General features: G+C 33.4%; 6 protein-coding genes across 7 annotated transcripts in view; 3 read left to right on the top strand and 3 right to left on the bottom strand.

The window, feature by feature from the left end:
- Positions 1 to 10,581: 10,581 nt before the first annotated feature.
- LOC108904617 (eukaryotic translation initiation factor 4H) lies at positions 10,582 to 21,447 on the bottom strand. The gene is made up of 5 exons (XM_018707249.1): positions 21,390 to 21,447; positions 20,164 to 20,462; positions 15,759 to 15,929; positions 15,455 to 15,592; positions 10,582 to 11,567 (listed from the first exon to the last, which is right to left on the bottom strand). Exons 1-5 carry the CDS (start codon positions 21,425 to 21,427, stop codon positions 11,419 to 11,421), a joined length of 795 nt encoding a protein of 264 aa, XP_018562765.1. The 5' UTR covers positions 21,428 to 21,447; the 3' UTR covers positions 10,582 to 11,418.
- A 513-nt stretch (positions 21,448 to 21,960) lies between these two features.
- Positions 21,961 to 28,045, top strand: LOC108904610 (myb-binding protein 1A-like protein). The gene is made up of 6 exons (XM_018707236.1): positions 21,961 to 22,134; positions 22,193 to 22,378; positions 22,430 to 22,612; positions 22,667 to 22,879; positions 22,933 to 23,641; positions 25,724 to 28,045. Exons 1-6 carry the CDS (start codon positions 21,961 to 21,963, stop codon positions 28,018 to 28,020), a joined length of 3,762 nt encoding a protein of 1,253 aa, XP_018562752.1. The 3' UTR covers positions 28,021 to 28,045.
- Positions 28,046 to 28,091: 46 nt separating this feature from the next.
- LOC108904614 (transcription initiation factor TFIID subunit 7-like) lies at positions 28,092 to 28,984 on the bottom strand. 2 transcript variants are annotated; one of them, XM_018707241.2, is made up of 5 exons: positions 28,870 to 28,984; positions 28,414 to 28,821; positions 28,306 to 28,360; positions 28,216 to 28,253; positions 28,092 to 28,150 (listed from the first exon to the last, which is right to left on the bottom strand). In XM_018707241.2, the coding sequence occupies exons 1-5, from the start codon at positions 28,951 to 28,953 to the stop codon at positions 28,130 to 28,132; spliced, it is 606 nt and encodes a 201-aa protein (XP_018562757.1). In that variant the 5' UTR covers positions 28,954 to 28,984; the 3' UTR covers positions 28,092 to 28,129. The 2 variants fall into 2 exon arrangements, with proteins under 2 accessions (XP_018562757.1, XP_018562755.1); XM_018707239.2 differs by lacking the exon at positions 28,092 to 28,150 and having other exon boundaries at positions 28,154 to 28,253.
- Positions 28,985 to 29,265: 281 nt separating this feature from the next.
- Positions 29,266 to 30,369, bottom strand: LOC108904613 (probable methyltransferase BMT2 homolog). Its single transcript, XM_018707238.1, has one exon. It carries the CDS (start codon positions 30,248 to 30,250, stop codon positions 29,279 to 29,281), a length of 972 nt encoding a protein of 323 aa, XP_018562754.1. The 5' UTR covers positions 30,251 to 30,369; the 3' UTR covers positions 29,266 to 29,278.
- Positions 30,370 to 30,566: 197 nt separating this feature from the next.
- LOC108904612 (chitinase-3-like protein 2) lies at positions 30,567 to 35,741 on the top strand. The gene is made up of 6 exons (XM_018707237.1): positions 30,567 to 30,709; positions 30,766 to 30,905; positions 30,955 to 31,339; positions 31,396 to 31,638; positions 31,694 to 31,909; positions 35,045 to 35,741. The coding sequence occupies exons 1-6, from the start codon at positions 30,660 to 30,662 to the stop codon at positions 35,409 to 35,411; spliced, it is 1,401 nt and encodes a 466-aa protein (XP_018562753.1). The 5' UTR covers positions 30,567 to 30,659; the 3' UTR covers positions 35,412 to 35,741.
- Positions 35,742 to 58,436: 22,695 nt separating this feature from the next.
- Positions 58,437 to 67,293, top strand: part of LOC108904602 (E3 ubiquitin-protein ligase FANCL) — a 146,924-nt gene continuing 138,067 nt past the window's right edge. Inside the window, exon 1 of the mRNA XM_018707223.2 lies at positions 58,437 to 58,595. The gene's annotated coding sequence lies outside the window, so the exon portion shown is untranslated. The remainder of the gene's footprint in view (positions 58,596 to 67,293) is intronic.

The raw sequence follows: 67,293 nt of genomic DNA on the forward strand, positions 1-67,293 counted from the left end.
CATTAACGTTATTGAAACTGACAGCTGCTATACAGCTCGTTGAGAAATGAGGTTAAGTTGGTCGCTATAAGCTACTCCCTACGTCCAATGTGTCAGAGCCAACTTCGACCACGTTTTTATTTGAACGCTCGTTATTTGAACTTAGAAAAACCAAATTTGGATGGTGTGAATGTATAAGAGGATTAATTGACAGAAAGTAGAATTCAATTGAAGCATTTCAAAAGGGTTGATAAGGGATGATGCACCATTACTTAAAATGTAACAGAATTGTTTAACCCGTTGGTGGACTTATGATTATTACTTTATTTTGTGGGAAATTTAATTCTTTAACTTTTCTTGCACTTGTTAATTTTCAAAAAAATTTATCGTTTTTGACAAAAACACAAAAACTAATAACACTGAAACTGTTATTATTTAAAATAATTCAAAATTCAAAAATTGTCTATGAATTAGAACGTCAAACTTGACAACCCATCGATTTTCTTAAAAATTTTTAGGTAAATAATAATAACTAACCTACCCAAAACTGCATTCAGTTTCTCTGGTGTTACCAATTTTCGAGATTTTACATATTTTCTTTCCAAACTTATTTAGGTGTCTGTTGGGTAGGCAACACATAATACATGCTAGTGTATACTTGGCTGCATAAAAAAATCACACATTTTTCTATATTTTAATAGTTGTCAGTTTTCTACTTGTATATTTTATTAATACTTAATAGAAAAAAGAAGGTCTATTAATGAGCACAGGTTTGTGAAGGATTATAGATAAATGCATTAAAAATTAACAACTCTTTAAAGAGACAAAACTGCCTTTAAATGAGCACTAATTATTTGAAAATTTTCATAGATTTCTATTAATTTTCTCGAATAGTTTTAGAAAACTGAAAAAATTCAGATCCTTGACCAATCTTTACTTTTATTTTACTTATATTTACTTTAAAAACTTAAGCTTTATTTACTTAAAAATACATTTACACTCTTTGTTTTCAACATGCAACCAGCAGAGCATATTTGTTGTTATGAGTGTGATGCAACCTTTATGGAGACAAAATATGAGGAGAAAACGTATAATCGTTAGTGCTTTTTTCTTTAACAGATGGCGCCATCTAATTGTTAGAAGCTTAATTAATTCAAGAGATCTGTAACTGAAACATAGTTACCTGTAATAGGGAAACTTATGAAGACCTCTCGTTAAGACGGCCACTTCTGACAGAGGAAAACTAAATGGCTCCACCAACAAATTATTTCAAAGATAATAAATTTAGAGGAACTAAATTTATTGCAAATGAAAAGTTGTAAGGGTTTAGCATTTGTTGGAGCTCCTAATGACATAATTTGATTAGAAAATATTCGCTAGTTTACGAGAAATAAAATTTTCTTTGAGAAACTGTTTATGGCTAAAAACTTTTTTTTTTAGATTAAAACGGTTATTTAAAATATGTCATTACGAAATTTGAGGTTTTCTGAAGGTACTTTAACAAAATTCAAGTCTAGAAATGGTTTAATATTTAAATGCATCATATTTGAAAATCGTAAGAATTCACCGACATGGAAAACTGAAAATTATTTACACACCCGATTGCAGTTAGAAAATAAAATACGTTTACAACTTTGGACACTCTGTAACAGATGGCGCTCGCCTCGCTTCATTCTGAAATCAAAATGTGATTGTTATTCACTGTCCGTAAAAAAGACGGTCGAGTAATAGACAGATTATGGGCGTGGCTTATCTCATACTACGTTACAAGATTTCTAACATTTAGGATTTATGTTTGTTTACATGCGATTAACTAGCAATTTTGCATTTTTCCAAGTAGTAAATCTTTCATAGTTGTTTGAGTATTTTGCAGTAATTAGTTAGTTATTGATAATAGTTTTTAATAAGTTGATGGTGTAGTGTTTAATATAAACCATTAATTTACCACGTAAAAATGTCAGGAGTGAGGTGTAGTGTTGCAATTTGCAATAATAATTTTTATTGTGCTAACCAAGACAATTTAAAAATTTTATTTTGAAGACTCAAACTTTGAACGCGATCTTCAAGCAGAGCTATTAAGTTTATCATCAAGAAAAAGACTTAAAGAAAACAGGTTAAATGTTAAATTTCTAGTTTAAATGATTGTATTCACTTCAAAAAGGACTAAATTATTGTTATTGTTGTATAACAAATTGTTGTGATTGTTAGAAAAGCCACTGGAAATTTTCAGTATCTATCGAAATGTGATTTTAATATTTTTGTAAAATTGACAATTTTTCTTAAAATTAAATGTCAAAAGTTCTGTGAGAATAACTTTTCCTCCTCTTCCCTTCATTTTATTCCTCCATTCAACTCCGAACACTGAAAAAAAAACTGTTTCAAGGCTAAAAACTACCTATATAGTTTACTTGTAAAAACTTAAGAATTTTTTAATTCGGAACATCAACTGTAAAAGGATAAATATGATAACTGTAGTTGATACGTACAAAAATAAATTATGTTGCAGCCTATTATAAAGATTTAAAGTACTTTGGTATGTTATTTGAAATTTAACAGGTCAGGTAACAGGTAACAAATTTAAAGACAAAAGCAGATACAATATGATCATATAAATTGTACACAATTTATATTTTGGAGGCAAAGAGAATATTGTAACATTTTAGACTCAAATTACCTGTTAATTAATCATAATAATAACTGATTAAATTTATTATTTCATGTTAAAAGGAGCGTGGTACAAGAAAAGTGACAATTTTAAATTTGCCTCTTTAGTCCAAGCATCCTGTCACGGATTAATGTTAAATTTGCAGAAATTATTACCTGAACAAAAAAAATATGACCGTATAGAAAATTAAATTTTAAATTGAGTTTCTTGTTCTTTAAACTCGATCCAATATGGCGAACATGGTTAAAAAAATCGCAAAGTTGAAAAAAACGGTTTTTCTAAAATAACTAAAAAAATATAGCACGTATTGAAAAATTTTAAATGAGAAAGTTGTAGGTTTTAAAAAGATCTATCGACTGATTTTTTGAAAGTATCGATTGCTTTGTTACTTTTCGAGATATATCGAAAAAACCGTTAAAAATCTTCTCTTTTCTCTTCTTCTATAACTCGTTTACATTTACGTGCCCATATTTGCTATTTACTGCAAGCATAGCCCGCGGCAAGCCAAAAAAGTACATTTTTGAAAAATTTAAAAATATTAATTATTTTTCGAGATATATCGATTTTTTGAAAAAAAGGCGCTCTCGAAAATTGGCTAGATCTTCTCAGCGGATAGCCCTACAGTAACGATTTTCGGTTTATTTTCTTCGTAAAGAGTTATATTATCATGCTGTTAAAAAATGTTGACGATTTTATTAATTTTAAGGATCAAAAAATGACTTTGAATAAGTTGCACTTTTTTGGGTATGTTTTTTTCAAATTACTATTTCAATTTTTATTTTATGAAAATGACTTTTAAAGAAAGAAAACTAAACATTTACGGGTCTATTTTGCTTCTAAGGCGAAAATGCTATAATATTCGTGTTTAGCTACCCCAGATTAAGTACAAAAAAATAATAAAAATTGAAATAGTTATTTGAAAAAAACATACCCAAAAAAAGTGCAACTTTTTCAGTCATTTTTTGATCCTTAAAATTAATAAAATCGTCAACATTTTTTAACAGCATGATAATATAACTCTTTACGAAGAAAATAAACCGAAAATCGTTACTGTAGGGCTATCCGCTGAGAAGATCTAGCCAATTTTCGAGAGCGCCTTTTTTTCAAAAAATCGATATATCTCGAAAAATAATTAATATTTTTAAATTTTTCAAAAATGTACTTTTTTGGCTTGCCGCGGGCTATGCTTGCAGTAAATAGCAAATATGGGCACGTAAATGTAAACGAGTTATAGAAGAAGAGAAAAGAGAAGATTTTTAACGGTTTTTTCGATATATCTCGAAAAGTAACAAAGCAATCGATACTTTCAAAAAATCAGTCGATAGATCTTTTTAAAACCTACAACTTTCTCATTTAAAATTTTTCAATCCGTGCTATATTTTTTTAGTTATTTTAGAAAAACCGTTTTTTTCAACTTTGCGATTTTTTTTAACCATGTTCGCCATATTGGATCGAGTTTAAAGAACAAGAAACTCAGTTTAAAATTTAATTTTCTATACGGTCATATTTTTTTTGTCCAGGTAATAATTTCTGTAAGCATTTCTCTATAATGCTTGGACTACTTATTTTCTTATAGGATATGCAATGAGTCAGAAAGAGATGACGGTTGAACGAAGATAAACTGAGGAATTTGGTAACGTATTTGTTTTTTTTATTGGCTGATTGACTTATGCGGCGACCGTCTCTTTACGGACCGTGATTGTTATTCGCCTGCCCCATAGACAAAGTTGCCAAATGTAGCGATTTATCGCCATTGTGGCGACATGACACCGTACTCTAATGGCTGCCAAAATTTCACATAGCAACTAACGATTTTTATACTTTTATACGACAGTAGTAATTATTTGTATAAAGTGTCACTTGTTTGAAGATAAAATATAAAATTTCTTATTCGAATCTGCGATGAAATATTTTCTTTGCAGTCCAATTTGTATTTTGTTACTCTTTTATGTCTGATTTTTAAATATTCTTTCAGAATGTTTAGTTCTATAAAAATAATTTAATTTTTTAACAACTTTTATTTCGATCAGACTTTTTGGCTACTGTATTTCCATCTAGTGACGACAATAGATAAAATTCATCTGGCAACCCTGCCCATAGAGCTTTATGCCCGCCACCCGCCAGCCCAAAGAACATTTATTTGCGCCAGCCCGCCCAGATTTGATTCATAAAAGATAGGTTATGTCATGCGACATATGACTTCAATCAATATTTTGAAATTTTAGATTGTTTGAACAAATAGAATTGTTAAATACATTTAAATTAACACTCTTAGTAGTTTTTGTTAATAAATAGGTAGGTACCTATTTGCTTTTAAATTTAAAATGTATACGTTTAATCTATCAAAGCCAAACGTATTTGTGGATCACATTATGATAACAATTAAAAAAGTATTGCTGTATTCAAAAATATCTAACGTTAATAATGGTAACATTGCTATGATAGGCCCTGGCAAGCCGAAAAAGCACATTTTTGAAAAATTAAAAAATATTAATTATATTTCGTTATATNAAACGTATATGTAGATCACATTATGATAACAATTAAAAAAGTATTGCTGTATTCAAAAATATCTAACGTTAATAATGGTAACATTGCTATGATAGGCCCTGGCAAGCCGAAAAAGCACATTTTTGAAAAATTAAAAAATATTAATTATATTTCGTTACCTTCTTTCGTTTATAAAAGTCTATAGTCTAGGTAACAATTTTCTTTTTTTTCCTCTAAATGAGTTATTTTGATCGGTCTAATAAATGTATTACGTGTTGAGATTAATTCCACGGTATGCCTGCGACACCTTTTGTTCAAAAGTCATACTTATATTGACTTTAAATTATACTACCGCTGTACAGCGAGGTTCTTATCCTAGCTATTCGCGAATGCAGCTAAGAGCTCGCCCTCTGGCGGTGACAAGTGATACTAGCGAAACAAGGTAAACATTTCTTCTGTGTGTGACATATCGTTTTGTATTTTATTTAAAACTGTGTTTAGTGTTCGTTTTTTGAACACTGTTATTTTAAGAAAATAGTGTGAGGAAAATTTCAGCAATTATGGATAGAAAGAAGAAACTGTCAAACTATTATTGTTCAGTTCAAGGTTGCTCTTCATGGTCCAAGAAAAATCCAGAATTAAGTTTTCATCAAACCATTGAAGAAATTTTCAAAATATTATTGCCGATAGATAATACTCCCTGAATTTCATGAGGGTTGTTAGTAAGTAAGGGCACTAGTCTGCAGACATAATATAAATTTCTAAATTTAAATTAACTTTGCTCAATTTTCCCATATAGTACCACATGATCAGCCTTAAAAACTGCCTCTCCTTCTAATATACAACGAGAGTTTTCGTTAGCATATATGTAAATAGGAAATGTATTCCACAACGGATAAGTTCATAGTTATAACTTAATAAAATGTACATTACATTGTAATGCTAGAGACAAATAAAGTAGACATAAATACTTGCCTTAAAATTTATTTATGAAATATTTGAAACCTAAATTACTAATAATAATAGCAAATAAGACAAATGTTCAAATGAATGTGTAAACAGAAGTAAACACAAACGGGAATGTCAAAATTACCTTCTCTCGGAGCTTACTGCTTTCGCCGCTTGGTGCGCTTGCATCTTAAAAATTATCGCGGATATATTGCAATTTAATAATTTTAAGTGATGCTAGCGCCAAAAAATCCCTGGTGGCAGAAATCGCCGTCTTAACGTCTGAAGGACGTATTTTTGGTTCATTTTTCAACGACTGCAATGACAAAAAAAGATAAAAAAATTTAAAAATCCGACGTAAAATCTGTGATCGGATTCCTTGAAAATGCAGCTGGAAGTCACTATATGGGGTTTCCCAAAAAGTCCGAATTTTTCACCAAAATTTTTTTTCAAATTGGATTTCCGCATCGAAATCAGGTAAGGATTTATAAATGGAGTGAAAATATCATGGCATACCTTAAAGTTCAAGATACATGCATCCAAAAATTTTTTTTGAGATCTTAATGACCAAAATGCCAGCTCAAAGGAAAAAAACTCAAAATCTTTAGAAACTTTTTTCTTGAAAATGGTAGTTTCCGAAAAAATTTTATAGAACAAAACCTTAAAATTGCAACAAATACCCTTAAATTTTTACATAATGAGACGTTTTTATATTTTTCAAATTTGACCGTTCACTCCAAAAATTCTGAAAAAATTTGGACGTATTCTCTGATGAATTTCAAGAACTTTTTGTTCTATAACATTTTTTCTGAAACCCCATTGTCGTTGAAAAATTTTTTTTACGAATATTTTATTCAAATTTCATCGAATTTGGAAAAAACATGGGTTACGTAACGAAGCTCCAATCTATTAGCTTGAATGTGTAGTTAGGTTTAAAAATGTACTGGCTAATTCAATATTGTATCCCGAAAACTATAAAAAAAATGTTCTTCTTTGAATGTGCCATCTTCTGATTATGCATGTTTGCCGTTTCTGATTGATGCATTGCCCAACTCTTACCAACGTGGTTATGTAATTTTTTTAGTAATTTTGTTATATTTTTTTATAAAATAGGTGTAATTCAATTCTAGTATCAACTGAGTTAACTAAAGTAATCTTTTTTGTTATTAATGATATTGTTGTTCGAGTTATTGTTATTTTATTATGTTGTTCTTACTGTCATCGTAAAAGCTATTGTGGGACATCAAAAATCGTTTAGGTCGAATACAAACAGATTGGAATTTCATTACACAATACATGTTTTTTTCCAAATCCGATGAAATTTGATGAAATATTTGAAAAAAAAATTGTTTCAACAACAGCGATGGGGTTTCAGAAAAAATTTATACAACAAAAAGTTGGTAGATAAAAAAGGAGGAGAAAAACGTCAATTACACTGCTCTCAATAAGATTATTATAAAAGATAAATTTCCAATGCCCATTATTGATGAATTAGTTGATAAACTTGTCAATTGTAAATTATTTACTTGTCTTGACCTCGCTTCAAGCTATTATCAAATTCATTTGAATTCAACTGAGAAAATAGCGATAACACCAGAGGGACATTACGAATTCCTCCGTACTCCCTTTGGCCTAACTAATTCATTTGTATTCCTTTTGAATCAGTAGACGATGGGCTTATAAAGCTTCGCCACGTTCTTTCTATACTTCAAGAACATGGATTGACCCTATCTATCAAAATGCTGTTTTCTGAAAACTGAAATCACTTATCTTGGTTATGAAATTTCAGACGTTTTTATGTTCTTATGTCATAAAATAAACTTTTTCCTGCTCAAAATTACAAAACTATACGTTTTCTTAACTTTACTTGACTTCGCGATTAAAAAAACTCATATTTTTGAAAAAAAAATGCAACTGGAAATTTCAGGATCTATTGATATTTTATAAAAAAAAATTGAGCCAAAAATTTATGTCGATAGTCGATATTGACGATTTTTTTAAATTCAAAATTCTACAAATTTTTCATTCAAAATTATTTTTCGGAATATATTTATTTTTTTCATAGCATAGTTTTCGAGACATTTAAAAAATAAACTTGAAAAATGTGAAATTTAAATTTTGAATAACAAAAAAAAATTTTTTTATTTTTTTCCTTAGGCAGATCTTTGCTTTATAATAAAGGAAAACTTTTGACCAAATTTCGTCCAAATTGAAAGGGGTCGATTCCAACCGTCGGTCGATTTGACATGGAATTAGCATATTTCAGTTGAGTGGTTACTCGTCTCTCATAGTTCAGTACTTTTTCAACCGTAAGTCCCCTCACCTTTCTTAAATTGGAGTATTTTTTCTTGACTTTCAAGACCCCGGGAAATTGCCATGTTTTTGGACTTTTCCGAGTGGAAAAGCGGAGGAATCGAGAAAAGTCGCAGAGGAAAAATGTGGTAGACTCATCAAAACGAGAAATTGCCATGTTTTTGGACTTTTCCGAGTGGAAAAGCGGAGGAATCGAGAAAAGTCGCAGAGGAAAAATGTGGTAGACTCGTCAAAACGAAGCTCCTCAGGAGTTATAAAGTATGTGGTAATCAACTTTCCAGAGGGGGCCTGTACTGTGGACTATTCCCCGAGTCACACCTCTTGACTTTGTATGAAAATTGCCATTCCAACCCTGATAAAGGCGTGTATGTGGGTGGCAAAGGGTGCTGAGGGGGTTGGATTCATTTTCGGTAATCTTTTGTTTTCAGCAGCCTAGACAGAAGGGGGCGTATGGGGGTGTTAACGGGGAAATGGCTAGTTAAAATTTTTTTTATGGTCATATTCGACTTCAGCGACATCAAAAACGGAGGGGTGGGGGTCTACCCTGTGGATCTTGACATTTCGTTTTGTTCGTGTTGTGTCCAAACCTAAAAGTAGTCACGTTTTTTTTTCTCCTCCCGTCGTTATTGCAACCGTTGGACAAAATCGACGTCAGGATCGAGCACGCGGCAATAAAACGCACGCATAATTTCACCTTTTTATTTCAATATATTATCATACATGGGCATAAAATTCGCACAATATGTGCAAACACGCCGACAAGGCATTGTAAAAACTTGGTAGTCATACAAAAAAGTCACAAGGTATACCGAACATTTTTACAATGCCACACTTTATTCTTTTAAATATTACAGAATTTTGAGTCCATTTTTTTTTTTTAGTGTTGCAGTAGCCGCTTCTCCAAAACATACCGAGGAAAACATGAAAGCCCCTAAGGTTAATTCCGCAAATACAAAATCAAACACTGTATTACTGCGATACCCTAAAAAAAAAAATCACCACCTTCTAGAATATGTGAAAAGTCCCGTCTGCAATCAATTCTTAACGGGAGATCGGACGTCGCGCTCGCGTAAGCCGTACTTTTACTTCGGAGGTGACGCAGCGCGACCTAAGGCCCTAAGGAGGAAAGTGTGGCAGGCGTTACATCTCGATTATTTACAACAGTATTACAAATCCAACACGATTATACGGAGCGTTTCAGGACAAGGTTTAAGTTTGAATTCGGACGGTCGAAATAAGAAAAAACTGTGAAGGAACGTCCGGAAACGCTTCGAAAATTCCCCGTTTTCTTAAATATGTCTGAAGATGCTTCACGTAGAGTGACGAAACTTGGGGGAAACCCAATTAAAGGTATAAATCTTCGAATTCATTTAAAAAAACGTCGATCAGCGGCGGAAACACGGGATTTCATCGTTACTAAGAACGCCACTGGACGATATTTAAAATTTCCATCGTCGATTTGTTCCAATCAATTTAAAACAACCCTAGAACTGCTCGTTTCACAAAAATTGTTTCCTAAGCTTTTTTTTGCTGGAAACGCGATTTTAAAAGTAACGTGTCAATGCAAACGTCACGTAAATAATTGGTAATACAAAATAGCTTCGCTAAAGATTTGTTTTATACTTATTGTGCATGTCTACATTATATTCAAAAAAAAAAAATTAACGTCCAGAAATTTTGCATTTTTTCGAAATTTCGACACTAAAAATTTTTTGACCGTCTCAATAAATACATTTTATTTAAAATCACATTCCCAGCAATAAAATGCATAAACTTTTTTGTAAAACGAGTAGTTCCAGGGTGTTTTTACATTTTCGTCGAAAATTTTAATCAAGAATGCCTTTTTCTCATAAAATGAAAAATAAAAGTATTTTCCCTCTTTTCCAATCTCGTGCACATACACGTATGATTTTTCGCATTTTTTGTCCAAAAATTGCCAATTTCTCAAAGAAAATAATTGAGTATTTTTATTTTAAAAATTTTTTTTGGAAAATTATGATAACAGCCCTGGAAAACCCACCACCGGATGAACAAAAAACTAATACCAATTACATGGCAATAAATCCTAAAGACCTGTATTGAGTTTCATTTCTCACTAGTTTCGGAATTATTAAAAAAATTGTTTTAGGCGTCGCGACAATAACGCCGTAACTTTTTTACTAAGAATTTTGGGACCCATGTCTATAGCAAACTTTTTGCTTAAAATGATGTTTACTATCTCTCGTCTCAGTTTGACGCCATATTTTAAGTATAGAAAAATGGTGCATTTGAACTACTCGGGTTTTTGCAGTTTGTCGGCTGTTCAGTTTGGTACATTTGAACTACTCGCTTTTTTTTGCATTCGTTGATTTGGCTTTTCGTCGAAGTCCTGCAGGATTTAAAACACATTAACTCCAAAACGTTTCTTTACCGTTTTTAGAATCGCCAATGGCGCCAAATTTCCACGGTCCTTACTGATCTCCGTCACTAATCGACAAATTTTTGAATGAATTCCCTGGATTTACGCCATTAATCAGCTACGCCCCTGTTTCATCCCTCTACGCAAACATCTTCAGACACATCGTAGAGAACGCAATACTTTTTTCTTTCGAAAACGATGCATTCCCGGACATCTTTCACACCTCATTTCCGACCGCCGGAAATCACTTTCAACTCCCATCGATTACTCCCGGAACGTCCCGTACAGGATAACGATTACTTCCATTAAAAATTGCTTACAAGAGAACCTGGACCGTGGGTATGTTTTGAATGAACCGTAGCCGTAGCCGGCGACTATAAAAATAGCAAAAAAAAAAATCACCAATTAAGTCAAATGCGAACGTGTAACCAAACCGCCTGGCATTTCACCCGGAAACCTGAACGGCAAATTTTTCCACTGTACGAAAAGAAAGAGACGGACGGGAGCAGTTAAGTCCCGCAAAGAACCGCCCTACGCGAATTTTTTTTTGTATTTATTAAGTTTACATTCTGCGTAATGTAAAATTGTAGTTCACAATAACTTAAAATATGAGACACACAGTAAATTAAACATTTTTACTCTCTGAAGCTATGTTCTCCTCCCTGGGCTTCGCCCCGCCGAAGATCGACGCGTTCTGGGACGACTCGGCCAAGGCGTTCACCGGGTCCTTCACCGTCCTCGGCAGCAGCTTCAGCTTCGGCCTGCCGGATGTATCTGAAAACCCACACCCGCGACTTAGAAGTACAATATGAATACAGACAAACAGTATTAGATATTGCGGGGAAATAACTAATCTGGGGAATTACACCACCAATATCTAGCAAGCAGCTAAGATCATTCATCAGCAGAACCACCAGACGTGTACCGGTTTCGAACATGTCAGTTCCCATTGCCATGCATTAGGCGAGGCGACCGACAGACGATTTAGCTCTTTAGATGTATATCTACTTCAACGTTTTGAGTGAGGGCAAGATGTAACCTTAGTATGTCATCCCTTCATGTCATGTCACTGCTATTGTCAAGTCAGTCGCAAAAAAAGTCTATAGATTAGTTAGTAGGCCTGTGCCATAAGAACAAAAGCTACATTTTTTGTCGGTAGGTACAAATGTAACACTTTGTGTCAGTAGGCACAAAGTAATGTTTTGTGCTAGTAGGCATTGAGTACCAATGGCATTTGAGATAGGGTATATATTGTAGGTTATTACTCACGGTCACCCAGCACACTTGTAGTCCAGGAAGATGAGTAAAAAATAAGTGAACTTTTTTACTATGAAATTAATTTTTTTATAGAAGAGTGTAGGTTTTGAGGTTAGAAAACATGTGCCACACGCGACATACAGCGTTTTGAGATATAGAGATATGTATACAGGGTGTTGTAAAATGTTGTTCAGAGAATTCTAGAGCAGATTCTACATCTAAAAATACCAAAAGAATTCCTGTAAACGTAGGTCCGCTAATGCTTCATTAATTTTCAAAATAGACGTCAAAAAAAATTTTAAAAATGTTTTTTATTGAAAATTTCAAAATTTTTCATTGGAAACCGATTTATGATAAATTTGGTATAATCGATTGCATTGCAAACCTATCAGGGGCGTAGATATGGGGGAGTACCTACCGATTTTTGACCAGAAAGTCTACGCCATTGATTTTTCTACAGGTTTTTACTTTATTTTTAGGAACCTCATTTCTTTTAGAACTTTTTGCTTGTCATTTAGCGATCGCCTTTCGAACTATTGAAGATTTTTAAAAATCATGCTAATCTATCTATGAAACCACTACCTACCAAAAAAACATAGTTGGTCACTGAGAAATAACATGCGCTGTCACTATGGAGAAATAAATGACCCAAATTTAAAGGATTTCCAATGAAAAATTTAGAAATTACCAATAAAAAACATAATTTTTTATTTTTGGAACTATTTCGAAAAAGAAGCATTTGCGGACCAAAATGTATAGGATTTTTTTTGTATTTTTGGATGTAGAATCTGCTCTAGAATTTCCTGAACAACATTTTGCAACACCCTGTATACAGTATGTCTTCGGTTGGAGTGGAAAAAAGGGAAAATATTTTTATTGTTCATTTTACGAGAAAAAGGCATTCTTGATTAAAATTTTCACTTGTCTTTAAAATGTCCTCAAAGATAAGCAAAAATTTTAATCAAGAATGCCTTTTTCCTGTGAAATGAAAAATAAAAGTATTTTTCCTCTTTTCCACTCTAGCCGTGGACATACTGTGTATGTATGATTTTGTATTTTTTGACCAAAAATTGTCAATATCTCGAAGAAAATAATTGAGTATTTTTGTTAAAAATTTTTATTGGAAAATATGATAAAAGCCCTGGAAAACCCTCCGCATCTCCACCACTGGATGAACAAAAAACTAATACCAATAACATTGCAATAAAGCCTAAAGACCTGTACCGAGTCATTTTTCAGTAGTTTTGGAATTATTAAAAAAATTGTTTTAGGCGATGCGAATTTATAACACCGTAACTTTTTTACTAAGAACTTTTGTACCCATGTCTATAGCAAACTTTTTGCTTAAACTGATGTTTACTATCTCTCGTCTCATATATCTCGCCATATTTTAAGTATAAAGAAATGGTACATTTGAACTACTCAACTTTTTGCAGTTTCTTGGCCGTTCATTTTGGTACATTCGAACTACTCGCTTTTTTTTTTTGCAGTTTGTTGGCCGTTCATTTGGCTTGACAAGCGGTGCTTTTTCCCCGAGATGGTACATTTTCGCTTGCGTGACCGACATGACGATGTCATCGTCAGTATTGGTTTTGCCAATTTTATTTATACAATTCACTGTAAAGTGTAATCTATATTAATCTAATTTGTGATAATATATTTTTGGGTCCAATATTTCAGTATTCAATACTTGGACTGGGATTAGTAAAGAATTTCAAAGAAAACAGATTTTTTTTGGAAAATTTTAAAAAGCGCATAATTAATACGAATTAACATTACGAAATGTACACCCTTGAAAACCTATAAAATGATATGTTTGATGCTCGTAAATAGTCAAACCTCGGACAACTATATAAGATTTTTCAAGAATATTCTGTAATTTTCTTTTCTCTAATTCACTTTTGTTATTTAAAAATGAATTGACCATCATTTTGGCTGCAAAACATTAATTTTCACATAATCTGTACTTCGTTTAAAAAATATACGTGAAAACTATTGGGAAAATCGAAATTTTTCATAAGAGCAATTTTGTAGGAAACTGAATTGTGAACAACTTTTATGTGAAATTTTTTTCGAAAAAATGCATCTTCATTGAAATATGGCACTGTTTTGTCAAAAAAAAGGTTAAAACTCGTATATATACGTCTACATCTCAAAACGCTGTATGTTGCTGGTTGTGGCGTGTGTGTGACACATGTATTCTGACCTCAAAACCTACACTCTTCTATAAAAAAAAGTTTCAGAGCAAAAAAGTTCGCTTATTCCGTCTTTTTATGTCCAACTTTCCTGGACTATCGAGGGTAAACGTTTTTATAAGAATTTACAATCGCGGGTCAACTCAATTTTTCACCCATTACTGTTAAACAAAAAAAAAAAGTTCTACCTACAGTCTACAATCTTGCAACTTTGTAAACTGTAACTTTTACACAGACTGGTGCAGGTTTTAACTGGGAAATATCACGAAACGACGGGACAACTAAGTTTAAGCAAAAAATACACTTATAGAACACTTTAGTTTGCATTAAAAGGTGTTTCATAAAAAAAATATATATATAAAAAATAAATCAAGAAGACGTTTAATGTACAGTAACGAAACTTAGGCCAACGATATTTGTACCCTTCCGTGTATCTTATAAAATCGACCAGTACTTTCAGTGGTATTTGAAAAAAAAAAAAAGTTACAAAAACGATAAAAGCAAAATAAAATTTTAAATACAGCGCAAATCAAAAGTCTAAGAAATCATTACTGTAAAAAAATTTTTTCTCATAAATACTGCATTTCTATATCCAGAATCTGTTTTTGATAAAAAAAAAAACAGATTATTTTTTATGCGTTATTTAATTATTTTCAATTCATTCACCACCGAACAGCAACGGATTTTTTTCATCTTCCATGGAATACATTTTAAATAAAAATGCTAGCACGATACAATTCTTCGTGCCGCTAATGAAAGAAAAACACCGTTTTAAAATAAAAGTCACTATTCGAATAAGATATTTTTTTCCAAAATTATGTTACACATTTTTTTTAATTTCAACACGCTGTATATCGAAAACGAAGTGCTTTCTGCCGTGCATTACGAATTTTTTTTTTCGAATGGTTTTTTTTGTTACCAGACGAGATTTCCCTATTGAAACCTACACCACCTTCACATAATATTTTCAAAAATACAGAAAATACTTAGAAAATATCATTTAAATATATTTATATTTAATCTCTGAAGAAGAAAGTAGTTTCCTGTACGTTAAAAATAAATTTAAATATAACGAAGACACAAAAAAAGCATGCGCCTACAGAATTCAATTAAAAAAAAATACATTATAGGCGAAAGCTTCGAAGAAAAGACGAGAAAGGGCCAAACGACAAAGAAAAAAGTATGATCGAGTGAACGGCTCTTACTCACCTGGAGCAGGGTTGGGAAGATCTTCAGAGAAACTCCTCCTCTCCTGGCGAGGTCTGCCGCCGCCGAACCCGCCACCGGGGTTTCCTCGTCCCCTGTTTGCACCCCACTCGCCCCCGCCACCTCGTTGCGGCCCTTCGTCTAAAAAAAGACGGTGTACATACATTTTAACTGTGCGTATAATTTGCCATGTCAAGATTTTCAAAATTACAAATTAAAGTTCCTAAACTAAAAATTTAATTTTCGGAAAAATAAACATTTCCGACGCAGAATGAAGTCAACAACGGAAGCTGGAGGTTACACTCACCTGTGAAGTTTCCGTAGTTGCCTCTGTAGCCGCCCCTTTCACGGTCGTTGAAGTTTCCCCTCGGGGGTCCCCTCCTCTCGAAATCGTCGTTGCCGAACCTGCCGCCGCCGCCTCGCCCTCGGCCGCCTCGTCCGCCCCTGTCGAAGCCCCCAGCTCTCTCGTTCCTCTTGCCTAAGTTTCAATTAAAACTATATTATACACATACGCATATTTTTTTATCCATACCAAATGCCCAATACAAAAACACATAAACTTGACAATAGTCAAAACCACGGTGAAAAAAAATTTATTTTTTTTGAATACGGTCCAAGAAAATTGTAATACTCGAGCAAATTCATAAAAGTAAATGTATTTTATTTGAAACAAAAAATTAACAAAACTTAAATTTTTTATTAGTAAACAAGTAAAAATAAACAAAATTCATTTCTCTATATAGCCCAGTTACTGTAGCTGGAAACATGGTAATACCTCCAAATTTTTTTTAACTGCATCGATTTTTCTCAAAATTTAGAATTAGGCTCCCCTTACCCCCCACCACCCCTTATTGGAAAAAAAAGAAAAAATACAAATTTAAGCGTTTTATGTAATCAAATCTTTTTTATTTATGCAGTATGAGTAATTTCATGTGCTATCTAACATGAAACTTAATGTATCCCAAATTTTCAACCCGAAAAAACCCTTAAAAATGACCTTTGGATGAAAATAATATAAAAAAAATTTTTCAACTTGAAACGATTTAATCATGCATTTTTATCAAATTAAAATTGATCTCTTGATTAAAAAATCTTTTTTATCGATTGCAACTTTTCAACCCTTGAAAAATCCCCTTCTTTCGAAAATAAAATGAAAAAATATTATTGAAAGAGTAGAAACATTTTAAAAGTGCATTCGTATTAAATAAACATTGATTCCCTTCTTATAAAATGTTATAATGCAAGTTTTTATACCTTCTTTCAAAGCAATTTCACTAGCTTTTACCAAAGCAGTACAAGGTGTTGTAATCACTTGGTGATCCATTAATGAAAAGTAAAAAATTTATTTTGGATACATCATAATTATCTTTACAACTTTCTCATAAAACCATTCCAACCAACGAAATCATTTTCTTCTATTTAGCCCGGTCATTATAGACATGAAAGAGCCTGTTTCGGGAAAAAAATACTATTAGAAGTTTCTCTGCGGAATATTGTTCGGAAACCTGTTATAAATAAAATATCAAAAAATCAACTTGAGGCTAGTTGGGAAACTTTGTTTTAACAGTGGTCAAAGTTATGGAAAAGTGGTTTTTTGACTCACGTAAAAAAGCTATTATTCATAGCGAAAAAAAGTTTATACAAAAAAGGTAGGTATTAAATAAGCCTATAAAATGAAAAAAGTCCGATTAAATTCCGATAATTTGTTTATGCACAAGAGCTCAAAAATGGTCGAAAATTGCCGTTTTTTTCAATTGCTAATAATTAATGCAATTTTCATCGCAGACACTTGTAATTCAGGATTTTTGAGGCTTTTTACACCCTTAATAAGTGGTAAAAATTTCAGCTCGAAAGCTTCATTGGTTTGGCGTTGGCGGAATTTGTTATCTAAGAAGATGCTATTTTCAATTCATTTTTCCCAAGCTCACAGGCGTTGTAGGGTTTTGATCATTAGTTGTTTTTGTACCTAAATAGTTGTATTGACATAGGCATTTACTGAGAATTTAGTTTTTCAAATTTAATTTGTTTAAAATTGACTGAAAAAATGTTAATATTTATTAAATTGTTAAGATAGGTAATTATTATAAAATAAAATAGTAACCTCTTTACTTTAGTTTTCTTCGAATTTAAAAAAAAAATCGTTGTTGTAAGTTGATTAGAAGCTGAGATAATTTTTTTTATTTATTTAATCGCAGTGACCTTAATTATTAATATTAAGAGCCGAAATTTAGAGAGAATATACATTAAGAGCTATATTTTCATGTCCTACATTAACATTAACGTGAATTCAACTATTTAATTTCGAAAAAGAAGATAGCGGTGATGCGTTCTATTACTTGGTCTAGAGAACGAGTGGGGAAGGCGAGGCTTAGCATGCGCGCTTAACGATGTAATAAATATTAACATTTTTTCAGTCAATTTTAAACAAATTAAATTTGAAAAATTAAATTATCAGTAAATGCATATGTCAATACAACTATTTAGGTACAAAAACAACTAATGATCGAAACCCTACAATGCCTGTGAGCTTGGGAAAAATGAATTGAAAATAGCATCTTCTTAGATAACAAATTCCGCCAACGCCAAGCTAATGAAGTTTTTGGGCTGAAATTTTTACCACTTATTAAGGGTGCAAAAAGCTTCAAAAATCCTGAATTACAAGTGTCTGCGATGAAAATTGCATTAATTATTAGCAATTGAAAAAAGCGGACAATTTCGACCATTTTTGATATCTTGCGATGTGCATAAACAAATTATCGGAATTTAATCGGACTTGTCTTATTTTACAGATTTATTTAATACCTACCTTTTTTGTATAAACCCTTTTTTTCTCTATGAATAACAGTTTTTTACGCCAGTCGAAAAACTACTTTTTCATAATTTTAACAAAGTTTCCCAACTAATCTCGAGTTGATTTTTTGATATTTTGTTTATAACACGTTTCTTAACAATATTCCGCAGAAAAACTTCTAATAGTATTTTTTCCCGAAAAAAGCTATAATGATTGGCCTAATTATAATGTAGTACTATTTATTCGAATATACACTCATACTAAATACGTATATATACAAAAAAGATTTAAATGCTAAAATTATCACCTATACACGTGTTTATTTTTTTGACGATAACTTTCTTACTTTTTAAGATTTTTAATCGCACAAAGGCTCATTGTGCAGGGAATTGTAAGGGCTACGTGAAATGTTGACTTGATCTTTTTTAAGCCATTCATTTTTAAGTTTGAAGGATTTAAAGGGTTCAAAGAGGGTGGTTTTGTCATTCATATGATAACTTAAAATGGCGATATCTCGATTAATATTAATTTTAGAGCAATAAAAAATTAAAGCAAAATCTTCAGCAAAAATAAAGCAAATTTTTTTTACTCTTGTATTTTTTTCGTATATCCTTTAATTTTTAAGTTACAGCGTAAAAATCGAATTTTTTTCAAAAATTTGAAAAACACATTTCAAAAATTAAGTTTTTTTTCGAAATCATGCTTTGTAAGTGAGCCAAAGACCCAGAACACATTCTTAGAACATAAATCAAGAAATCTATAAATGGATTGCATTTAATTTTAGTTCTGTCGCCAAAGGCACTGATTTGTTTATTAATTTTTTCTTAAAAAAAATAAGACTATCATGTTATTTCGATCATATTTCCATTAATTTTGATTCAAAAGACTTTTAAAACAGCTCATTTTAAAGGGTTTTCAAAGTGCTTTAAAAAAGGTTCAAATAGTTTTTTTTAAATATTTATGGTTTTGGCGTTATTTAACGTTAACTGGTTCCAATTTAGTTTTTGCTAACATATAATAATGTTTAAAAATCCATAACTCGGTTTATATTGCAATTAGAGAAAAAACAAAATCATGCTATTAGATTTATTTTTTATTATCTTTCTTTTTGTTCATTACAACTTTTTCGTTAAATCCAATGGTTTCAGTTATTTGCAAAAAACTGTCCGAAAACAACAACTTTTTCAGTAAAAAATCAACATTTTCATTCACGAATTACTCGGAAAGTATTGGATTATCCAAAAAACTTTATATAACATTTGTTACTTAAAATTGACTCCTCTATCGAATCCTGTGGTTATTTTGGGCGTAAAAATTTCCACCCCCCGAGCAAAAGCACACTTCGGCACTATATAAGTTTTGTTCGTTGAGGCATTCCCCACATTCAGTCAAAATTTCACGTCAATCGGTTGAGTTATAAAGAATTCGGAGGTAAAAACCCCGAGTAACTGGACTAATAAGTAAACAAAACATTTTAGTGTTTTTTTTTACCAAATTTCAACATAAAAAACTAAATGCAGAGTCCTATCGGCTTCGTTTTAAACTAAAAATTGTCGGATAATTATTTCATTAAAATTATTTCTAAAGGTTACTTTTTTATATATATATATTATTTATATTGCAAAACATAGAAACTAGGACCCGTTTTATTTAAAATTGTAATAAAACTAACATTTTTTCCACGTTTTCCCAATTTTTCTATAAAAGAAAAAAAATCCCAAAAATTTGGATGTATAAATACAAAGCAATGAAAAATTATGAATAACTGTTACTGCAGTTTGCTCTTGCATTTTTTAATTTTTTTGTAAACTGCAAGCAAATATTTTCATCACAAATAACTTTTTGCATAAAACCACAAATAAAAATGTTTCGCGTCTCGTCCGCTCCCACCGTTTACATAATGTATATAAAAACCACCTACCTTCCGCGACATCAATCTTCACGATATGCGACTCCACCTCGACGGAGCCGTTCATGCTGATGGCCTGCTCGAGGTCCTGGAGCGTCTCGAATTCCACGTAGCAGAACCCCTTAAATCTGTCCGTCTCCTTGTCCATAACCAGCCTGACGTTCTTCACAGACAGGTTCGTGAATATTTTGTTGACGTCTCCCTGGACGAATCCGTACGGCAGGTTCCCTATGTAGGCTGTGAAGGGAGGTTCGGTGGGCAGGGGCTTTCTACCGCCGCCGCCGCCTCCTCGCCTTCCCCCTCCATAATCCCTGCAAGACGAATTTGTTGAAATCAAATCATAACGCTCTTAAATAACTTCTGTGTCTGAAAAAATTACTCTCGTCTGTTAAGCAAAAACGGTTCGTGTAAAAACCAATTTCAATGTTATTTTCACTGAAGAAAATAATCACACAGTGTGCAATCTACGTTATTGAAAATAAATTTGACTGACCATAAAAAAATGTGTTACGGTGATATTTATAAAACGATGAATCAATTTTGTTTATGTTTAGATGAAAATTGGTAACAGTATCATTTATACGTGCCTCTTATCGCTAAAACTCACCCTTGCAAATATATTGAATGAAATACAAAACCAAAATTTTCCATCGAAAGCAAATATATTTGATAGTTTACATGTTTCAAGTCTTTATCAACTTAAATCATAGTATACTTATAAAAGAAAAAATATCCAATTTAATTTCTTCAGAAAAATAAACTAACACGTAGATTGAGCTGTGGCAAGCTTTACTTTATCGGTAACATGAAATGTACCAAACCCATAAATAAATGTGCAAACATCAATTTTACATTAATAACATTGTTTTTGATAAATTTCCTTAAATTTGTAGAAGTGAGTCAGTCCTGATATGACATGACTTGAAGCACACACTGTGTATATATTAAAGAATTCTCCGGTATGGAATTATACAGCTGTTGATATTATTATTCAATACAATTTTAATACAGCCTTGTATAAAGCGTAAGCATCGTAAATGTATGTTTTTTTCTTGACTTATAAAAATTCAGCATGTGCATCAAAATGCAGCATTGCCGCCTAGATACAAAATATCACTAAAATCGCACTTTTCACACAGATTTTTTTACCGCAAATCTTAATCAAGGGCAATAGCTGTGTGATCACACAAAAACACGTATTACTCCTACACTATTTTAGTTAAATTTTCAATTTTTACCTGTTGTCTCTATCATCATAACCGCTACGACCGGCCATGTTTTATATTAAGGGGCCTGCGCACTGCGTCCTTTGACACAAACTTGAAAAGGGCAGCCAACGGTATCATATCATTTTTTTCCTATTTTGCACGACAAATTTTTGAAAATTTCACGCTTTTAATCTCAACTAAATACCAGTCAATATTTAGAGGTATTATTAATTGATTTGGATACGTTAGTTGACAGTTACTGTTTCTAAACTGCTAATTTTAATTTCTTAAACAAAAGAAACACACAAAATTAAGGTTTTAGTCCATTTTTGACGGTCACACAGGAATTAATTAAATTATGTCATTTCGACAAGTTGTTATGTCAATTTGACACATGATTATAAAACCAAAAGTAATTTGTTGTTATTGTCAGCTTTAAAAATGTTAACAATCAATCCGTTCAAAGGAAAAATTTCTACAACGAAACGAAATCTCGGTATTAACAGTTTATGGGTAATTTTTGTTCTCGTTGAAAATCGCTTTGACAAGAAAATTTCTAATTTTGTTAAAACGTAAAAGTAACCAAGCAACAAATGTCAAAATGGCGGCTGACGAGCACGTGGAAGAGGTTAATTCAAATGAAAATGAGAAATCTACGAGAAAAATCGAAAAGACCATTTTGGACAATTTTTCCAACTTAGTGAAGCCACAGGAAAAAGTCCGTATTAGAAGTAGTGTTAATCTTATAAAGTATTTAGTAGAAAACGAGGAAAATGTAAGGTTAAGTGTGTTTTCATTAAACGTAACTTATTAATTTGGTAATAACATTACAGGCAAACGAGTTAAAATACGCACTTGGGCGAATAATAAGGGGATTGGGATCATCTACAGTAAGTGCTAGAACAGGTTTCTATACAGCTTTAGTAGGTCTGATCAATACAAGAGACGATATTTCAGTAACTGATATCTTTAACCACCTCGAGAAAGAATTACACAAAGCAGGAAGTAACACCAAAGGGGTAAGTTTAGTGAAAGGTTGAACTGCCTTTATTATAAACTTACTTTTATAGGAGAACGCCGATATATATCTGGGACAAATATTAACATGTGGCGCTATTATGAGGTCCGAATTATGGTCCAGGTGTTCAGAAGAAGAGCAAAAGAGAATAATAGAATTACTGCTAAAAAATTCTAAAGAACGGATATATCTCAGCTTAGTCGCTTATAATTTTATCACTGATAAGTTTAAAGAGGTAAAGCATTAGAAAAATCATTTTATTATTTGTAGTATATTTTGATAATTTTAGATGAACGAGCGTGATTTTAAAAAGACGTTCCAAATAATAAAGGAGACGTTATCCAAACCGTGGGCCGAGCAAAATATCGATTCCCTATATTTATTGCTGTGCGTTAAAAATAAAAATTCAAGTTATGTGAATAACAAGTTTTTACAGAAGACTGTTGGTACAAAAGATATAATTTGCCCAAAAAGCTTGGAAGAACTGTGCAGCATATTAATGGTAACTCATCCTTATTTATTTTTGGTTTCATACGTAAATTTTTTTTGTTTTAGACTATACCTAGGGTGACGTTCTTGAAACACCCAATATATGAAATTATCGGCAAAGATCTTGCCGTTTCCGAGCACTTAATCCCTTTTGTGCAAATCGTCGATGCAAACCTACAAAGGCCCAATAGAAACAAACAACTTATCGCTACAAAGATCTATTCTATAATATTACAAAACGTACAAAATCTCGATTCGGTACCTCAAATATTAACGAAGAACTTCATCCAGCAGACTTTGAACTATTTCAAGACCTTCAAAGGTAAAAATAAGGACGCGGAATTCCAACAGAGCACCAACAAGTTTTTCGAAACGTTACTAGAGACCCTGAAACGGGACGGAGCAAAATCCCAGACCAAGATAGCGGTCTTGAAGAAACTACTTTTCTATCCCGGCACTTTTATTTTCGAAAAGATCACCAGAAGCAAAGTGATCCAACAGATAACTTACAGCTTGGATAACGGCGGTGTTAAAATGTTGGCAACGCTGTACGAGGGCGTGATCAAAGGCACGGAGAAAATCGATAGCGAGGACGCAAGGAACGAAAATTGGTTGAATAACGATAGACTGTACGCCGCCCATTTGCTGATAAAACTGCTGAGTCACGCCTCGATGAAGGACGAAAACGAATGGAAGACGGAGAAACTGGGCTTTCTTATGCATCTAGGATTGTTCCGAATGGATAACGGGGCCAATATAGGATCCGAATTAGCAGGTAATAATAATAATCTATTAATGTTGGATAGTTTCATCGCGACGTGACAACAGCACTTAACCTGCTGATACACGCCTCGTGTGCATGCAGCAGACTTATCCTATGGAAAAAATGTAAACAACTATTATTGTGAAACATTTAGTAAATTTCAAGACAATCGTTTTCCAGTTTTTAAATAAATAAAATAAAATGTATCGATTTCGTAGTACGAAGATAGTGTTGTGCTTAAATTTTAGCTCGAATTTTAGTAATTATGAATCTCTTAAAAACAGGAACTTAACTTTTAATCAAATTATGTATTTGAAAATTATGTAATTAAAGTACCCAAAGATTCAAGTCGTCCACATAATCATACGTATTAAAAATAATTTAGGTACTTACCAAAAAGCACAATTCGGTAATTTTTGAACGCACAAGTACAAAACAATCTACAACATATGCTCAAACTGTTCACCACCATTTTCGATGCACGTACGACACCTTCGAAACCAATTATCATGCACTCGCTGGAAAACGCCTCAAGAAAAGAAATTGTACGCAAAAAACACTCCGACACGGTCCAATTCCAGACACCAACTGAATTGCGTATTGCCGGACAGCTTAGTATAGTTGTTACGATGTCAATTGGAACCTGTAAATCTTAAAGCACAGGACCGTATGCACTTCTCCTGAAATTTCTTCTTATGCTTTGACCATGGTGTGTCTCGTAATTTATACTCTAATAGCAATCGGTGAGTCCGGTATTGGTAAACTAGTCCGCCTGATGTAGAATTGACGGCGGTGCGCTGGTCATCAAAGCAAACCTGTATTGGTCCACTAGGTCATAAATAATTTTTTTGTATGGTACACGGGTTCACTTAGTTTTTCCGTTTTGTCAGTGCAGTGCAGAGAATTGCTTGGCGGGGTATGTTGTTGGTATAATACGTATTATTATTTATTAGTAGATATTATTATTTATTCATATCGTAACCAGTAAAGTTATTATAATAAATGTTATATGTAATTATCTGGTAATTTAACGTAGCTCCCTGAAGACTCTTTGAAGCGAAGGATAACGAAATAACTCGGGAAAATCCCCAAATAGTGGAACCGGTTTTTGTCGAATATATTGAAACACACTCAGAGTTTAAAAACAAAGATTTACACATAAAAAGCCAACGTATTATATTGAATATATATGAATGTTTGAAAATTGAAAATAGTGAACAATGTGATAAAAAAGTTAGGAAACGGATTAACGAATTAACTAAGATATCAAAAACGATAATTTATCCCGTAATTAAAGAGGGATTGATCACGGTACAAAGAGGAAACGGAAAAATACAAAATTAAAGAAAATTAACGATTTTACCAATGTATTGCGGCGCACAATTTATAATATGTATAAAGAAAATAAAGTTCCTACTTTAAAAACGATTCGAGATAAATTAAGCGATTATCCTGATTATAATTATAAATCTTTAGATATTTTACGACATGCGATATATTAAGATGCGATTTTAAACATAAAAAAACTTGACGATCGTATGGTAATATAGCTCGGAATATAGTATAAGGGCTAAATTTTTCTGGACGTCTATGGATTCCGTAGAATTTATGGGTTAAATGTTTTTATGCGGTTCCAATTGAGATCGTAACAACTATACCTCGTGCTATCCGCCGCGCCGTTGTCACACTGCTCGATATGAATTTTATCGAATTTTAAAATTAATAACGACCCTAATTATTTTTTAGAATTAAGCATCGTTAACGAAAAAGTAATTCATCGGAAGTGATTCATTTTTCGAATAAAATATTGACTATATTGACAATTGATTCACATTTTGTACCGTATAAAATGTCTCTGATAAAACGATCTGTTTCATTAAGATTTTTATACACTTCTAAAATGTTTGCTTCATTAGAAAACTTGCTTTTATAGGAAGCAGAAATAAAATTACTGAATTAAAAATTTATCGTAATTAGCGAGTTTGTAACTCGTCAGTGTTGAACTGGTAGTAGTTCGAGTGTATGACGTAAAAATGATTGACATTTCAAAATTTTTGAAATTAAAATGCCATTGTTAATGAATTATCTTTGCAGCTTCCTTGAAAACGGCATTTTTTGGATCGTTGGACATGAAATTGTTAAAACTGGAAGATATACAAACGATATTGTCCCGCCTGGTACGAGAATTAGATTCCAAACTAACGCCCGACAACTTAGAGATAATACTGAGGAACCCTATACCCGCCGAACAGTACGAAACGTGGCAAAAGACGATACAGACCATAACGAAAATCGAAAAGAAAAAGAAAAAAGGAGGATTAAGATCCGTGTTCCTAACCCTATTCCTACACATGGGCATGCAACTGTTCAACGACGCAAACTTAGCTTCGGATTCCTTAAAAGAACTCTTCCTGTGTTACGAAAAGACCAGAAAAAACAGGACGAATTCTGAGAGCACGGACGAAACAGAAGAACGGAATGACACCGTAAAAACCAACGATCCCGCTTGGATCGAAGTGGTGGCTGATCTATTCCTCAACTTACTCTCCCACAACTCGCACCTGCTGAGAACTCTAATAAAGTGCGTGTTTCCCCACTTGTGCCGCTACATGACCCCCGCAACTATTCACCAAATCCTCTCGGTGATCGACCCCAAAAATGAAGACAACCCCTTATCTAAACGTAACGATAACGACGAGGACGATGACGAAAACAACGAAGAGGAAAACGAATCGGACCCGGACGAGAAAGAATCGGAAGAAGAGGAGGATCTGGAAGACGTAGAAGACGAATCCGTGAACGACAGGCTGCGGATGGCCCTCCACAAAGTTCTCACCGATAACGGATATCAGTCCGACGAAGAGAGCGTGGATCTGGACAAGCTGAGCGATACAGAGGGCGAGAAGCTAGACGAGGCCCTGGCGGAGGCGTTCAAACAGTTCAGGCCGAACCACGGGAGGCGCAAGAAGCAGAACAAGGACCAAGAAACGCTGACGCATTTCCGCGTGCGAGTGTTGGACTTGATCGACATCTACTTGGACTCCACGCCGTCTATGATACTCGCACTGGAGATTATGTTACCGTTGCTGCAAGCTGTGGAGTTCAGTATACGCGACCAACACCAGAAACCGTTGCACGACAGGTTAAAGTCGTGTCTGAAAAAATTATCTTCACTGAAAAAGTTCAGCGATACGGACGGGGTCGACGAAACTGTGCTCGGCAATCTGTTGGGAAGTTTGTTGGAAAAGGGGACGAAAAATTCTTTAATAATACAAGATATGGGAGTACAGATCGCCGATTGTTGCATTTTCATAGTTCGGTGCGCGGATTTGTTGATGTCCCTGGAGGCGACTCCGAAAAAGATGCGAAAACACCTGAAAAACTCAATAACGGGGATCGTGAGGGACGAGCTACAAAATTATTTCCACAAAAGGGACTGTTTAACACCTTACGTTCTTTTTAAAAATGCCATACAGCTCACGTGGGACGGTACGCTTACTTTGGTACCCCTGTTGTTGGACTACGTTTTCAGCGATGACGTTAAGCCGTTCAAAAAAAACCAAGCACTTGAGCTGCTCAGGTTGTTCTACGCGAATCATCGATATTTGAGCACAAAGCCAGAAAAAATCAAGAAGAAACTCTCCGAAGAACACTCGCGATTCGCCGAAAACGTCAACAACCTCTTCAAAAGCCTGTGCGACAATCCAGAAAGAGCCGTTAAGGAAAAATTCATTTCGGGTTTGTTCAACGTGCTGGCAACCATGAAAACCAGCCGGCTAAACATCGAGATCAACTGGGAGAAAATTGCGGAGAACGTCAGGGAATACAGGAGTTTCGTGACGTTCTCGAAAGACGCCAAGTCGTCATTTAACAGACTCTGCAATCACCTCAACGTCTCGCATTTAGTCAAGATGAAACCAAAAACGGTTAATATCAGTGTACCGGTCGACGAAGACGAAAACAGCGAGAACGAAGGAACGGGGAAGCCCGACAAAAAGAAGAAAAAGAAAACGAAAAATAAAGAGAAGCTGAAGTTGAAGAAAGAAGCGAAAGAGCTGAGATTGAGCAGTTTGTCTGAAGGTTTCAAAGACTTGGACTTTGCCGCTGCCAAGAACGTCGAAACGAGTGAAAACGAAGGCGAAGAGGAGAAAAATGATGTCAGTGATTTAAATGGGGACATTAAAGGTACTAAAAAGAGGAAGAAAAGTGGCAAATCGCAAGAACAAGAACAAGAAGGAAGGAAGACCGCCAAGAAAAAGAAAAATGAAAAGGACACAAGTGAAAGTTCTTTGAGTGCAACTAACGGCTCTTCCAACGAAAGAGACAATGTTAACAAGCGTAAAGGGAACGAGGACACTAAACTTCAAAAGAAGAAAAAAGTTCTACACTAATTAAAATGTTTTATTTTTTAAATAAATGTACAGGAAGTTGCGATTTTTTTAATAAAATATTGTTTCAAAACCGAACACACAACAGGGTTTAATAAACACACCTTATCGCCTACGCAGAATTGTCGCTTAGCTAAAAAAAAAAGAAAAAAATTACAAAAGATGTCCGAGTGAAAATATGATTAAAAGACTTTCAACCTCTGAATCGCTGGAAAGGTGTCCGAACAGCGACGTTTCTGCAAAGAAATCTTTATAAAACACGAAACATACGAATAAAAACATTTTTACCATACTGTTTACTAGAACTTGTACCTTCATACAGTATTTCGAATTTTGATGACGCCTGCAAAATTATTCATAAAATGTAATTAAATACACCAATATGTTCCTACTTACAGCTTCTAAGTCTGTACTCAACAAGTAATACAGTTCTTTAGTGACCGACTCTGCTTCAATGGCAAAATCCGTATTGTACATGGTCTTTCTGAACCTCTTCGTCTTCACATTTTTCAGTGGCGGACAATATCCATGGATCGTATCCTTCTTGTCACTAATCTCGCCTTGGTTAGAGCAATCCAGCATCTGAGAAATATCCGCGGTCTTAAACAGTGTCGAAGTGTCGTTACAAATGTTGGTTTTGTACGATTCTATTATTGTCGGTAACTTTTTCAGAGTGCCGTAAAAGACAGACTTTGCAAAGTACACGCTTCCTTCGTTTTCGTCCGGATTCAGATATATTTTTGATAGTTTTTTTACCTTCTCCGGTTTAGTTTGAAGTAATTCTCGAAGCTTGCAGGCTTCTTCCTAAAAGTGGCATGTTTTTAAAGTTTAATCAAATGTGAATAATTTTACATAGGGAAGGCGTAATATGAATTGTTCTTCTAAATCAATTTTGTCCTCTTCAAGTTCCATTTTGTTTTCCGCAATTAACTGCATTCAAATTTAAATTTCATCACAGCAGCAGCCATCTAAGTTTATCTTGTTGAAAGATTTCCGCTTTTTCAAATTTAAATTAGGCCTACTGCAAACAAGAAGTAGTTCTAATGTAGTTTTGCATGAGTAGATTCTTTGTTCTGTGGGTCTGAATGAGGCGGGATTTTTAAGTATCTTAGAAGTGTTTCTTTGAATATTTACATGCAAAGTAGATTATCCAGAATGTTTCCTTTTGTTTTGTTCACTATTGCTTTAGTACTGATTGCGAACAACTTTTTTTAAGAAAATTGATGAGAGAAATAATAAGAGTCGTTAACAAACTACTTTATTAAAAAATATCACATTCTGGTAATTCTGCAAAATCTACAAAAATACTCTGCGTCCTATCACTACCCACTTCACAGTTATTTGTACGTTCTTTATTTGAATTATTAAAATCCTGCGGGATATAAATTTCTTCAAACAGTTCCTCGTTTTCGTGCAATTCCGCCCACCTACTAGCTACTGCTTTACTGATGGCTTTACGAAACGCCATACAATGGACATGGGGAAGTTTTTCATATTTTATTCTCGAGAAACCTATTTTGGCTAAAACGTAGCGCCAGGACTTCATATACTTGGCATTAGCACCCACATGATTGGAATCAGGTGTTATCACAATTAAGAGACCCTCGTTCTTCAATATTTCATAGGCTTTTTCGCAACACAGGAGCCTCTGCTTTGGGCTTGGCAGATACTCCAATAGTAAACTAAATACTACGATGTCGAAATAGTTTCTTGGTAATTCATCAAAGCCGTTGTTGTTCGGAGCCAAAGTGTCTCCCACTTTGACATTTAAAAAATCAGATTTATATACTCCATCAACTGCTGGAGCAATGTCTATAGCAGTTACTTCAAACACTTCGAATTTATTGAAGGGATTGTAACAGCTACCTACATCTAGCAGTTTTAATTTGGTCGTCTTCTGTAGCTCATACGAATCCGATTCAGCAAGTTCACAATTTATTTTCAGAGATATATCTTTTTCTTTATTTCTAAATTTACTAATTTCATTTGTAAAATAGTTCATGCAGCTGTCGACCGTCCACTTTATTCTTGATTTTGTGTTTGATTCGATATTTTTTTCCCAATATTGGCAGGCTAGTTCTTGCATTGAATGAGCATACTTTTTAAGGTTTTCTTCATCACTACAATGGTTTTGCCATGCATGTTCCGATCCTATTCTCTTAGATGCCTCACGTAAATTCTGATGGACCGATTTTATGAAGTCTGACAATTCCAAATGACCTGCAGAAGCCATTTACGCAACACAAAATAAAATAAAATGTAAATAAACTGATAAGAACAGAAATTAATTTGGTAATTTAAAATTAGTTTGTATAAAAAATTATTTAAAAGCAGATGTTCATCTAAACCTAACCTACACCCACAAAAATAATTTTTAATATCTATCCTTCCGACAGAAGGCTAACTTCACGCTTCACACTTGAGTAGTTACAATGCATGATTTCTTCTTCTGCCTGTTATACCACATTACAGACAAATCTGTTCTGTGCTATTATGAACATTGATTTATTTTTTATTTCAATTTCAAAACCAATCACGTGTAACAATTGGTAACAATTATTGTCAAGATGTTTTTTTTTAGATAAATATGTGGAAACAATGGACTAATAAGTTGAAAACAGATAACTAAAAAATATATCCAAATGTTTGCAGAAGAATATACTCGCTATACTTTGCTGATGCAAAGAAACAAGTATTAGAGTTTGTTTTGTATTATAATGGGGTTTACTTATACAGTTTTTGTTTTAGTTCGTCATGGAGCTTAGATAAAAGAACTGTGATATTGATAATTGCCTTATCGCTACCTGTTTTTGTATTTTGTGTGGCTTATGTGACTCTGTTTGGAATCTACGAAAAAATTGTTTATCCACATTCCCTAAATTTGAAAGGTAAATATTTACCTTTAAAAATATCGAATTCTGTTATGGATTATTTCAGAAGTACCTCAACATGGCTTACACCGTGCACTTTTATACAATGCATTTTCAAATGAAGGAAATGTAACTCGAGACTTGCATTTCAAGGTAGGTCAAAATAACGATGCGCCGGCATATAAACTGGTTTGCTACTACAACTTTCCTTCGAACAAACAATCACTGCAAGTAAAGGACTTGGATTCAACTCTGTGCACACACATAAATGCTGCTTTCGCTCGAGTCGTCAATAATTCCATGTTTTTAGACCAAGACAGTCAAAACGTGCTTACGGATTTAGTGAAATTGAAAGAAACAAATAAAAACCTAAAAATTTTGTTGTCTGTCGGCGGCGCTGAGGAACCGAATGGATATTTGGACATGGTTATGAATCACAAAAATAGGAAGCAGTAAAGTATTTCAGATTAATTATTCTTTCAAGGTTCCGATAAGAAATATTTTATAGGTTCATCAAGTCAGTTCTGTATTATGTTAAAAACTACAACGTGGACGGGGTAGATTTGGACTGGGAGTTCCCCAACGAGGCTCCCAGTGGAGACAAACACCAACGCACGCATTTCACGCAGCTCTTGGAGGAGCTTAGGCAAACTGTAAACCTTCAGACAAAATACAAATTCTTGGTATCGGTGGCTGTCGCGGCTCCAACAACCATCATCGAGAACTCCTACGACGTCCCGTACATGAATGAGTAAGACAGCGTTTCGTTTCTCTTGCTACAGCTGCTAAACTTTTATTTATTCTAGGTATGTGGATTACATCAACCTGATGTCCTACGACTACCATTTCTACACCAGGTTTACCCCGTTTACGGGGATAAATTCACCACTGTACGGTACGAGTAGTGAGAAATATTACTTGGCCACCTTGAATATTAACTACTCGTCGAATTATTGGAATTATTTGGGGATGGACCGCAGCAAGATAATAGTAGGGCTTCCAACGTACGGCCACACCTTTAGGTATGTAGCTATGATAGATACGCTTTTAAAAATTCAGAAATAGTCGATTTAGATAATGAAATAATAAATGATCAAATTTTATTTTTTCTTTTTTGTGATTGGAGGTGGAAAAAATGAGGAAAATCGGTTTCGAAGCGTCTCAACCATTAATTCAAGAGACGTCATGAAATCGTTTCGACGGTCTGTGACAAATTTAAATGTGACGGGAATAATTCTGTGTGATTTCGTTCTTATGTACGCTTAATTACATTTGTGGTATATCTTTTTTAATAAGTAATACATTTTTGCTTTTAATATTTGCATACCAGTAGTCCAGGAAAGTTAGACATAAAAAGACGGAATAAGTGAATTTTTATACTCTTGATATTTTTTCATCGAAAAGTGTAGGTTTTGAGGTCAGGAAACACGTGCCACAAACGTAATCACCAGCAACATACAGCGTTTTCAGATATAGACGTATATACAGGGAGGATTAATAAATGGTGACCAAAAAATTAAACCTCTTATTGTTTGGTGAATTTTAAGGGGAGTCTTTCCAATAAAGTTTTTATTTAGGACGCTTCGTTAAAAAGATACAAGGTGTTAACTTCAAAAATATTTTTAATTTTTTTTTAATAATTTAAAAACTAGTTAGTGAAATAATTTGAAATTGGGCACATGTATTTGTGTAAACATTGCCCAAAATCTAAGGGCTCAGTTTTTGGACAATGTTTACGTAAATACATGTGCCCAATTTCAAATTATTTCACTTTCTAATTTTTAAATTATATAAAAATATTAAAAACATTTTTTTAAGTATCTTGTATTTTTTTAATGAAGTTTCCTAGATAAAAACTTTATAGGAAAGACTCACCTTAAAATTCACCATAGAATATAAGGTTTAATTTTTGGTCATCATTTGTGAATCACCCTGTATATGATTTTTGACATTTTTCGACCAAAAACTGCCAATATCTCAATGAAGATGCATTTTTTCGAAAAAAGTTTCAAATAAAAGTTGTTCAACATTAAATTTCCTACAACATTGTTCCTATGAAAAATTAATTTTGTCAATGGTTTTCATGTATATTTTTTAAATGAAGTATAGATATGTGAAAATTAATGATTTGGAGCCAAATTAAGGGTCAATTCATTTTTAAATAACAAAAGTGAATTAGAGAAAAGAAAATTGCGGGAAATTTTTGGAAAATCTTGTATAGTTTTCTTAGTTTTAAATATTTATGAGCATCAAATATATAATTTTATTGATTTTTGAGGGTGTTCATTACGAATTAATTATGCGGTTTTTAAAATTTTCCAGAAAAATCAGTTTTTTATAATTTGTAATATAACGAAATTGAAAATTTAAATTTGATGACAATAGGAATAGGAAAGGAATTTTCTGGAGCTGCAAAGGTATAATAAAAAAAGTTTTATATCAATATAATTTTTAAAAATTTATTTGTAATTAAAAAACAACTTTTTTATTTATTAGTTTTAACAACTTTTTATGGACTTCCATATCTAGATTTCTTCTCAAAAACAAGATCAGATATCAAGGTCATTTTAAGGTCAAAAAACTGTATAATTATTAACTACTTTTAGCACTGTGATATTTTTATTGGAAAACGTTCCGCTCTTGTAAATTCCGAGGCCACAAAAGAGGGTCTCATTAAAAATTTTGAATTCGATCTTCAAACGACCTTGAAGTCAAAGTCAAGGTCATGTCAAGATAACCTCCTTGTCACCCCACAACTTTTGTATGAGACATATTTTTAAAAGTGCTCCCAACATGGTACTTCGTTGTCTCAAGATTCCTGTTTTTTTTTGTTTTTTATGGCCATTTTATGGCCTAAATTTTGTTAAATCGAAACAATAATAACTTTATAGGAAAGATTCCCCTTAAAATTCACCAAAGAATACGAGGTTTCGTTTTTGGTCACAATTTGTGAATCACCCTGTATAATTGCTGATTAAAATGTTTTTTTTCCAAAACCAAAAATCCTGTAGTACTTATTTGTCATTCAAACAAGTAAAAATTACTAGAAAAAATCCTTTTCTAAATTTATAAATAAAAATGTTTCCTTATTTGGGCCAAATTTAATGACGGGCATTATACAGGGTGTCTCAAGTTCTAATACCCTGTATCTGGAAAACGAAGCTTTAAAACTTACATTCATATGAACTTTTTTCTTTATTTTTGTGAATTCTAATGACTATTAAATTTTCCCAATTAAAATCTATACAGTTTTTAAAATAATCACGCTTTCTTAACCATTTCCTTGGAAAATACTGTTAAAAAAAATAGGAATGTCTTGAAAACTGGTATAGATTTTTGCAACCTAGAAAAGTTTTTAAATCTACCTGAATAATCTGAATATATGGAATATTTTGGTCAAAATTTGGTGTAAACATTATGTCGTAATTTCATCTGATGATTTTTTTATTAAAATATTTTCTAAAAGTTATTTTTTACATTATTTATACAGGCTGTTACAAATTCGCTTATCAGGGGACCAACATTATGCCTCTAAAAAATCATGGCTAACATGATTAGTTTTCGAAATATTTGAAGAAAAACGGAATTTTGGAAATCCGTTTTTTGTTTCATTTCAGCCTTGTTTGCGGTAATATTGAAAAAAGAAGAACACTTTCTCTTGGCCACTTTTTGCCCTCTATCGAATGGCATAATCGATTTTTATATGTAACATTTCATCTCTCCAGGACCATCATCAAAATTTCCTGGGTCGTATTTAAAAAAAATGAAGTTGCTGATGGTCCTGGAAAGACGAAACGTTACATATAAAAATTGATTATGCGATTCGATAGAGGGCAAAAAGTTGCCATGAGAAAATTTAGGTTTTTTTTTCAAATATTTCGAAAACTAATCATGTCAGCCTTGATTTTTTAGAAACATACTACTAGCCACTTCGTATCTCTTATCATTTCCGAGATATCTGTAATGAGAAGCGAATTTGTATAGCCTGTATTTTATGACCCAAGTTTTCAAGTTCAATTTCATCTAATTTTTCCTTCTTTTTTTTTTTAATTTCTCTGTTTCTATGACCAATCTTTTCGGTAATTTCGAGCCTCTACAAGCGAATTCTACTCTTCTAGGTAAGCTCCCGCACTAACCGCTAATTCTCTGACTTCCAGACTTACCAACATCTGGAACAACGGCCTATACGCGCCGTCTTTGGGTTTCGGAAACCTGGGCTCTCTAGGTTTCGTCGACTACCCCGAAGTGTGCGCCTTCCTGTCGTCCAATCACATCACGCCCGTCTTCGACATGGACACCAAGAGCCCCTACGCCTCCAAGTCCCACGAGTGGATTTCTTTCGATAACACCGAGAGTTTCATGTACAAGTCGGAATTCATCAGGGACAACAAGTTCGGGGGCGCCATGGTGTACTGTCTGAACAGCGACGACTACCGGGGGGTGTGCCAGAGCCCCGAGGGTAACGGGAAAAAGTTCCCGCTGGTAAAGGTGGCCCGGCAGATTCTGGCGGAGCCGGGAACGTGATCTTCGCGGGTCGTGGTGGAGGGTGTGACGGGGTTCGGGGTAGGGTTTGGTTTCTTTGTTGGTTTTTTTTTTGTGAAATGTTTCGGTAATTATTTATTATAGCGGAAAACTTTCTTCGTGTACTCTTTGTTTTCCATGGTGTCGAACACGAATCCGAATTGTGCGGTCGAAGTTTGTTTCCGAGAAATTTTTTTCAAAATTCTGACCCGTGCGCTTAATGCAACGCTCATCGTCACTATTTGCAACGCTATATCGTCTGTATATCTTTTAAATGAAATTTTAATAGTTCGTGGGATCATATTTTTTGTTTTTTTTAAGGAAAACTAAAAAATAAATAATACATTTTTCGTTTAAATTTCTAAAAATATGTGTCCGAGGAATTCTGGGATTTTTAATTACAAATTTTTAAGAAAATTAGATCATAAAATCTGAAAACGTGACAAAATTATTAGTAGGCCTTTTATTGCACTTTATGACGGGGATACGCTGGTGCCAATGCGGATTTTGGAGGTTAAAAAAAGAAAAATTTGTTAACAGGTAAGGACCAGTGAGAAAATTTTGTTTGGGTTATAGACCAGGGCGGATCTGTCGAAATATCCCAATTCTTGGATGTAAGAGGGGGCAAGCTAATTTTTGCTGGATTACCTTCAGTACAACTCGCATAATAAAAGTGTAGATCCCTAGATCTGGGCGAGGTCCGGAACATTTTCAAAATTGCAAAAATATTTAGAAAATTTTTAAAAAATGCCAATTTTATCCAAGTTTTTCACTTATATCTTGGAACCTATGCACTTTGGAAGAATATTGAACAGGAAAAAAAGTTTTAGAATTGAATTTTGCACAATATACTGCCAGTTAAAATGTTAAAAATTTATTACTGATGTTGCAAAATAGCAATAATTGATGAAAAAAAGGCAAAACCATCAAGTTTTTTCGATAATTTTTTAAATTATTTTAATTGCTCCGAGGGTATTCTTATTTTCGTAAAAAAAACTTTAGAGTATAATAAAACAACACACCAAATTTCATTCAAATCGGTTCGATAGTTTTCGCGAAATAATTTTTTGAAAAGAATTTTGAAAAAAATTTTCGAATTTTCAAAATGTTGCACAGCCTCAAATTAAGCATCTAGGTACTTGAAAAATTTTTCACATAGAAAAGACCGCTCAACCTTTCAAATAATTTTTGAAAAATTGAAATCGGTTGATTAGGATGGCCACAGTAAATTTTTAAAGTTAACATTCTTTTTTTTTATTTTTAACAATAAGATTACATTTATCAATTTACAATTTATTTTTTTTGAATAATTATAATTTTAAAGTACTCGAAAAGACGTTTCTTTGAAAAAAAATTATAACTTATGAAAAAAAAAACTAAATTGCAAATTGATAAATGTAATCAAATTGTTTAAAGATAAAAAAAAGAGTGTTAACTTTAAAAATTTACTGTGGCCTTTCTAATCAACCGATTTCAATTTTTCAAAAACCATTTGAAAGGTTGAACGGTTTTTTCTATGCGAAAAAATTTTCAAGTATCTAGATGCTTTATTTGAGGCTGTGCAACATTTTGAAAAATAAAAAATACCTATTTTATCTGAGTTTTTTACTTATATCTTGGAACCTATGCACTTTGGAAGAATATTGAACAGGAAATAAAGTTTTAGAATTGAATTTTGCACAATATACTGCCAGTTAAAATGTTAAAAATTTATTACTGATGTTGCAAAATAGCAATAATTGATGAAAAAAAGGCAAAACGATCAAGTTTTTTGGATAATTATTTTAAATTATTTTAATTGCTCCGAGGGTATTCTTATTTTCGTAAAAAAAACTTTAGAGTATAATAAAACAACACACCAAATTTCATTCAAATCGGTTCGATAGTTTTCGCGAAATAATTTTTTGAAAAGAATTTTGAAAAAAATTTTCGAATTTTCAAAATGTTGCACAGCCTCAAATTAAGCATCTAGGTACTTGAAAAATTTTTCACATAGAAAAGACCGCTCAACTTTTCAAATGATTTTTGAAAAATTGAAATCGGTTGTTTAGGATGGCCACAGTAAATTTTTAAAGTTAACATTCTTTTTTTTTATTTTTAACAATTAGATTATATTTATCAATTTGCAATTTCTTATTTTTGAAAAATTATAATTTTACAGTACTCGAAAGACGCTTCTTTGGAAAAAAAATTATAACTTATGAAAAAAACTAAATTGCAAATTGATAAATGTAATCAAATTGTTTAAAAATAAAAAAAAGAATGTTAAATTTAAAAATTTACTGTGGCCGTCCTAATCAACCGATTTCAATTTTTCAAAAACCATTTGAAACGTTAAACGGTCTTTTCTATGTGAAAATTTCTAGTATCTAGATGCTTTATTTGAGGCTGTGCAACATTTTGAAAAATTGAAAAATTGTTTCCAAATTTTTTTCAAAAAATTATTTTGCGAAAACTATCGAACCGATTTTAATGAAATTTGGTGTGTTGTTTTATTATACCCTAAAGTTTTTTTTACCAATACTAGAATGCCCTCGGGGCAATTAAAATATTTTTTAAAAATTATCCAAAAAACTTGATTATTTTGCCTTTTTTTCATCAATTATTGCTATTTTGCAACATCAGTAATAAATTTAAACATTTTTAACCTACAGTATGTTGTGCAAAATTCAATTCTAAAAGTGTTTTTCCTCTTCAATATTCTTCCAAAATGCATAGGTTCCAAGATATAAGTAAAAAACTCGGATAAAATAGGTATTTTTTAACATTTTTGCAATTTTGAAAATGTTCCGGACCTCGCCCAGATCTAGGGATTTACACTTTTATTCTGCGAGTTGTACTGAAGGTAATCCAGAAAAAATTTGCTTGGCCCCTCTCACACATCCACCTCAAAACAGATCCGCCCTAGTCTATTATAAGTAATAGAAAAAACCAAAACTTAAACTCGAGATAAAGGGAAATTGTGAAATGGGGGTGGTGTTTGAGGGTTGAAAATTAATTTTTGTGATTTTTGGCGAAATTATGACCTTGCGTAAAGTGTTCTACACAAAAGTTGTAGATAATAAAAAAATGACGCGGGAGGAGCGCCAGGCCCGTGTACGCGCTTGAACTGAATTTGGAACCAAAAAATCTCGCTTGCGATCGTGTACAGGCCGTTCATTAACGTTCACTTTTACAGCTGCTAGCGCGTTTATTACATGAACTAGCAATGTAACACTCTGAAAATAAAAGTTTAAACCTTTCTTTAATTGTCTCCAGTTTGATACATCCAATACTTAATTAACAATTAAGGTTATAAAAAAGAAAGCCATCTTGGGAACAAAAAGCCTAGGTAATTTTTCTTTTTTAAAAATTATCATAAAAAGAAGCTCTATTTAACGCAAAAAGAGCAAATTCCCGAGCGGCTTTTGCCTGACCTTGGGACAATTTGTTTACAACACTGTATAGCATGACCTACTTTGTTAATTGTAAAGGGCAACTTAATTTCAACTTTTTGAAATTTTTCTTTTTCGATACGTTTTTTTGGATCAATTAGAACCTATGTCTGGGACATTTCACGTGAAGCGGACAGCGAAAAAAGTGGCGTTCTGAAATTTGTTCATATTCAGCTTAAATGTATTTCTAGTAGCACACAATTTTTTTTGTGTGATGTTTATTTGCCAAGTTCTGGGCTTCTAAAGAATTGTCGAAATCGAAATTCGTATTTTGCGGTAATAGCTTTTCGAATTAAACAAATTTATTTTATAATATTAAATATGGCGACTTATATTGAAAATTTACTCTTCTTTTTAATTATAACATGAAATTGAAAAAAATATTTTTTTTATGTACAAAACGGGAAGTGAACGTTTCAAATCAGAATTTTAGTAACTTTGACCATTTTTCTTTATTTTTTTTCATTTCAAATTATAGCCTAAAGTACATTTAAAGTACCACACTCAGTGCGACACGTATATACTTTTATTCATCTATCTTCTAAGCAAATGCATATCCCATTTTAAAACTTCTGGTGTATTATAAAGCCACTTATTTGCAATTTGCCAACTTAGTGTCACTTCTTTCGAGTTACTTTTTTGATATTTTCATTCGACAAACCCTTCCCCGCCATAAAGTGCAATAATATGTCTACTAATAAATTTTTCACCTTCAAACTCTAATTCGACTGGAGTAATAATGAAAATTCCAGTTTTGTGTATAGAAAGAATTATGAAAATTTTTTTTCGCGAAAACTGAGTTTGATTTCACAAATATACGTCGGATCCATGTTCAGCACCCTCGAAATTGAGGTGTTGCCTATACTTTATGCATTTTCGAGAGTTTCACTCTGTATTAAACAATTACCAGTATTTTTATCTCCGTGTGGGTGCGAAAATTGACAGAAATCTACATTGGAAGGTATCAAAAAAAATAACCTTTAAGATCAACAAGAATTTATTTACAGGGTTTGACGACTCTTATTTTATTCCACAACAGTAAAAATCGACGTAAATATGATTACATACAATTAAATACATGATAAATACATATAAACTAGTTTAAACGCATTCCGATAATTTTATATACATTTAAATGTCTTTAGATACAGTTTTAATAACTTAAATTCATGTAATTCTTAAAATTTCGATTTCCTTTCGTAGATACCTTCATTCGATACAAACTAATCATAGATTTTTAAAATCACGTAAAAATTTAAATGTCGCGTGATCGAGAACGCACTGTGACGTCATTTAGTGCTATCGAGAACACAGCCTGCTTCAAGACGAGATGAGACGGAGCCAAATCTAAAGAAACGCGCGTACTGTGAGCCTCGAAGCAAAGTGAAGTGACTTGATTTGTTATACGATCGCACTAATGACGTCACGAATTACCGTGGCAGCAGACACCAGTTTAGAACGTGTATTTTCTAATATTTTGTTTATATAAATCGTTTCTAGAAATTATGCGAGGCGTCTAACCCCTCAGTTTTCTCTAATTGGCTCCGACAATGCACCGTTTAATTGCTCTTGAGTCTCATTTGACAATTCGATTTTGGACGTAGCCTTAGTTTCTAGTCAACTTTGCGGTTATATAAAAGAGTTCTTGGTCGATTTGCAATAAAAATATTGTTTACTGTTGCGATTTAAAATTTAAATTGACGAACAGCGTCACAAGGTCATTCAGCGTTTTGATTCGTCATATATTCAATGTTGTTTCGGTTTCGTTCAAATTTATATGCGTTTTTCAAAAATTATGTTACGAATAACGAGAACTGAATTCAGTTTTAGCGAGAAAGGTATATTTCAACCCGTGAAGTGCCAATTGTAAAGTATGCAGGGGTGGGCTATGTCAGGAACTTTATTTTTAGACCGAGTTCACCCTAATACAAAAAATCGTGATAACTGAGATTTAGTACGTTCTAGTCCACTCCTGTACTTATTATTGAGTGATGTATAAAATGTATCGTCTAACCAATATTATTCATTCCCGTACAAGTTACCATGTTAAGTATTATTAAGTATTTACCAAAGTAATTATATTGTTGCTTATTTATTCAATAAATAAATTATGTTATTGCAAGATGGTTTTTTTCTTCAGTATAGTATAGAAATAATTTTTTACAACTTTTCAATTATTACACAAAATAAAAATAAATTTAAAAATATGAGACCCGTATTTTTTTTATTTTGACCTTTAAATTTCAAGTCTACCACCAAATGTAGTCCAAGTCATGACTAGAAAGAGTTATTTAGTCAAATTCTGTCAAATATTCAAAATAAATTTTAATTGTATAAATTATTTTCAAAAGTATGATTTGCAAACGAAAAATCTTCTAATATGTGACAAATCGCCAATCTGGCAACAATGGTTTCTTTCCATTCTCAAATAAAGTCCTTTGACGAAGTTATTTATCTACACTCCATAGACGAGGTACTTCAACTGTTTGTTGTCATTTGTGTCAAAATGGCGGTTTGACATATGTCAATTTGTGCTACTCATATTTAAGAGATGTTAAAATTTATGGTTATGTAGGCATTCTATTGTATATTTGAATTTGCCGCTCGTTGTTTTGTTGGCAACGAAGTTGGCGGAAATGCTAGTTAAGTTGAGAAGAAGAGGAAGAGAAAGAAATTCAGAAACAAAGGTAAAGGGACGAAACAACGCTTTGTTAACATTTGACGTTTTATGGAAGAAAGGAGTATAAGTTTTCAATTATTGTTGCCAGTGCCCATCCCCTAGTCACCTACAGTTACATAGAAATGTGTTTAAAATTAGGATTTTGCCCCAACTTATTACAATATTCCACTTCTTGGATGTTAAAGCGGGCAAGATAATTTTTTCTGGATTATCTTCAATACAACTCACATAATAAAATTGTAGATCCCTAGATCTGAGCGGGGTCCGGAACATTTTCAAAATTGCAAAAATATTTAAAAAATTTTAAAAAGTACGTATTTTTTCTGATTTTTTTACTTATATCTTGCAACCTATGCATTTCGGAAGAATATTGAAGAGGAAAAAAGTTTTAGAATTGAATTTTGCACAATATGCTGTAAGTTAATTATAATTTTTGAAAAAAACTAAATTGCAAATTGATAAATGTAATGTTTAAAAATAAAAAAAGTGTTAACTTTAAAAATTTACTGTGGCCGTCCTAATCAACCGATTTCAATTTTTCAAAAACCATTTGAGAGATTGAGCTGTCTTTTCTATGTGAAAAAATTTTCAAGTATCTAGATGCTTTATTTGAGGCTGTGCAACAAAATTAGAAAAAAATTTTTCAAACAATTATTTTGCGAAAACTATAGAACCGATTTTAATGAAATTTAGTGTGTTGTTTTATTATATTCTAAAGTGGTTTTTACCAAAATTAGAATGCCCTCGGAGCAGCTGAAATATTTTTAAAAAATTATCTAAAAAACTGGATTATTTTGCCTTTTTTCATCAATTATTGCTATTTTGCAACATCCAGTCCAGAATATTGTGCAAAATTCAATTCTGAAACTTTATTCTCTCTTCAATATTCCTCCAAAATGCATAGGTTCCAAGATATAAGTAAAATATTCAGATAAAATAGGTATTTTTAAAAATTTTTTAAACAGTTTTGCAATTTTGAAAATGTTCCGGACCTCGCCCTGATCTAGGGATCTACACTTTTATTATGCGAGTTGTACTGAAGGTAATCCACAAAAAATTTGCTTGCCCCCCCTCACATCCACCTCAAAACAGATCGACCCTATTGTCTATAGATATAAAGCGCAAAGGATCCGTTTAATTCTTAATCTTTCCCGCAGTTTTTCGGGAAGTTACGCTATCCGCGGACAGAGGGCAGCAGGGTCGACGTCATCAAATCTAAGGAAAGGTGCATCAAAATGAGGAAATTATTTACTGAAACTGTTATAATAGGACGATAAAAGTGGTAAATGTAATAAATAATCACACCTGAGGGCGTCGATCGCAATGCCCCCTGGATTCTGACGACGTACAAACTTCGAAATTTATGAGCAAATGTCAACCCTTACTTTGACTTGTCTGACAGTGTAGGGTAGCTTATAAACTCAAGGCCCCAAAATGGCACTTGATTGGGATACTCGTACTTTATCAATATCTATATAGGGACTTATATTCAAAGCGATCGTGGCGACCTCTAGTGGAGGAAGCGGTATCATTGGGTTTGCAGAATCATGGTAGAAATCGCTAACAGTTGTTCCGTCATCTCATCAGCACGCTAAAATTTTCCTAATTTACTATTTAGAGACGTCACCACACAAAATTTTAAGTTAAATATAAAAAAAGTCCTATTTAAATTAACCAACTTCACAAAAAAGATCAAAAAATATAGTCAGTGACGTCACTGAGAAATTTAAAAATAACTTGTTTCGTCTACATTCATCATTGTATTACCCCCAGTATATTCTTTCACTCGACGTATGTGACAATACAATCGACAATATATTTGAATAATGGCCACTCAGGTACGTAATTCTGCCAAAATAATGGAAACTGTGCATTATCGACCACATACACCGATATATACAGACGGAACATAAAAATTAGGTCATATAAATAAAAATACCCAGTACGGCAGCTCTAATATACTATTTATTTAACTTTCAATGTATACTTGGACTCACAAACAGATTCTGTTACTAATAATTTAAATTTAATTTTTCTATAAAATCACATACCTACAAATTTTACCTTTTTGATGACTACATTGCATTTATTTCTTAAAGTGTGTATTACTCTTTTATTAAAATCACTTCTCTTTAATAAAACTGATCTATAAACATATTGTTTCATTTGATTCTAAATTTCAACGCAAAGAAAATAAAAAAATATCATTCACTAGATTTGGAAAATCTTTCCAGAGAACTTGGCAATGTGACAACACAAATTAGACATTATTTTTTGTAGCTTCCTGGTAGCTGAAAAAAATTGGTCGACGCTAAATTAAAACGACAAACGGTTGTCCCCCTGTACAACAACAAAGTATTTTCAACAAATGGCTCCACCTAGAAAACGCCATTTTTAATGAGATAACCAGTCGTATTTATCAATCCACATAATTTGGCGATGTTGCCAGATACTCAAGTTTCGTCGTTAGTTTTCAGACTTCAACCAAACCTAAGGTTTTCCTGATGTTCAAAGGGAAATAGTACAGTTGCAATTTTTTTATTATTTATATTTAAGAGAAGCAATAATAAAAAAATATGTAGAATAAACGATTTCACACAAAAAAAATACGAATTAGTCGACAGGCGTCGCTGTACCATAAAAAAAAAATATTTCCATATCACTATGCACTTATTTGCACTTAGTGCGCGTTGGGAATAAAGTCGGAAAGCTGTGTAGGGCCTAACCAAAAATTTCTCATACTAAGATAGCAGATAGATAATTTTTCTCGACTACACAAAAACCAACTTTCAAAAAACTCGTATTTTGGTTCTCAAAACGGTTTTTTTATTGTCCACAAAAGTGCAAGTATGTCAAAAACGCTGTGAGTTTTAAGATCGGAAGCAGAGAGTTTTTTAACGCAATGCATCATTTATACAGGGTGTTTCTTAAATAGAGCCAACGTCCAGGGACGTATTCTGTGGCCAAAAATAAGGGTTTTTTGTTGCATAAATGTGGGGTCTTAGGACAGCTATTGTCCAGCTACAGCATGTCGAGAAAAAAAAATCATTTTTTAATTTTCAATTTCTAAACCGCTTGAGACAATTTAACCAAATTCGGTGTGCATACTTAGTATGACAGTAAAGATGAAACAAAAAAATATCAGCTTTAGAAACTTACCAGTGGCGTAGGTGTGGGTATCATCGATAATTATTTGCCAAAACAAATATATCGCTCCGTATAATATTACAAATAAAATATTTGATTTGTGGAAGTATGTTAAATTCATAAAAAATATTGTCAAAAGTCAGTGGGTCGCTTGATTTTCGGCGAGCCGTGACGCGGCGGAAGGGTGGGGGAAGCGAATGACAGCGAGTCCGTAGAAAATGACGATAATATTCATAGTCCTGCCATTAAAAAAGCGAAATTCGCTTGAAAATAATATATTTGACAGTCTGTAACTCCGTTGTTTTTCAACGAATCTTGACGAAAAATTCCAGGTTGCAAATTCGAAATAAAAAAAATTATAGATTTCAACGTATTATTATGAAATCTACCTTGAGAAAAATCAGTGCGATTGTGGAAGATCCTCGGGATCGTCCAGACTAATAATTAGTTAATTTGTTTATAAGACTGTAACTTGCAAATATAAATATGATAAAGAATGAGAGGATGCGATGCCAAAACGTTCTGGTAATAATAATACAGTTTATAAATGTTTAATTCAAAAGTCATAAACAAACTTCTGTTTATAACTTTTGATCTAATCATTATTTTTTGACGCTCGAGGGCCGTTTTTTCGTGGAAATAAACGGAAAAAAAGCTATAAGCGAAAAACGTGAATTTACGTAAAAATTATACAATTACCCCCCCCCATTTTTATGACTGAAAACTAATATGTTATTGTACATAAATATTAAAACTTAACCTTTTTAAAAAATAAGCTTAATTTGACAATACACAATATTAAATAAGATGACGGTTTCTTATTATTATTGTTTTGCATGGCCTCCCTAAGATATGTTTAAGTAATTTAAGTAAATCAATTGCTAATCCGTTTGGAATACAAAAAAGTGTAAAGAAACAAAAACTGAAGATAAACACAATGTCGCATATGGTGACCTATTTTTTTGTCAAATAATGACCGATGATACCCACACCTCCGCCACTGGTAAGTTTCTAAAGCTGGTAATTTTTTGTTTCATACCTACTGTCATACTAAACAAACATACCGAATTTAGTTGAATTATCTCAAGCGGTTTAGAAATTAAAAATGAAACTGATTTTTTTTTTAATTTTGGCACGCTGTAGTTGGCCAATGGCTGTCCTAAGACCCCACATTTATACAACAAAAAAAAACTTATTTTTGTCCACATAATACGCCTCTAGATTTTTGACCTCTACTTAAGAAACACCCCGTATAAAAATCGTTTTTTTGTGTGTGACAAAAATACCCAATTTAACACAATTGTTTCTTGGCTGTAATCGTACTTATGGTACATATAGCCGCAAACGAATAAATATGGCAACAGCGCGCGGCTGCAAATAGGTTAGTGGGTTAGTCAAAATAAGAAATTCACCAATTCACCGTTCCGCCATGGCCATCCGAGAAAGGCAACTTGCAAGATGGCCTTAGACTCATGCCCATAACCGACAGGATAAACGTCAAGTGACCCATGCCCAAAACCAACATTTTTATTAGGATTTCAAGGACGATGCGATCGGTGCGCTTTTATTTTATAGGTTACAACGTACACCTAAAAATTAGTAGGCGTGTCTTCCCCTTCTGACGTAATCCTAGCGATAATCTCGTCTTCCCAGATCGAAGGAAATTAAAAAAATTTGCGTTGATGCTTGCTGACTCATTCCCGTCGTTCTATTATTCCTACAACCAGGCGCGAAAGGTGACTGGTGGCGGAATCGTTTCATTTTCTCACATTAAAGCAACAGTTTTAACCTTTAACAAAGTGCGTCTCCAGACTCCAAAGAAAACCCACCGATTATCACTCACAACCAAACAAATGGCATATATCTCGGCGAAATCGGTCGGCTTTGGAATGGAACAAATGAAGTGCACTATTGGTCCAAGGTGGCCTCTCTAGCTGACCTGACCACTAGATTCATTTCTTTACTACCATTTCTCTGCAGAACGAGGGAAAGGTGCACCGGGCGGTCATTGGACGTCGACAGAGAAGTAGGGAATTTTACCTAGCGACTGGTAGAAGGGCCTTGGGCACCATTAGAAGGACCGTTGATATGGAAATGCAGCCTTATTAATATTCTAAGGGTAACCCGAGAATTTTCATAATACGCCTCGTTTCGTTTCCAAAAGTGTTCTGTAGGCCACTAGAAACGAGAAAGGTATCGGCGCAGATAAAAAAAAAGTTCAAGGATACTCACAAAATAGAACACTATACAAGGTGTCCGCACAAAATAATTCAAGGGGTGATTCTACGATTAATTTTTTTGTTAATAAGTTATGATTAATTTGATGGGATGTAACTGCCTTAACATTGAGTTTTCAAAGAAAGTCTCACAACTATTTTATGGGTAGAATCCTTTTTTTGATAATTTCTGGGCATCACATATAAAACTTTTCAATAGTGAGCCTTGTTCTAGAATTTGTAGAAAACCTGATTTTATTAGGACATGAAATTTGTCAGATTTTGTTTAAAAAGGAAAACATTTTTTTTAAATTTGCTTTGAAATTTACGTCTATAAAACTTTTTGATAACTTTATATTAATACAATAACACTGACTATCACATTCTAAGAATTAGACTAGGCGGTATCTGTTTTGGTATGGGTGGAACGTATATCTACGGAGATTTTTGGCTTTTTGGCTTTCAAATGTCACTAGGAATGAAAATTTTTCTATGCACATAAAAAAATGTTAACTTAACTTTTGGCGGCACAATATGTTAAAAATATTCGAAAAATGTCATATTTTTCTTCCTATTTTATTATGTATCTTTTCAAAAGTTGATTTTAGGCGAAAATGGAAGAGGAAAAAAATGTTTGTAATTAAATTTTACAAAATATGACTAGGTACAAATCGAATGAATCATGATTATTATTGTAAAAATCGAAAAAATCGCCAAAACTTGGGTTAAAAAACATTATTTTTTTAGGGAATTTTTTTGGGGTCTTTAAGTTGGGTATAGGATCTTCATACTTGGCTCAAGAAAAGTTCATGTTATGCAGAATCATCACACCAAATTCCATCAAAATCGGTTCTATAGATTTTGCAATCCAGATTTTGAAAAAAATTTGCGAATTTTCAAAATTTTGCACAGCAAAAACCAAGGCCCTTAGATACTTGAAAATTTAATCACATATAGAAGGGCTCCAAGCTTTCAAACGCTTTTTGAAAAATTCGAATCCGTCAATTAGGACAGCTCTGGCGCTTGTTTAAATATTGGTCGAATTTTTATACTTATAAACAATTAGAATAACTTTGTGAATATTCAATCAAATCAAATTTTTTAAAGCAGGTTTTAAAAGTTATTGATTATTTATAATAAATTTATTAATTTAATCATCATTTAATTTGTGATTAAAATATAATTCAAATATTATATATTGTTTAAAATATAAGCAAATGAGAAATTAACTCATTATATTACAAAAATACAAAATTATAGTACAAAAATTCGACCAAAGTTTAAACAAGCGCCAGAGCTGTCCTAATTGACGGATTCGAATTTTTCAAAAATCGTTTGACAGCTTGAGAGCCCTTCTATATGTGATTAAATTTTTAAGTACCTAAGGGCCTTGGTTTTTGCAAAATTTTGAATATATGCAAAATTTTTTTAAAATCTGGATTGCAAAATTTTTATGCAAAATCTATCGAACCGAATTTGATGAAATTTGGTGTGATGATTCTACACAACCTAAAGTTTTCTTGAGCCAAGTATGAAGGTCCTGTACCCAACTTATAGACCCCACAAAAAATCCGTAAGAAATAATGTTTCTTAACCCAATTTTTGGCGATTTTTTCGATTTTTACAATAATAATCATGATTCATTCGATTTGTAACTAGTCACATTTTGAAAAAAATTTAGTTACAAACATTTTTTTCCTCATCCATTTTCGCCTAAAATCAACTCTTGAAAAGATACATAATTAAATAGGAAGAAAAAATAAGACATTTTCCGAATTTTTTTAACATATTGTGCCGCCAAAAGTTAAGCTCACGTTTTTTTTATGCGCATAGAAAAATTTTCATTTCTAGTGATATTTGAAAGCCAAAAAGCCAATAATCTCCATGGATATACGATTCACCCAAATATGGACTCTTTGAAACAGATACCCCCTTTGTATATGGAATTAAATATTAACACAACAAAATTATAAATAAAACAAAACACTTTCAGAACAAATCAAATTTTGAAACGACAATGTCAAAATAATTGTTATTCTTTTAATATTTATTAATCGCAAGGTGGCCACTTGAGAAATTAATCTCAAAAATGCTGAACTGATTAGGATCTTATCTGTCGTGGATATTTTTACATATTTTTGTTTTAGGTAATTATTAATTACTAGTTGTTTTCTATATATTGTTAATAAAATCTTGTAATCTTGTCTATAAGGTTAGATATCATTGATAAATTGAATTAAATACAAGAGCTAATAATAAAATATATATTTTTAATACAAGAAATTAGGTAAAATTATTTTACCGGCAAATTAAAGTCATTTTAGAATTTCTTATGTCCGATTTTTTACTACGAAATGATTTAAAAATTCCATTTCAACTTTTTGGCCGACTTGTTAGTTTAAATTTTATTAGTAGAAAAGTGGAAACAAATATATCCTGTCTACTTTCCTTTTGGATCAAATTAATATACTCGAATTTTTACTTTGCAAATGACACTGTTTGAATATTTGACTTACATATTTTTAGTCGAAATTTTCCAGTGATACGGTGTTCATAAAATTATGTAATATTTCCTAGATAACGGAATATATATACCGAGATTATCGTGCCATTTATTTTTAAACCGTTATCTGGCATCCTCTCATCACAGATAACGATTTCAAAATACAGGAAGTCCCAAACACTCTTGACAACACGAATTGGGTGACGAAAAATTCGATTTTTATCAAATTTTTTTATGGTCATTGTTAGGTCAACCGATTTTTAATCATTTTTAAACATGGATTAATAAAAATATTCTACAATTAATGGAAAGTCTAGGCTTAAGTACAATTTGAGTGGAAAAATATCTAGTATTGAAAAATTGTTCCCTTGTTTACATGTTCAGAAAACAGATTTCTAAGGAAATTGGGTTAATTAAGTTTGAGGAACTTGTTTTTATAATTTTCAAAAAATTTATTTTTAAATAGGAACTAAATGAAATATTCAAATATTTTTTTTGTGCAGAATACGTGAAAACAGCAGCGTAAATATGAAACACGTTGGTTATATTTTCTGCAACAATTATACAGGGTGATTCACAAATGGTGACTAAAAATTAAACCTCGTGAATTTTAAGGGTCTTTTCTATAAAGTTTTTACCTAAAACGCTTCGTTAAAAAGATACAGGGTCTTAAACTTCAAAAAATATTTTTAATTTTTTTAAATAATTTAAAAACTAGTAAGTGAAATAATTTGAAATTGGGCCAAAATCTGAGGTAAAATTTACATGCTCCAGTGGCGGAGGTACAGGGTATCGGTGGGATATTTTTCTAAATAAAATAGTACACCACTGCTTTACGGTAACAACCATGATATTTTCGGATTTGTCTTTCAATTTTCTACTAATTACTACTCTCTTATGTTTTTCGAAAGAAAGCCTGATTTTCAAGTAAAACTTAAAAAACGAACTGAGAACACGCTTCGATATAATCTAATGTTTTTTAAAATTACATAGTGGGCTGCGATAGCAACTTTGACATTCTGAGCAGTTAGAAGAAAGAATAAATAATGCTTTTCATCAGATTCAAGCAATAATAAATTTCGAACAAATTACATTTTCGTTACTAAAAAAATGTCGGGCCTGTGTTCGTGGAAATGGAGGTATATTTTGAGCATTACTCAAATAAAATCATTAAAATGATGAGTAATGTTATTAATTTCTATATTCGAATAAATAACCGAATGATTAGTGCTCGCATTTCATTTAAGTAAAAGTGTCCTCAGTTGATTTTTAAGTTTTATTCGAAAATCAGGCTTTTTTCGAAAAACATAAGAGATTAGCACCCTGTATCTCCGCCACTGGAGCATGTAAATTTTAGGAGATGGCCTCAGATTTTGGATAATGTTTACATGAATACATGTGCCCAATTTCAAATTATTTCACTTACTAGTTTTTAAATTATATAAAAAAATTAAAAATATTTTTTGAAGTTCAACACCCTGTATCTTTTTAACGAAGCCTCCTAAATAAAAACTTTATAGGAGAGACTCCCCTTAAAATTCACCAAAGAATACGAGGCCATCTTTTGTGAATCACCCTGTAGTACACCACGAGAAAAAAAAATCTATTTTGAAATCCAAATTTTATTTTGGACGAAAACTTTTTTGCACGGCTTTTACCGTTTTGATATAAATCAGCAATTTGTAGAAATCGGAGAATATAACCAGTGTATCTACGCCACTGGTTTCAGTTGATACTTAATTTTTTCACATTAAATGCCGTTTTATTCAAATACTGCGCAAGCTAAATTTCATTCCAATATTTTGATTTGTGCAGAAAATACAGTGTGTCTGGTTTTTCCAGTGAACCAGAGCCGGATTAAGGGGGGCGGGGGCTACGGAGACTGTAGCCTCGGGCCTTACGAGATCGGGAGGGATTTTTTTTCTGAAAAAAGCAAGTGAGACTATTGCCGCAAGCTCCTGGTCAGCTCTGAAGTTTTATATGGGTGCATGTTTCAGGAAAACATTTTTTTTATCGTTTTGTGCCAAATTTGAAGAACAGGAATAAAGTAACAAGAAGAAATATTGCAAATAATAATTAATAACAGCAACAATATAAATTTTCCATTAGTGACAACTATTTCTCATAGATACTTTTTCTTCAAATTTAATACACAACTAGGAGACGCAGAACAATCCTACGGTGTACTGGCTTTGATTTCATGGCTTTCTAGACGCGTAACACAAAATTCAATTCGTAATTTTTTTTCTGGGCTAAGAAAAATAACCAATAGATATTTTAACATTAGAAATGTTTAAGGAATCGGTAACCGGTAGGAAACGCTCGATGTTAAGAAAATATAAGCGTACAAATATTATGTCGCGACCGCTGCGCGAAGATATGGTTCGATCGGAGCGATTTCGGTGTCGTTGTGTATGTTGGACCTTTCTGCATCGACCTAGTTACTTAATTTACTCACACTGAATCCCATTTAATGTGCTGTACAAAATTTCGTTTCCTTTTTTAAATACAAGTACGCGAAAACCCCAACAAACTGCACCTCAAAAACGAAATCTTCAGGTTGCAAACTGCCAATTTTTTCGGTTCGAAGGAGATACAGTCGTACCCTAGCCATGACAATTCGAGCAAATCGAGGAAAAAACCAGTTGTCCTGTATCTGATAACGCTGACAACTTATTGTCTACGCCGTTATCTTATCTCCGAGATGACCCGATAAACCCAACAATACTACGAGCACGCTCCACCTGACCTTGTGCAATGCCAAAATTCAACAACAGGGGAATTGATGATCCTCTCCACAGAATTATGCCCGAGGACAAGTTTTCGCAGTCGAGATAGGCAGAATCAGACCGCTGGTCATTAAGACGCCTGAGGCTGAAACGTGTGTTTCGTCGAGTTTCTGGATTTTTTGTCCGGACAGATTTAACAAAAATTAGAAAGGCGACTCAGATACTTTTAAAAACTCACAATTAAAAGGATGATCTTTATATCACAACAATTGTTAATTACCTAATTGTAAGAATAAGAAACGCTGTCCATTTTGCACAATAAAATGGAATATGTGAAAGTGTTTAGCTGCAACAGCTCTAGAAATGTGGTAAATATTAGAAAAACAAAAGAAAATTGTTGAGTTTCCATGCCAATATGTCTTGAGTAAGCGTGAGTCTCGTTGGTGACGTCATCTTAAAAGCGCATAGCACGCATATTCACACCACGATTGTTACCATAAAAAGTATGTGAGATCCGAAAGTAAATCGTACATTTCAGGATCGTATTTTGTTTTGAAATGACGCGATGAAAAATACACATTGTTGACGAAGCATAATAACGAGCGTTCAAATAAAAACGTGGTCGAAGTTGGCTCTGACACATTGGACGTAGGAAGTAGCTTATAGCGACCAACTTAACCTCATTTCTCAACGAGCTGTATAGCAGCTGTCAGTTTCAATAACGTTAATGACTATATAACTTTATTTTAAAGAATAATAATGATAACAATAACAAACAATTAAAAGAGCTGCGGAAAGTGTCCCCCTCCTTGTTATAATAATAAATTAAAGCAGCTGCTGAAAGTGTCCCCCTCCTTGTTCCAAGCACTTTTCACACCTGTTCCTCAAAGAATTAAAGACATTTTCTAAGATGCTCGGGGTATTGTTAATTTCACGAATCTTGTCTATAAGTCGAGCCTGCAGATGGTTTAAATCAGGACTAGGCAGTTCAAAAATAGTGTTTTTAAGGTAAGGCCACAAAAAGAAATCACACGGCGTAATATCACATGACCTCGGTGGAAATTCATGTTCAGCATTGAGACTTATTAGTCGATTTTGCAAAACTTCCCTCAACATATTCATCGTCTCGCCTGCCGTATGTGCCCTTGCGCCATCTTGTTGAAAATTTGTAATTTCGTTTTCTTCCAGCTGGTTAACAAAGGGAGCGATAATTTCTTCTCTATACCTAGGCGCAGTAAGAGTACCATTAAAAAAAATAGGTCCATAAATCCTCCTTCGATTGAGAGCACACCAAACTCCAATTTTTTGAGCGTGTAGAGGGCCCTCGACAAAAAAGTTATCTGGTTTTTCAGAAGACCACATTCTCATATTCTGTGAGTTTACGTAACCACTTAAATGAAACCAGGCTTCATCAGAAAAAAAGGTGATATTATGAAGTTCACCGTAGTTGTTTAAAAACCATTCACAAAATACAGCCCGTCGCGGAAAATCAACTTCATGAAGTTCTTGCTGACAAGTTAAACGATAGGAGAACAAACGCAAATCTTTTTTTAACACTGTGTGGCAGGTACCGACTGATACTCCCACCATTTGTGATAAAACACGTACAGAAGTTCTTGGCGCATTTTCCATTATTTGTTGGACATTTTCTTTTAATTCTTCAGTCCGCTTTTTAGGTCGGCCGCTTCCTTCTTTTCTTGTTACACTGCCCGTTTCACGAAAAACATTAACACAACGCTGAACTGCACTTTGAAAAATTTTGTACTCAACAACGCCGGGAAATTGATTTTGAAATTCTATGAAACATTCCTCAATAGAATACTTCCATATTCCATCAATCTTGCGTCCATTTCTAAAGTAGGACTCTATGATAAACACTTTTTGTTCTTGAGAAAACACCATTTTAAACGCCTTTTAAAACGAAAATATTCAAATTGATAGCGACGATATAGCGCTTTGACAGATGACGTTTAAGTTCATTTGCTATACGCTACGCCCTACGTCCAAATTTTCAGAACCAACTTGACCACGTTTTTATTTGAACGCTCGTTATTATACACGACAAGTAAGTAAAGAAACTGAGCATTTTTATCGGTAATTAAAAAATCAATATTAAATTGCCACAGTTGGCCTTGAGAGTGGAGTTTCAAATTTCGAAAAAAATCTATGTCAGTTATACTTGAACTCAGAAAAACCAAATTTGGTACAAAACACTCAACAAACAATTACTAAAATTAAATGACTTTTTTCCTGATCGTCAAGTTTGATGTTTAAATTCATAGCCAACTTTTCAATTTTCGATGATTTTAAATAACAGCTACAATACGTATTATTAGTTATTCGTGTTTTTTTTTTTGAAAACTAACAAGAGTAAGAAAAGTTTTAGAACTAAATTCCCTATAAAATAAAGTAATAATTTTTTAAGTCCTCCAACGGGTTACAAAAATTCCGTCACATTTTAGTGGTGCATCATCCTTTATCAACCCTTTAAAATGCTTCAATTGAACTCTACTTATTGGTCGAAAAAAAAAATGTTACCTGGACTTTTATAATTGGAAATGGTCAAACGGCTTATAATTAACTTAAAAAAATGCGTGGTGGAAGGTTGATTTAGGGGGTTGAAAAGTTGTGAAAAATTGTATCATTGGGATTGGGATTTCTGGCGATAGTTGATGTCAAACAAACAAGTATCTCATACAAAAGTTGTAGACCATGCAAAAATCTACAACTTTTGTAGAAGTCACTTTTTAAGATAACCTCAAAATTTCCGAGAAAAATGCGAAAAGCAGGTTTTTTCTGATTTTTCGTTTTTTATTTTTCATTTTCGCAAAAATAACTTAATTTTGACGAAATTTATTATTTATTAAAAACTGATTACACCATTCATTTCTACGGAAAAAAATACAAAAAATCTTTCCCATTGTTTGACCCCAAAACTTTATTTTTGTACAAAATTTTACATATTACAGTAATTTAAACAAATTATCAACAATTACTGAAACATTCATTGGTGCAAGTCATTTTATATTTTTTTGGCTTGTTTTAGCTATCATTTAAAATTTTTCCTGTTTACGGCTCTGAACGCTTTCAAAATATCTATTGGATAACAGTATAAAAGTCAGTACCGCACAAAATATCCAACAATTTTTTTTACTACTGTTACCAATCCTAATTAGAAATAATAAAACATTTCATAAACTCGTATTATTTTTTATTAGGTACAACTTTTTAAATTATTGATTAAAAATTGTTGTATATTTTGTGCTGTATTGACTTTTATACTGTTATGACTTCCTCCAATAGATATTTTGAAAGCATTCAGAGCCGTACTCAGGAAAAATTTTAATTGATAGCTAAAAACCCTTTTTTACGATTACAATATCATCTAATTCAGAATTAAAAATGGCTTTAGATTTTGTCATAAAAATAACAGCGACGTATATAAAAAAAAATAACCTGATGATGGCCTCTCGAAGACGAAACGTCGGATTGCAAAAATGTTGACGCCATTGGATAGAGCGAAAAAGTAGCATCGTAAATATACAATTTATTTCAAAATACGTTTTCAAATAAAGCCAGAAAAAAAAAACAATTTTGCAAAATTTCGTTTTTTTTCCGGATATCTCCGGAACTACCCGGAATTTTAACACTTTCTAAACGGCATATTGTTAGGTATAAAAAAACACAACTTTTTTCTAATCTGAACCACCCCGTATTTCTTACCGTTTCTTAGATTTTAATGCTATCTCATCCTTATTTTGGACACCCTGTATATCTATGAATTCATCAAACTTTTAAAAAAAATAAGTACACTAATCGATCCTACGGAAAAAAAATATTATTTATTTTATTTATTCACTATTCGACTTATGTTTATAGCAATACTGTACAAAAATAGTTTTGGGTCAGTGAGACAGTTTTTCTTTATTTTTTCCGTACAATTGGATGGTGTAATCAGTTTTTGATATATATATTTTTTAATTTAAACAAATTATCAACAATTACTGAAAAATTCATTGTTGCGTCATTTTTATTTTTTTTTGCATTTTTGAGCATGTTTTTGAACTGTGAATACAGGTTTTTTTATTTCACCAAAAAGTATATGACAAAACGAAAAAAATGATCACCGGAAGAACTCTGAAAAAAAAAGTGTTTCAGACCGGAAAAAATGAATATCTCAAAAACTTCTTGATTTCTTATTTAAAAAAAATTGTGGTTATTTAAAACACAGAAAGGTATACTTTCTCCAAGTTTCGTCAAAATTAAGTTATTTTTGCGGAAATGAGAAATAAAAAACGAAAATTCAGAAAAAAAACGGTTTTTCGTATTTTTCCCGGAAATTTTGAGGTTATCTTAAAAAGTGACTTCTACAAAAGTTGTAGATTTTTACAAGATCTACAACTTTTATATGGAATACTTTTTTGTGTGAAGTCAACTTTCGCCAGAAATCCCAATTACACAATTTTTCACAACTTTTCAACCCCCAAATCAACCCTCCGCCACCCATGCTCACGCATTTATATTTCTTCCTTTTCTTTACCATTTCCACTTATAAAAGACCAGGTCACAATTTTCTTTTTTTTCCCTCTGAATGAATTATTTCCATCGGTCTACACTCCGTGTACCAAGTTTGGTTTTTCTAAGTTCAAGTATAATTAATTGAGACATTGATTTTTTTTCGAAACTTGAAACCCCACTTCCAAGGCCTATAATTTCTCAGGGGTGCACTTAGTATAAAGGTAAGTTGCGTCAAATCATCATATTTTGGGTTTCCCTGCTCTGTGTCGGTTCGTACGCGAAACACACTGTATTTTTGACAACGGGAATAAAAATTGAATTCCAACTATTTTAATTTCAGCCTGTCAATAACAAGTGGACGCCAATGTATGACCATGTACGATTCACTCACGGACCTTAGATCTAGCAGGAGATTTTCTATTCTGATATTTTGCTTTGAACTGAATATACAAAATTCGAAGACGTAAGCTAGTATAATTTTATTTTGTTAGAAAGTTCCGAGCTTTCAAGAAAAAAAATGATTACAATTTTAATTGCAGTTATAAATATAAATAGGTATATTAACCTTTTCCATCTAGAATATGCAGAATTGTAGAAAAGGGAAAGAACTCATCGATTTATTCAAGAAACAACAAAAACTTTTCGAAACTACAACCAAAAGAACTGTCAAAATTGTAGGTATCGCATAAAACACCAGCGCATGCATCATTTTCTAGAAACCATGCATGGGTAATGTCTACGCAAGTTTAAATTTTCTCACACCGAAAATTATACTCGTGCAAAGCTCTTTTTAAACTGGTGACAGGTTGTGAAAGTAAATGCTGCTTTCATACTACGTAGCTTTGCAAGTGGCTTTATTTTTTGACGCCCGCCAACATCACGAGTGTCATGGGCAAAAGAGTAAACAAAAGCATGTAAGCGAAGGTAATTTGACAACAAACTTATTGACAGTAACCATAACAACTAGACGCAGTACATAGCAAACAAATCCAACAAATAAACGTGTTTAACAGTTCCTGCAATATTAGTTTATAATTATTTTGAATGAATTTTCCTGAAAATTGCAGCGTAGCTAGTGGTATGGAAAATATCACATGCATCCCGGCTTGTTTTTTGTATTTATAGGCATAAACTGTGTTCACGACCATTTGCAAGTCTTTTGGTACATAAATAACTGTTCCAACGTATACGTCGTTAATTTTTCTTGGACGTATTTTGATGAAAACACGTTTCGTACACTTAAAGTACGATTTTATCATGAAAAGGGCTTATAAATGAATCATCTCGGTGTATTGTACTTACGGAAACGGAAGTTTGATCACCATTTTGGCCGCCAGTCACGATCTCTTCAGTTTTTCCTCTCCTGGTCTCGCCACAGTAGTTTTTAAACGCAAGGAGTCGTTTTCGAAGGTAGTATCTTACCATCTCGGTCGTCCGCGTCTGCAGAAACTAGTTTTTTGAACAGTAACAGTCGTCGTACGTGAATACCTACTTCAGAAAGGTACTTTTTGTGGTAGGAATCAAACACTAAGTTTTCAAACGCGCTAAAACATATCGAAAAAGCGCCGGGAACCGTAAAATCCCCAGGAAAAACCTCGGTTGAGTTCAGTTCACTTACCACTCGCCCTCCACGGAAAGAAGAGAGCAGGAACCGAGGCGGCCCAGCGATAATGACGGTTGGACGGGAATTTGAATAGCCGCTCGATCGGGTCGGAATATGCGTCGCGTTTCGCGAATCCTCACCGCGACAGCGGCCGCTAGATGGCGCGCGCTGTAAATTCGCACGTACAAGTACGGTTGATATGCACAGTGTTTTCGTTTTCGAAGCGTTTTTCCGAAATTTGCGCCGTCCACGGGGGGACCGAAGCACCCCCACGTCACCGACACGCTCCCGAGACGTTCCTGGACGGCCCCCAGCGCCTCCGCTTGTCACCGGCCACGAGATTTCCGACCGTTTTGGGTGAGTGTTGCTGGTTACATTTTTACTGACCTAATTCGCTATTTTAAGCTGAAATATTCCGCCTTTTGGCGGAATTCGTGCGGGGTGTAGCGAAAGGAACGCCGTGTTTCCGTTTGCACCCCGAGTTTCCCCAAAAGCGCCCAGTTTTCCGCCGGAATCGCACACTGATTTTTGAGGTTATTTTTGCACACTGTCTCCGAGACCCATTAGGCCGAACCCGAGGCCCCGGGCTTATTTTAGCCCGGCCGAGTGTTCCGGGGGCTCCGGCCGTGCCCTCGGCCTCGTAGGCCTGTCGCAGCCCCCTTTTTACGTTATGTAATACGTGGTGGATACTTGTGTGGTTATTTTTTTGTGTTGTAACGTCTTTATTTATAGTTGTAACGGCATAGGCAGCTTAACGACATCCTACTGTTCGGTTCTTGCGGCGACCTGCCCCGCGGCTGCTTGTACGGGGGCGATTCTGAGGCCCCAAACGTGGGTACTTCGATAGCGGGCAGAAACGGGGGCATTTTGAGGACAGTTCGGGAGGTGAAAAGGTCGCACTATTCATTGCATTTTGCGAGGATAGTAGCAGAAGTTTGACACCCCAGAAGATGCATTTTTCTTTCAATTTATAGCTTTTTTTAATTTGCTTCAACACAACGATACTCTCGAGGCCCCTAAGGGTGTCATTTTTATCAATTCGGTCGTTATTATCTCATACGGAATATATTATTTAAAAAAACCTTAGATACCTACTGAAAAGTACCTCTTTAATTGTGTTTAATTTTTTAAAATGAACTAATTCATTAAAAAAGGGAGCCCGTACATATTTTCACCGATCCCTGGATTGTCATAGTACAAGTTGTTACTTCCTATAACACTCTTGAACGGTTATTTTTTTTTATTCCACATTTTCGAACCTCTCACGTCTACCTTTGTTCTATCATTATCAGTCATTGATACTAGTTGATAAGTGTGGTGATGAATATGGGATTAAGATATTTTAACCTACACTCGTACCCCCTATTCGATAATGACAGTCTATCAAGGACATCACTTTAGATTTGTAAAAAAATTTGACCTTCCTGCACCTGGTCCCTATCTGAAAATACAGGGGCATTAAATATAACATTTGACAACATTCTTTGACATGGTTACTGGCTGGGGACAAGAGACTGTTTAAAAACATTATATGAATAGTTTCAGTGACGTAAAAATAATAATGTAACAGTAAGAGGTGAAGAATTCGATTTGTTACTACCCTCTTTCTCCAGAAGGGGGGGAAAAGGAACTATTCAAGTTTTGCTATTTGCTGGTAGCATTAAAAAACAAAAACAGGGAAACTTCCTTAGGTCTTTCGCGCATTGAATTTTTTAGCTACTTCTGAAAAAGTTAGGCCTAATTCTAGTCGGAAATCTAGGCGAAAGTGAGGAGGGTGTAGACGTGGACCTTGTGGAAATTCTATTTTAAATATGGGGAATACCGGTTAAAAACGCGATTTTGTGGCATTACGAGAGCTGTTAAGGCTAAAATAGGCGGTATGACGATGTCCCGAATTGGCAAACGGCAATAAAAGGTTCAGTGGCACGAGACGTAGCACCTATTTATGCTTGTTAGAACTTGTGAATCAGTGAAACAAGTTTAGTCTGGGTAACCGTATTGGGTTTGAGAAGAACCGTTAATTGAGGCGATAAGAAAAATTACACAAAACATTTTTTTGTCCTCGAGAGAATCGTTCTTGATCTTTTTCCTTTACTGTGTTTGGGAAAAAACGCCAATTTGCTCTTAACAGAACAACCCCCTACCCTTTTCGTTTAGTATGCAAAAATCTGTCATTTTTTTTTACAATTACTTCAGCTTAAATTGGACCTTTTCTTCCACACGAAACTGCTCTTGCAACTTGTACTAACATCAACTTAATTCTACACTTATCCCCTGTTCGATTCCACCCCAATTTTTCCTACACGAGACCAGATAAATTTCCTGACAATTTTCTTTGCTATAACCAGGTACCTCCGCATTTTTTTTACTTATGTCTTATGTCCTGGAATAACGTAGACAACTGGGTCTAAGTAAGCTGTATTTTCTAATCATTTGCCGTCGGATAGTGTACCAAAAATATGTCGCAAGATTCCTCTTGCAACGACCATAATTTCAACAGAAACTGTTGGCGTTATCTAAAAAACTAGTCAGTTTTTTTCCGGTCCAAGTAAAATATAAAATTTTTCGATAGTAGCGATTACGATTTAAAAAAAAACGAAAGGGTTGCTCTGTTGTACATGTCAATTGGATGGAAAAATGTGTATAACTATTCCTTATTTTTGGTGCGGCGATATCGGAGCTGTGGCACACTCCTATTTTCTTTTTAAGCATTTTAGGGCTTGAATACCCTATTTTTATATTAAAAAACTGACTTTCTAAACACGCTGTTTCCTTCCAAGAATCCTCGTCTTGTTTCAAAGAACGACAAGTTCGTTTCATTGAAATTATCTCGATATACTTGGAACCTGAAATAATTCTGCATCAAGGGTGTTTTCCTCGATTTCTTTCCAAATATTTACGAACGGTAGAGAGATAATTCTACTTAAAATAAATGAAGTGCTAGTAAAACTATGTACATTGTCTGTACTCTGTCTATATTTAATATAAAAAAAATCGACTCAATCTAAAAATAAACGTTACTGAACTCTGCAGGATTTCCAGACATTGCTGTTCAGCAAATTTTTTAAAACTCCTAGAATTGTGCATACATTAATAGTTTGTCTTCGACGCATTTGCTTTAATTAATGTAAATGTATAAGAATTCGCTTCCAGTAGATTGTTAGGGAAATAAGTTGCAAAATGTACTGGAAATAAATAAATGAACACCTTAAATAAAGCCTGATGAATTTTTTATACTTCCAGTGGGACTTCAAAGGTTGCCCAAAGGGCATTGAAAGATTTGATCAGGGTGATTCTAATCAGGAGCTTGAATAAAATTTGAAAAGAGTGAGAGGGTCAATGTACGTAAAAAAATTTCTCTAAGTACATTAATATTTCGCCCTCGTTGCATTAATTTTAATTATTGTAAATGTATAAGCACTAAATACTTTAACAGATTGCTAATAAGTTGTAAAATACACTGAAAATAAATAAACGAAGCGAATGTAGGTGTTTGTCCGAATTCTATAAGGCAAATCTGGCAGTAGTTTTTAAAAAAACGCCGTGAAATGGCAACGTTTGTCATAAAAACACCTCAAATCAAAACCTGACACATGTTTTATATTTTCTGTGGTATTTTAAGTATGGCGCACATCACGCGACCAGGGTGATTACAATCAACAGTAGAAGTCATAGGGGCAATTTTGTCCCCTAAAAAAATTATTGTCGTAAACTGGCTCGATTTCCGAAACAAACATTAACTTATATACGTTTTTGGGTAGAAAATTGAAAACTAAATTAAAAAAAAACAAGATCACGACGTATATATATCTTCTTCCCCGTAGTTTTCAGAGGCCACCACGGTGACGTCGTCGTTTCGGTGGCACCGTGAAAAGAATTCCGTTCTATAAAAAGAAAGTAAAACAGCAGTGGATTCCCGATTTCGTCTTTTTTTTATTATTTTATTTTAAAAACTGACTGTGTCAATGACTCCCGTCCGTTGCCCCCGCACCCCGCCCCGCCGAGAGTACGTTGAAGATAAACGCTTACACGTAGGCAGCGTTGCCAATTTAGGCGGCGTAAGTCGCGAATTGGGCGGCGATGCCCGCGGTACCGATTCGCATTTGTTTCAATTTTGCGTTTATTGTATACAGAGCGAGCCAGGTCGCTGGGTTGGGTGCGTGGCCGCCCGAGATTCGCGTCGATGTTAGAGGTACCCGAATTAGACGTAATTGGGGAGAAGATTCCGCTTCAGGGGGGAAGAGAGGCCTCTAGATTCGAAATTTGGGTCGCTGGTGGAGGGACAAAATTTCCGGGGAAATTGTCGTGGAAAAAAAACGGTTTTTTTTCTCCAGATAAATCGGGAAACGGGAAAATCGAACTTTTGTTCAAATAGTATACATAGATAAATATATTTTTATATAAAGAATAACATTTAGAAATTATTGTAACCAAGAACCTTGTACCGTGATCAATACTTCTTTAATTACGCAATAAATTGACCTTTTTTGGATATCTTAGTTAATTCGTTAATTCGTTTCCTAACTTTTTTATCACATTGTTCACTATTTTCAATTTTCAAACATTCATATATATTTAATATGATACGTTGACTTTTTACGTGTAAATCTTTGTTTTTAAACTCTTGAGTCTGTTTCGATACTTTCGACAAATACCGGTTCCACTATTTAGGGATTTTCCCGAGTTATTTCGTTATCCTCTGCTTCAGCTATAATAAATAATAATACGTATTATACCAACAATATACCCTGCCAAGCAATACTCTGCACGGCACTGGCAAAGCTAAGTGAACCCGTGTACCATTCAAAAAAAATATTTACGACCTAGTGGACCAATACAGGTTTTCTTTGATGACCGACTAGTTTACCAATACCAGACTCGCCCAATTGCTATTCGAGTATAAATTACGAAACACAACATGGTCAAAGCATAAGAAGAAATTTCAGGAGAAGTGCATACGGTTCTGTGCTTTAAGATTTACAGGTTCCAATTGACATCGTAATAACTATACCAGTTACCGTTTTTTTAGGAATCACCTTTTTCCAAATTTTTTATCATTGTCTTCCAACCGAGGAAAATATTTGACACAGTCTGATGATACCGAAAATGTTCTCTATAAAATTTGCACCAAAAAGAGCACTTTTATTTATGGATTTAGAAAGAAATTTTTCTTTTACACTGAAAAAAAGTATTCGGATCAAATGAGCAGATAGTTTTAAATGAAATTATTTGCCGTATATACTTTCATCAAACTATGTGAAATATTTGCTTTTTCTTAGAATTTATATTATTTGTAAATATACATAATTTATTTCAAATCTTTTATAGTTTTGAAATTTATTATCTCGGACTTTAGCTACAATATCTCTTACAATTCATCATAAACTGGAAACATATTTGTTTCAAAACTACCAGTTCCTTAAAATATGTATGTATATTTAAAATTTAGTACTAATGTAGGAATTATTCAAGACAATGTAGCATATTATAATCAAACTTATGTTTTCTTGAAAGAAAATTGTAGCAGGTCACAGAATGGTGGGAAGTAGCACGATAGATGGAACCACTTACGCTATGTGTATACACACTTCCTTGTGGGTAACGACACTAAAGTAGCTAGATCGTTCTAAGGGCATAATGATGAGGACCATCAATAAGTCCCAAACCGACCTATGTCTGGTTGGTTAAACTTACGAACGATCCTAGCTGTTGTACTAGGTGTTGTGAGTTTGAAACAAAATATTTTTTATTACTGAGAAATATGTATATCCAAATATATTCTTAAAATCAGTATATACAATCATTTGACCAAAACTATTCAATTTTGTATTAAACAAACGATACATTAATATACAATACAAAACATTTCGTTTAACCGTAAGTATTTATTTCAAATGTTGTGTATTTTCAAAGAAAATCCAAATCCAAGAATTTAAAAATATATTTTTTCGGCTAAATCCTAATAGTAGGTATCAATTTAATTCGACTGACTGAATTTATGTTTCAGTATAGAAAACAAGATCAACGTTTAAACAGTCTAAATGTATATTCTTTTTTTCTAATAGTGTGTGTTACTTTTACACCAAAACTATAAAGGAAATATTTTTATGATCACTTTATTAAGAACTTTATTACGAAAAAAAACCTTAACTCCATTTATATTTACAGGTATATATACTCGTAATAAAATAATATACAGGGTGTCTGTGAAAGGTTGGGAAATCTCAGAGCTGGAGATACTGGTGACCAAAATAAGTCTATTGAACTAAATATGCCCTTTCTTTCATATTTTCAATACACAATATCCGTAATTCTAAAGACAAAATAAAATTTCCCCTATTTATCAAAGAAATAGGGCATAGCTGACGCCCTGTACGAGCAACGCCAAAATTAGTTAAAAATTCTCATTTGTCATGTCAAAAAACATAATAGTGCTAATTTTTTTGTTCATGTTCCGACAGTTTTCAAAATTATTGAGAATTTTCAAAATAAAATTCAAACGCCATCGAAACCAGCATCATTTGCATAAGGCATATACTTATTTTGGCCACCAATATCGCCACCTTTGAGATTTCCCACCCTGTATATTTAAGGAGCATAATAAAAAAAATCAAAATTTCCGAATTGATTTTGGTTTTCCAGACCGCCAAAAGCATGAGAACCATCAGACGTGGCATCTGAAGATTTTCCTTTAAGTGAATTTTTCAAAATGACGTTCAGACTTTTAAATTGACTATGTACACAGTGTTCCATCTATAGCACACCTCTTGGAAAATGGTAAAATTTTGGCAAGCAATTTGGGTCATGTCGCGAAACTGTTACGATTTTATTGGTAGAATACCAAGCGTATATAAACCACCACAACCGTCATAATAGTGACGTGCATTGACCTCCAAAACCGATCGACAAATAATAATAAAACAACCATACCGACACGAGTATTCGGCATTTAGGCATTAGATTAGGTCCCATTTCGTTGAACGACAGGGCTCCATCGTAGCAGCTGGATTGTCGGCCAGAAATAGAATAGGTATGTGATAAAAATGGAGGGGGGTAGCCATACAAGCCGTCTAGTATCCTAGAGGGATACACCCCTATTTTTGTAGCGATGGCCAACGCGTAGTTTGTCACGACAATTAAGCTGGTTGCTGCAATGCGAAGCCAACTGGGAGGACCGTAAAAACGTAAAGGCTAGTCTTAAAACCGTAAATGTATATAATATTTAAACAAAGGGCTTGTTATATTTTCGATAGAATCGTGTTTTTAAGTGGCTGACGGGTCTTATAGCGTTGAAATTTGTGACAGATTCTCAATTTTTATCTAAAATGGCTGGTGCTGCAATGTAAAAGGAATCTATGAGACTTACCTTAACGTTAGTGGTATTTTTGGACGGTACAGTCAAAAAAATTTCCATAAAAACCGGTGAATTTATGAAAGAATCATTAGAAAATGGAATTTTCATAAACCCTAAAACTTAAGTCCTTAAAACTAATATCACTGTCAAAATGCTGTAATTCAAAACCATTTGCTGGGGTCAAATAACTATAAAAGCGTTAAAATTATAATTTAGTCGTGTTAAGAGTAATTTTACGGAAATTTACAGCAAATATTAAGTTCATTGGAAAACTATTACAGTCCTGGACTTCCACGCCACCCCTAGAGATGAAATTCGTCGAAAGTGCCCCAAGCGCGGAAAAATCCGTCGCCCCCAACGGCACGCCTATGGCCCAGCCGGCATATCGACCGTAAAAGTCATCGGTGGAGTCCCACCTGAGAGGCTATCCGGCAAGAACCCGCAGCGAAAGGCGTCCCCGACGTTTCTCTCCGGTCTGGCTAGTTCGAATTTCGAAAAATTCGGATTTTTCCGACGGGGCGACCCCTCTGCGACCCCTGCCGGTCCGGTTCCCTTTGAGGAGGGCACGGAGGGGTCGCGAAACGTTTCTTCCCATAGGGGACCGGTCGGACTTTTTTCGGGAAACGATAGAAATGCGGAGTAGACGGAAAAAATCGGGCCGGGGAAGCACCTGGTCGAGTACGAAATGAAAAATCTAGGACCCCTTGTATCTTTTCATTGTAATAGGTGGTTCTGGAGTGATCTGACGCTGACAAACGTCCAATGGATGATTGCTAGTACTACAAGTAAAACATGGGCCTGTTTTTTGATGCCAGTTAAATTTATCCCATAAAAATATGACATAAATTATAGACCGGGAGATATTAGACTGAAGTTCGACGACTTCTTTCTCGTTTATGCCTCTGAGAGTACTGACAGGTAACCGAGGGATAAGTACAATAAACTAAATTTAAAAGATGGACTGCGGGACACCTTTGTGAAAATCCAATTTTCCATTCAAAAAAAAAAATGTGTACAGCGACGTATTTCTCACTTATGCCATGTTCGTAAGTTGAAGAGAAGTATCGATTTTAACACAAAATTTTTTTGGCATAAGTGTCGCAAGGGACCTAAAAATGGAAAACTTTGTAAAAAAATGTGAAAAACATCTTTATTTTTCTACCAATTTCTCATTAATGCCAATTAGAAATATTACATTATTATATTCGAAAAGGTCATAAAAAATATTGGCATAAGTCCTACTAAGGACTAAAGAAAATAGAGCTTTGGAAAAGCTGCGGAAAATTTTTATTTTCATTCTATAACTTTCTCATTTATGCCGTTGAAAATTTATGATACTTACTATAAATAATGTACTGTGTCAAGTAGGCATCACTCCTCTATGGGTTCAATATGAAGGCATAAGTCTCAAAGTTGTAGGAAAATTCATGAAAATTTTTACGTCTTTCTCGCTTATGCCATTTTGCATGCACGTAGGAAACTACATTATAAAGTCATATAAATGTAGGCATAAGTCCACATTGGATTTTCATGTTGTAAATTAATTTGAATTTTAATATGAGTCAGGTCGACAAAGTAGAAAAATTATAGAAAATTGCCACAATTTTCTCGTTTATGCCGTTTTGTACACGAGTAGAAAATATTATTAAAAGCCACTTTCAAGAGTGGCATGAATGCCACAAGGTACCGTCGTATGTAAAA

The sequence above is a fragment of the Anoplophora glabripennis genome, unplaced genomic scaffold (assembly GCF_000390285.2).
Source record: "Anoplophora glabripennis isolate ALB-LARVAE unplaced genomic scaffold, Agla_2.0 scaffold294, whole genome shotgun sequence".
NCBI classification, from domain to species: domain Eukaryota; kingdom Metazoa; phylum Arthropoda; class Insecta; order Coleoptera; family Cerambycidae; genus Anoplophora; species Anoplophora glabripennis.

Excerpts from the sequence above, each read along its gene's own strand:
- LOC108904617 (XM_018707249.1), bottom strand. The coding sequence starts at position 21,427 with ATGGCCGGTCGTAGCGGTTATGATGATAGAGACAACAG. Across the intron at positions 20,463-21,389 it reads TATGATGATAGAGACAACAG|GGATTATGGAGGGGGAAGGC; the intron begins GTAAAAATTGAA and ends TTCGTCTTGCAG. Across the intron at positions 15,593-15,758 it reads CAACTACGGAAACTTCACAG|ACGAAGGGCCGCAACGAGGT; the intron begins GTGAGTGTAACC and ends GTCTTTTTTTAG.
- LOC108904610 (XM_018707236.1), top strand. The coding sequence starts at position 21,961 with ATGGCGGCTGACGAGCACGTGGAAGAGGTTAATTCAAATGAAAATGAG. Across the intron at positions 22,135-22,192 it reads TAGTAGAAAACGAGGAAAAT|GCAAACGAGTTAAAATACGC; the intron begins GTAAGGTTAAGT and ends ATAACATTACAG. Across the intron at positions 22,613-22,666 it reads TCACTGATAAGTTTAAAGAG|ATGAACGAGCGTGATTTTAA; the intron begins GTAAAGCATTAG and ends TGATAATTTTAG.
- LOC108904614 (XM_018707239.2), bottom strand. The coding sequence starts at position 28,953 with ATGCAGTTAATTGCGGAAAACAAAATGGAACTTGAAGAGGACAAAATT. Across the intron at positions 28,822-28,869 it reads TCATATTACGCCTTCCCTAT|GAAGAAGCCTGCAAGCTTCG; the intron begins GTAAAATTATTC and ends TGCCACTTTTAG. Across the intron at positions 28,361-28,413 it reads TGAGTACAGACTTAGAAGCT|GCGTCATCAAAATTCGAAAT; the intron begins GTAAGTAGGAAC and ends ATAATTTTGCAG.
- LOC108904613 (XM_018707238.1), bottom strand. The coding sequence starts at position 30,250 with ATGGCTTCTGCAGGTCATTTGGAATTGTCAGACTTCATAAAATCGGTC.
- LOC108904612 (XM_018707237.1), top strand. The coding sequence starts at position 30,660 with ATGTTTGCAGAAGAATATACTCGCTATACTTTGCTGATGCAAAGAAAC. Across the intron at positions 31,639-31,693 it reads GACGTCCCGTACATGAATGA|GTATGTGGATTACATCAACC; the intron begins GTAAGACAGCGT and ends TATTTATTCTAG. Across the intron at positions 31,910-35,044 it reads ACGTACGGCCACACCTTTAG|ACTTACCAACATCTGGAACA; the intron begins GTATGTAGCTAT and ends TCTGACTTCCAG.